The sequence below is a fragment of the Triticum aestivum genome, chromosome 6D (genome assembly GCF_018294505.1).
Source record: "Triticum aestivum cultivar Chinese Spring chromosome 6D, IWGSC CS RefSeq v2.1, whole genome shotgun sequence".
In the NCBI taxonomy this organism is placed as follows: Eukaryota; Viridiplantae; Streptophyta; class Magnoliopsida; order Poales; family Poaceae; genus Triticum; species Triticum aestivum.
The window spans coordinates 261,071,200-261,143,288 of NC_057811.1; the positions used below are offsets into that span (position 1 = coordinate 261,071,200).

Below are 72,089 nucleotides of genomic sequence, written 5' to 3' on the forward strand. Positions count from 1 at the left end.
TGAGCACATACTCAGAATGTCTGGGTACTACAACTGTCTGGCTGAGTTGGGAATTGAGCTCCCGCCAGAGGCTGTCACTGACAGAGTTCTTCAATCACTACCACCTAGCTACAAGAGCTTTGTGTTGAACTATAACATGCAAGGGATGAACAAGTCAGTCTCTGAGCTGTTCGCGATGCTGACGGTCGCTGAGTTAGACATCCAGAAGGAGCATCAACTGTTGATGGTGAATAAAACCACTAGTTTCAAGAAGAGTAAGGGAAAGAAGGGAAACTTCAAGAAGGGTGGCAAAGCAGTTGCTCCTCCCATGAAGAAACCCAAGGCTGGACCCAAGCCAGAAACTGTGTGCTTCTATTGCAAGGGAACTGGCCACTGGAAGCGAAACTGCCCCAAGTATCTAGCCAACAAGAAGGGGGCCAACGTCAACAAAGGTATATATGATATACATGTTATTGATGTGTACCTTACCAACTCTCGTTGTAGTGCCTGGGTATTTGATACCGATTCGGTTGCTCACATTTGCAACTCAAAGCAGGAACTACGGAATAGAAGGAGGCTGGCGAAGGACAAAGTGACGACGCGCGTGGGAAATGGTTCCAAGGTTGATGTGATCGCCGTCGGCACGCTCGCTCTTCGATTACCATCGGGATTAGTGACAAACCTGAATAATTGTTATTTAGTGCCTGCGTTGAGCATGAACATTATATCTGGATCTTGTTTTATGCGAGACGGTTACTCATTTAAATCAGGGAATAATGGTTGTTCTATTTATATGGGTAATATCTTTTATGGTCATGCACCCATTGTGAGGGGTTTATACTTATTGAATCTCGATAGTGATGATACACATGTTCATAACATTGATGCCAAACAATGTAGAGTTGATAATGATAGTACCACTTTTTTGTGGCACTGCCGCTTAGGTCATATTGGTGTAAAGCGCATGAAGAAACTCCATGCTGATGGACTTTTGGAGTCACTTGATTTTAATCACTTGACACATGCGAACCATGCCTCATGGGCAAGATAACTAAGACCCCGTTTTCCGGAACAATGGAACGGGCAAGTGACTTGTTGGAAATCATACATACATATGTGTGCGGTCTGATGAGCGTTGACGCGCGCGGTGGATATCGTTACTTTCTCACCTTCACCGATGACTTGAGTAGATACGGGTATATTTACTTGAAGAAGCATAAGTCTGAAACATTTGAAAAGTTCAAGCAATTTCAGAGTGAAGTTGAGAATCATCGTAACAAGAAGATTAAATTCCTACAATCCGATCGAGGGGGAGAATATCATAGTTATGAGTTTGGCAATCACTTAAGACAATGTGGAATTGTTTCACAATTAACGCCACCTGGAACACCATAGCGTAATGGTGTATCCGAACATCGTAATCGTACCTTAATGGATATGGTGCGTTCTATGATGTCTCTTGCCGATCTGCCACTATAGTTTTGGGGTTATGCGTTAGAGACAGTTGCATTCATTTTAAATAGGGCACCATCTAAGTCCATGGAGACAACACCGTATGAGTTGTGGTTTCGCAAGAAACCCAAGTTGTCGTTTCTTAATGTTTGGGGTTGTGATGCTTATGTCAAAAGGCTTCAGCCGGAAAAGCTCGAACCCAAAGCGGACAAATGCGTCTTCATAGGATACCCAAAAGAGGCGATTGGGTATACTTTCTATCTCAGATCCGAAGGTAAAGTGTTTGTTGCTAAGAACGGGTCCTTTCTCGAGAAAGAGTTTCTCTCGAAAGAATTGAGTGGGAGGAAGATATAACTTGATGAGGTTGTTGAACCTCTACTTCAACCAGTGAGTAGCACAGTGCAGAAAGATGTTTCTATGACACCTACGTTAGCTGAAGAGGAGACTAATGATAGTGATCATGAAGTTTCGGATCAAGTTACTATCGAACCTCGTAGGTCGACAAGGGTACGTACAGCTCCTGAGTGGCAACCCTATCTTAGGGGTCATGTTGTTGGACAACGATGAACCTACGAGCTATGGAGAAGCGATGGTGGGCCCAGATTTTGACAAATGGTTAGAGGCCATGAAATCTGAGGTGGGATCCATGTATGAAAACAAAGTATGGACTTTGGAAGTATTACTTGAAGGGCGAAAGGCCATTCAGAATAAATGGATCTTCAAGAAGAAGACGGACGCGGACGATAATATCACCGTCTATAAAGCTCAACTTGTGGCAAAGGGATTTTCACAAGTTCAAGGAGTTGACTACGATGAGACTTCCTCACCTGTAGAGATGCTTAAGTCCGTCAGAACCATGTTGGCCATAGCTTGATTTTTCGATTATGAAATCTGGCAGATGGATGTCAAAGCAGTGTTCCTTAATGGTTTCCTTAAGTAAGAGTTGTATGTGATGCAACCTGAAGGTTTTGTCGATCCAGCGAATGCTGACAAAGTGTGCAAACTCCAGCGATCCATTTATGGACTCGTGCAAGCATCTTGGAGTTGGAATCTTTGCTTTGATGAGGTGATCAAAGCGTTTGGGTTTATACAAGTTTACGGAGAAGCTTGTATTTACAAGAAAGTGAGTGGGAGCTCTGTAGTGTTTCTAATATTATATGTGGATGACATATTGCTGATTGGAAACAATATAGAACTTTTGGAAAACGTGAAGGAATATTTGAACAAGAGTTTTTCAATGAAGGGCCTAGGAGAAGCTGCTTTCATATTAGGCATCAAGATCTGTAGAGATAGATCAAGACGCTTGATAGGACTTTCACAAAGCACATACCTTGATAAGATTTTGAAGAAGTTCAAAATGGATCAGTCCAAGAAGGGGTTCTTACCTGTTTTGCAAGGTGTGAAGTTGAGTCAGACTCAATGCCCAACGACTACAGAGGATAGAGAAAAGATGAGTGTCATCCCCTATGCCTCTGCCATAGACTCTATCATGTATGTGATGTTGTGCACAAGACCGGATGTCAGCCTTGCCATAAGTATGGCCGGAAGGTTTCAAAGTAATCCAGGAGTGGATCATTGGACAGCGGTGAAGAATATCCTTAAGTACCTGAAAAGGGCTAATGAAATGTTTCTCGTTTATGGAGGTGATCAAGAGCTCGTCGTAAAGGGTTACGTCGATGCAAGCTTTGACACTGATCCGGATGACTCTAAGTCTCAAACCAGATATGAATATATTCTAAATGGGGGGGCAGTAAGCTGGTGCAGCTCCAGGTAAAGCATGGTAGCTGATTCTACATGCGAAGCGGAGTACATAGCTGCCTCAGAGGCAGCAAACGAAGGTGTCTGGATGAAGTAGTTCATGACAGATCTTGGATTTGTGCCCAGTGCACAAGACCCAATGACTCTGTTCTGCGACAACACTGGTGCCATTGCTCTAGCCAAGGAACCAAGGTTTCACAAGAGGACCAGACACATAAAGCGACACTTCAATTCCTTCCGCGATTACATCAAGAAGGAAGACATAAACATTTGCAAAGTGCATATGGACCTGAATGTTGCACATCCGTTAACTAAACCTCTTCCACGGGCAAAGCACGATCAACACCAGAACTCTATGGGTGTTAGATTCATTACCATGTAATGCTAGATTATTGACTCTAGTGCAAGTGGGAGACTGTTGGAAATATGCCCTAGAGGCAATAATAAAGTGGTTATTATTATATTTCCTTGTTCAATATAATCGTTTATTATCCATGCTATAATTGTATTGACCGGAAACACAAATACATGTGTGGATACATAGACAACAACATGTCCCTAGTAAGCCTCTACCGGACTAGCTCGCTGATCAAAGATGGCTATGGTTTCCTAGCCATGGACATAAGTTGTCATTTGATAACGAGATCACATCATAAGGAGAATGATGTGATGGACAAGACCCAAACTATGATCGTAGCATATGATCGTATCAAGTTTATTGCTATCGTTTTTCTACATGTCAAGTATATGTTCCTATGACCATGAGATCATGCAACTCACTGACACCAGAGGAGTGCCTTGTGTGTACCAAACGTGCAACGTAACTGGGTGACTATAAAGGTGCTCTACAGGTATCTCCGAGGGTGTCTGCTGAGTTGGCATGGATCAAGGCTGGGATTTGTCACTCCGTATGACGGAAAGGTATCTCAGGGCCCACTCGGTAATACAACATCACAATAAGCTTGCAAGCAATGTGACCAATGAGTTAGTCACGGGATCTTGTATTATGGAACGAGTAAAGAGACTTGCCGGTAACGAGATTGAACTAGGTATGGAGATACCGATGATCAAATCTCGGGCAAGTAACATACCGATAGACAAAGGGAACTGCATACGGGATTAGCTGAATCCTTGACATCGAGGTTCGACCGATAAGATCTTCGTAGAATATGTAGGAACCAATAAGGGCATCCAGGTCCCGCTATTGGTTATTGACCGTATAGGTGTCTCGGTCATGTCTGCATAGTTCTTGAACCCACAGGATCTACACACTTAATGTTTGGTGACGATATAAGTATAGCTGAGTCATTATGGTGGTTACCGAAGGTTGTTCAGAGTCCCGGACATGACGAGGAACTCCGGAATGGTCCGGAGGTGAAGATTGATATATTGGACGAAGGGTATTGGAGTCTGGAATTGTTCCGGGGGTACTGGGTGATGATCAGCGTCACCTAAAGGGGTTTCGGGGGGCCCCGACAAGTGTTGGGGGGCCATGGGCCAAGGGGAGGGGGCAAACCAGCGCACTAAGGGGCTGAGCGCCACCTCACCCCATCTCACAGTAACCAGGAGGGTTGGGGGCGCCCCCCTAGGGCTTCCCACCTCCCGGCTTGGGGGGCAAGTCACCCTAGGGGAGATCCATCTGCCCTGGTCGCCACCCCCTAGGGGAAACCCTAGGGGCGCCACCCCCTCCTCCCTTCCCCTATATATAGAGAGGTAAAGAGAGGGCAGCCGCACCCCAAGAGCACATCTCCACGCCACGGCGCTGCCTCTCCTCTCCCTCGCATCCCTCTTCCTCTCCATAGTGCTTAGCGAAGCTCTGCTGAGATTCTGCCACCACCACCACCACCATGTCGTCGTGCTGCCGGAGGACTCGAGATACTACTTCACCATCGCTCGCTGGATCAAGGAGGTGAAGGCGTCATCAAGTTGTACGTGTGTTGAACGCGGGGGTGCCGTCCGTTTGACACTTGATCGGGAGTTAGCGGGATGGGTCGTGATTGGATCACAAAGACGTTCGACTACATCAACCGCGTTTCTTAACGCTTCCGCTTAGCGATCTACAAGGGTATGTAGATGCAATCTCTCCTCTCGTAGATGGATATCTCCTAGATTGGATCTTGGTGAGCCTAGGATTTTTTTCCCCATGCAACGTTCCCCAACAGGAGTAGCAGTAGTAGCAATATCATTAGCAGTAGCAGTAGTAGCAGTATCAGTAGCAGTAGCAGCAGTAGTAGTATGATCATTATTATAAAAAAACATCGAGCAATATTTTTTATATATTCCACAAAAAATCTCTGTAAAGTTTCGTCCAATTCCGACACTTTTTATTTCTGCCCAAAAATTACACCAAAATAGTTCTACTGAAAATAGCGTCAATCCGGGTTGGTTTCATTCAAATCATGAAAATTAGAGTCCAAAATAAGAGCAGAAGTGTTTGGAATGTAGATATAATGGAGACGTATTAACTCCCCCAAGCTTAACTCATTGACTATCCTCAAGCAATTCAATTGATAAACTGAAAGTGATAAATAAAAACTTTTACAAACTCATTTGCTTTTGTTGCTGTATATAAGCTTAGCTAGTAATCAATAGTAAAGAACATGAACTAACCACATATATGATAACACTTAGAAGCCATATTTAGTCAAGTATGAACACGTTGTCAAAAATAACTATGATACAACATGATATGATGGTATCTCGTTGGCCCTTTCTCAGACCGCAAAATATAAATCCAGAGCACCTCTAGTTCAAGCAATGACTAAACATTGTAATTCAGGGTAGAAGATACCCAGCCATGCTCATACCCAACATTAATTAGACCAAACACATGTTAAACAAAGAATGACAATAGCGCTCTAAAAGTTGGTGCTTGAATGAGAAGGTTATGACTCAATACTAAATTAAAAGATAGGCCCTTCACAGAGGGAATCAGGGATTTGTTTATGTACCAGAGCTCATTGCCTTAAAATATATATAAATTAATTTTGAGAGGTGTACCTTTCAAGTCATAATTTACGACTGAGCTTCCAATATCTTCCATGCTAAACACGTTGATGATGGTTCCCATGCAGAAAGTTTTACTCCCCCTCCACCATACTAACACAACCATGGCTAGCCGAATCCATGGGTGCCTGTCAACAATCAACTGTCCGCGGGGGTGGGGGCGGAGATTTTTTTATAAAGTAATTTAGTACTGAGCATCCCTGTTACCAGCCTCCCTCAAGAGTGACAAGTGAACAAACTCTTGCCATGAGTTAAACACACCTAGCATGGAAGACATTGACTACCGAACCGCTCCATGAGCTTTGGAGCACACAAGATAGTAGTTTATTTGAATGCTTAGAGATGACACATGCACATTTACTTGGAACGACAGGGTAATACCGCATGTAGGTAGATATGATGGACTCTTATGGCATAACTTTTGTTTCAAGATTTTGGATGCACAAGAAATCTTTTTGCTTAGTAAAGGTGAAAGCTAGCAATAGACTGGGAAGCGACCAACTAGAGAGCGACAATGGTCATAATGCATTTTGAATAATTAACATTGAGCACGAGCATGATGAGGGTATAAACACTCTGAACATAAATATTATGGAGGCAATGTTGGGTCCGTATCAATTACATGTGTGAACATGTGCCAAGTCAAGCCATTTGAAATTTTAAGAGGAGGATACCATCCTAACATACCGCATCATAATCGGTTTAATGCATGTTAACACTCGAGATAACATATTACACACTCATAGCTACTTAAGCATGGCATGAGCAACTATGTACTCTAATCATCATCATACACATGTTTACTCATAATAAGCTGAATCAGGACTACTAAGGTAAATATATTTGCAAAAACAAAAAATAGTAGAGTTCATACTAGCTTTTCTTCACTACGGTCACTTCATCAAATCATCGTCATTATTGTCTTTCACTTGCATGACCCAATGATGTGGAAAATATAAGATAGTGCAAGTGTGTCATGGACTAAGATGGAATATGCGAACACTATATACACAGGGGAAGACAAGGGAATATTTGGTCTTGCATTAGATCAACGATAAAGCACATAAGAGCCACTTGGAATTCTTTTTAATATTTTGTCCTTACAATGACTCGAGAAAAGAAATTCAGAGAAACACACTGAAATATTTTTGGAATTTTTTATCTTCTGAAAAAAGCAAATAAACAAAGAAAAACGGAAAGTGAGAAAAATATTTACACCGAAGAACTCCAAACAAACAATAAAAGAAGAAACAAGAAATATTTTTGGGTTTCTTTTAATAAAATGCACTAGCAAACAAGGAAAGAAGATCGAATAGAAGCGGGAAATATTTTGGATTTTCAAAGTTTTATAAACTCACAAAAGAAAATGAATAAAAGTGAAACATGGATATACAAAGAAAACGATGAACATGGAAAAGTGTAATGAATGTGTGATATATGAATGAAATGTAAGTGAGAATACGTACTCCCCCAAGCTTAGGCTTTTGGCCTAACTTGCACTACTGCAGGATGCTGCTAACGCGACACTACGATCACAGACCCTTCGAAGAAACTGTGTGCGATGCAATAATCGCAAATGGTGGTGTAAAAGAACCGTCAAAAAAGGTGCAAAACATTTGCGATGGCGGAGCCATCAAACACGGTTCAGATTTTAGTTGCGTGTGCGATGCAGGGCATATGGTTCAGTTCAATGAACTGTTTGCGATGAGGCGGAACAAAAGAAAGGGGCAGCCAGATGAAGGTGTGTGCGATATACAACATACAGTTCACTTGGATGAACTATTTGTGACAAGGAGGAACAATAGAAACGAGCAGCTAGATAAAGGTGTGTGCGATTGAGGGCATACGCTTCAGAAGGATTAACTATTTGTGATTAGGCAACAGAACAGAAACGGGTCAGCCTGATCAAAGTGTCTGCGATTCATGGCATACACTTCACACAGATGAACTATTTGCGATTAGCCACAACAAACTGAAACAGTTAGATAGATCAACGTGTGTGCGCTAGACGGGCACACACATTCTAATTAAAAGAAGCGTGCGCGATGGTAATAACGAGCGCGCACGGTTGTTGGAACAAGACGTGTGCTGACATTGCCTATTGCGGTGCACCCTATGGTGCAAACGCCACGTACGCGGCCGATAAGGCGTATGTGCCCACGTTACGCCTTCCGGGAATAGTGCCGCACTTATAACCGTCAATAAATTTTGAGCCTGCGTCCCATCACATTCCAAATTGCAAACCTGTTCACACCGATCAAAACCTAAACGGTTTCCCACTTAGGAGCATATTAGTACTCGGTTATAAATACTACTACTACTCCAAGATGACTGCACATTCCTCCTCAACTCCTCATCCACAAAAACAAACAAGTCATTCATCATCGTTCCCTTGCGTCTGCCATAGCCAGCATGAGTTCTAGGTCGAGAGATTGCCACCAGGGAGATGCGAGCATGGAAGCGGAAGCACGAGAGATGTCCCGCCTCGCTGCGAACGCATCTGGCATGTCCCGCGCGGCCGTAGCAGCACAGAGGTCCCGCCGCGCCATTGATGCAACAGAGTAGTCCGGCCGCACCGCGGAAGCAGAAGAGATGTCCTGCCACGCCGCGAATGAAGCAGAGATGTCCTCCCGCACCGCGGCGGCCTGGGAAAATGTCTCGCGGGCAGGCGAGGACTCTTACAAGCGCATGCATGCGATCGTCCATAGCTAGATGGATCAGATCTCCGGCTGGGCGAGGTTGCAGGACGACATGAAAGCCTCTTTTGAACAGGCTACCCGCGTCATCCGGCAACTAAACGAGAGCAATGCGAAGCTCCTGGCCGAGCGCGACCTGCTGAGGGCGAAGATCGTCAGAAGTGCGGAGCAGCAGGAGGAGACCACTGCCTTGTTAAAGAGGATCGGCGTCATCGTCGAGAAACTTATGGACGAGAATGACATGCTGCGCATCGAGCGCAGAAGGCTGGTGGAGGAATCCGTGGATGCTCTCAAGCAGCATCTTGAGGACAAGAAAGAGTTCATCGCCGCTCGCCGCGGAGAATAGTTCCCGCGGCCTGCAGCAACGCATCAAGAAAGTAGAGATCAGCGGGCCGGATCATTGTCTTCCTTCTTCTTTTGCCCTTGTGTATTTCGGGCGTCGCCGCATGTGGCTTTTTTTAATTATGTTCCTAAATATGTAAGACAATTATTATCCACTGTCATTGTCCTTATATTCATCATGCTTGCTATAAGTCGCAGTCGATGCTATATAGGTCTGTCGGATCTTACATCAAGATCCGTGCAAATTTTTTTTTTTCAAATTTTCATTTTTCTCTCTTAAATCTCAGTCCAGTGAGACATATAGCCACGTCGTAGAACATGGGCTCGGGCGCCATTAATGGAGACATTGGGAGGGAGGTGCGCGGCGGGTAGAGGTTAAAGGGCTCTCCTACCAATGAGCACGCGCAGGGGTCTGATCGCACGCCTTCTGTACTCAAATAGCTACCCCTCACGGCACCTCCGAGCCAATAAAAAAAGGGGACGCGTGGCGGCACGTCATTGGTAAGTAGAACGCCCACAGTTTCAATAATACTTGTGTTTCCGATTTGTAACGTGACAATACTTGTTCCAAAATGACTTTGTTGATTGTTAATGTGTGCGCCTTTGCAAATCGGACAGAAAAATTACCACATCATGTTGGTGCCATGTCATGACACCATGCCAAGTTTCATGATTTTCAGGCGTGTTTTGGATTTACAGGAATTAAAAAACCAGGTTTCTCAATCTTTCCAGCCGAGCCACGACGCCCAGATGTTTGAATTTCATTCCCATTTCTTGCATGGGACCTAGAAATTCACCCAAGGACACACATGTGATTTTTCAACCAACTTTGGTGCACTAGAGCATGTGCTTGTAGTTCAAATTTGAATTATGCACATTAAATGCCCAGAAACTCAATTAATGTATAAAAAAGGCCAAACAAACCCGGAATAATTCCAAAATTTAGCACGATACTTCTATTTGGTCTAATTTGCCTGTGTAAAAAATTTAAGGCAGGAGAAGGCAGTGTACGTATGTCGTTGCGCACACGAAGGTGACACGTTCCCTCTCAGAACCACGAGCCTTCTTGAGGGAAGCTCCGGTTTGCAAGAAGCTTACACCAAAGCTTGTCCCAATTCGGCCAAAAAAATTACCATAGCATGTTGGTGCCATGTCATTACACCGTGCCAAGTTTCATGATTTTCAGGCATGTTTTGGATTTACAGGAATTAAAAAACAAAGTTTCTCAATCTTTACGGCCGAGGCACGACGCTCAGATGTTTGAATTCCATTCCCATTTCTTGCATGGGACCTAGAAATTCACCCCAAGGACACAATGTGATTTTTGAACCAACTTTGGTGCACTTGAGCATGTGCTTGTAGTTCAAATTTGAATTGTGCACATTAAATGCCCAGAAACTCAATTAATGTATAAAAAAGGTCAAACGAACCCGGAATAATTCCAAATTTAGCACGATACTTCTATTTGGTCTAATCTGCCTGTGTAAAAAAAATTAAGGCAGGAGAAGGCAGTGTACGTATGTCGTTTCGCACACGGAGGTGACATGTTACCTCTCCGAACCACAAGCCTTCTTGAGGGAAGCTCTGGTTTGCAAGAAGCTTACACCAAAGCTTGTCCCAATTCGGCCAAAAAATGTACCGCAGCATGTTGGTGCCATATCATGACACCATGCCAAGTTTCATGATTTTCAGGCATGTTTTGCATTTACAGGAATTAAAAAACCAAGTTTCTCAATCTTTCCGGCCGAGCCACGACGCCCAGATGTTTGAATTTCATTCCCATTTCTTACATGGGACCTATAAATTCACCCAAAGACACACATGTGATTTTTCAACAAACTTTGGTGCACTGGAGCATGTGCTTATAGTTCAAATTTGAATTATGCACATTAAATGCCCAGAAACTCAATTAATGCATAAAAATGCCAAACGAACCAGAATAATTCCAAATTAAACATGACACTCATGTACTAGTTGCATGTTCACTGTACGTAAATGTTCTAGCAATTCAAACACCATCCTTTCCCTCTGTAACACCATTTTGTCTTTCAAAACATAATGAAAAAACAGGTATACCACAAACAGTTTACTAGAAAGAATCGTGTGGGATGTGATATGAAATATCTTGGCGCACCATGTTGTCTGGCTTATGCAGGAAGCTTCGTCGTCTACAGTCCACTGCCCCCGCTTGAACCACACTTGCGCGCCAGTTTCTCGCGGCACCGAGCGAAATATTTTTGCCACCGCGGAAATATCTATCTCCCCGCCCCCTCCCTCCCACCAAAAGCCACATTTACACTGTTCCTCCTTGCTTTCCAAGTTCAGACCTTCAATGTTGCTTACTGGCAGCTCAGCCTCCTCGCCGGCGACCCTTCTTCTTGTAGCGCCGCCTCCTCGTCGGCTACCCTTCTGCTTGCAGCGCCGACTCCTCGCCGGTGACCCTTCTTCTTGCAGCGCCGCCTCCTCGCCGGCGACCCTTCTTCTTGCTGCGCGGCCTCCTCGCCACCGACCCTTCTTCTTGTTGCACGGCCTCGTCGATATGGTCAGGTAATCCACACCCACCCACACCATCCTCCTCCTTTCCCGTCCCACATGCCCCGACCGACGGCGCTACACCTTCCGCCGAAATCACTGTCCTCCTCCTCCAATTAAGCGCCGCCCACAGCCATTTTGCACGCAGTATAACGTGGAGCTCAGTAGCATGCGGCCGCACGTGCGCACGAGGTCGCTATGGCTGCCATGCGTGCCGACCACCAGATCTTGGAGGAGCACCTCGTCTTGGAGGCCACCATCGACACCGTCACGCGGTTGTCTACTTTAAAATACAGTTCGTGTTGTTTTCTCGAGGCCACCGCCAGTGCCTTCTAGTGATTTGTCCTCTGTAATGTTAATATGCAATCTGATGTTCAGTTAACAGTTTGGTCCTCTGAAATGTAATGTTAAGTTAACACTTTGGTCCAACAATTGCTACATTTCCTAGTACTATTCTCAAGCATTCTTTGTTTTGTTGACTGTCTTATCTTCTAGTACATGTTTCTATTATGCAATGTCGTGCTCAGTTAACTATTTTGGTTCATTTGGTCTGTTGTCCATTTAACTGTTAGGTTCAGTTCTGCAATTTGATTTTCATTTGATGTGGGTACAATTTTGTATTGTTATGCATGTGACACCAATCGAATTTGGCTGTACTCAATACATATTCTACTGATAGTATGGCAACTCTCAGTTAACCTGATCAAGATCTTCCTTATGTGTGTTGCAGGGAAACAATGGGAGACACTGCGGTTTACCATTGAGGTTTGTTCAAGCATGGTCCTTTGGCTAATAGCACATTATTGTGCAGTTGCAGGAATCATTCTAATATTTAGGTTTCTTACAATTTGGTCTTGCACATGTAGGTCCTGCTGTCAGAGGCTTAGACCCACTGTTCGACCCATTTTGCATATGGGGAAATGAGATGTCCATGAATATCAGTCAAGTCAAGAAACTCAGAAAGATTGTTAGGATGAAGAAACTTGCGACGAATAACAGCAAGATCTTTGTTTGCACAATGAAGAAGACATCAGTCAACTATAGGATGGTACTAACTCTTTTACCTTGTTTTTACCCCTTGCGCCATTTCAAAATTTATAACAGCGATTTATGCATATCTTTGTTTTCAGTACTTTTCAAAGCAGTTCACCGATGATTACCTCTCAAACCACCTGCATGGTCAAGAGGCGAGGAAGGTATTCATTCAACACCCACGGTACAATATTGAAGTCTTGCTGAAGAGGACGAAGGTTGGGCGGGCAATTATCCATAGCCACTGGCCTAAAGTTGCAAGGACATTCAACATCACTGAAGGCTCAATATTTGCCTTCCGCTTCTGCAGTTTCCCAGATGAGATTCATCTGTCTATTTACCGTGTATGATGCTACTTTCCAAAGGTTTTTGATGTTGCATGTGAAACTTGGTGCTGTTGTGTAATGGCGTAACTGAGTGCCGAAGCTATCTGATGTAATTCGATTATGAAATCATGGTTGCTGTTATACGGATATGAAATATCTGGTGTGTTTTATAAGAAATATCATTTTGATTAGTACATGGAATATCAATAATAGGCTAATTACCCTGCTTATTGGGGTTTTCTATTGCAGGCGGTTACTCAGACAACACCATGGGCAATGAACTCAGTCAACCCGCATGGTTTCTAGAAAGTAGGCGTGTTCGATCAACTAACAATCACACACGGCTTCCGGCAGCGAACTGTTTGCGTTAGGCCACCTTGCACAAACGTTTCCACACAAAGAACTGTGTGTGATATACATACGAACGGAAATGATTTTCTGGGATTCACCGTGTGGGATGTACATACGAATGGAAACAATTGGGTTTCGATGCCCCGCCAGATTGCACACGAGCTCATTTTGCCCCAGCCAGTGAGCCAGGAGGGCCTATCCCCGACGGTTTCTGGGTCGTGTGGGAAGGACCCCCCTATCGCCCACACTCACTTGGCGACGGTTCCAAACACCGTCACGGAAAGGGGTTAAAAACCGCTTGTATAGCACGTCGATGTACCAGTGTTGGCTGATGGCTACTGATGGTGACGGTACATATCAAAACTGAAACTTTGCCTAGCGTTATGCAAATTGGCCTCTGTCAGATGGATAGCTTCCAGTGCTTGATGCGCTTCAGCTTCCTACAAAGTGACATGATATCTATGTTCTACCTCGTGATCAACTAAGGTCGGAGCAGGCCGGGTGATAGTAATAGAATGATACATATCAAGTTTTAATTTATATATATATATATATATATATATATTCGTTCATTCCATGCTCAATAAGTCCATGAAAATGCACAACCGCGAAGTCTAGGAAACTCATGGGGAGTTCATAATCATGTTGAATCTAATAGGTACCCAAGATGAGCAGCAATACGAGAGGCATAACCCCCCCCCCCGGCTAAATATCACCACTACTAGCATATTCCTACTTAGCCAACAAGCAATAATAGCCCACATGTTATGTCATGTTGAATCTAATAGGTACCCCAAAATGAGCAACAATACGAGAGGCATAAACCCCCCGTAAATATCACCACTACTAGCATATTCCTACTCAGCCAACGAGCAATAATAGCCCACATGTTATATGTCTTACAACCATGCAAAGAAGAATGCAAAAATCTTAAATCAGGGGCACAAGTGGCCCTAGGATCCATGTGCCCCCGAGCCTCCGTTTGACCTAATTCCGGTCCTATCAATACCCAATATTCGGTAACCACAAAAAGTGAACCAGAAGAATTTTATCACCACCACAAGCCTCTGTTTCGAAGCGATTCCATCTGGTGCCCTGTTTTGGTACTCATTGGGAGACCATCTTCATCACCTTGCTGCCTCCATGATGATGTGGGAGTAGTTCTATTAGGACCTACAGGTCCATAGTAGTAGCTAGATGTCTCTCTCTCTCCCTCTCTCTCTCCCTCTCCCTCTCTCTCCCTCTCTCCCTCCCTCTCTTTGATCTTCAATACAATGATCTCCTCTGAGATCTATCCGATGTAATTCTTGTGGCGTGTTTCTTGGGATTGGATGAGTTATGGATTTATGATCAGATTGTTCATTGATTTATAATTATTCTCTTGAAATCTCTTTTATGTGTAATTTATAGCTATGTATGCTTTCCGTTCTATGAGTCTTCTTTGGCCAAGATAGGTGAGTAGTTCTTCAGAGGGAGTGGTGCATAGTAGTGGGTTCAATCTTGCAGAGATCTTGTCCGTTGACAAAAGAGGTGAAGGCACGTATTGTGTTGTTGCGTCTAAAGATAAAACGATGGGGGATTATTGCTAAGTTTTCTTCTGTCTACATTATGTCATCTTGCTTATTGCCTTACTTTGTTTCTTGCAAACTTAATACTTTGAGATGCATGCTAGATAGCGGTCTTAGGGTGGAGTAATAGTGGTAGACGTGAGTAAGTTTAATGGTCTACTTTCCACATACGTAAGCCTATGTGAGATTATACCATGAATGATCATAGTTATAATTTGTGCTACTCTATCAATTGCCCAACAGTAATTTGTCTACAATGCCACTACATGCTTTCGAGAGAGATGTCGCTGCCTATGCCCCCGGATCTATTCTCCATTAATACAAAACTTCCTACAATTTGCTCTTTACTATTTTGCCGCTTTGCCCTATCAATATTTGTTGTTAATCCTGTCACTAGCAAGAACAAGGGGATTGACAACCTCCTTGTTAGTGTTGGGTGCAAGCATTTTTATTTGTTTGTGTGAAGATATTGCTAACGTTGTTAGCTTGGTGACTCCTACTGGTTCGATAAACCTTGGTTCTTAACCGAGAGAAATATTATATGATGCCGTGCTACATCACCTTTTCTCTTCGGGGAATCCAAGAACTCCTAGGGGGCAGCATAACCCTAGGCCTCCGGTATATAAGTCGGAGCCGGGCTAGTCGATAGAACACAATATTAGAGATAGAAAAAAGTGGTTCTACTAGATAACCCATTGGGCCATTGGCTCAAAGACCAATTGCAATCAAGAAGCGAAGGAACCTATGAACAATATGTTTTACGAGTGAGCCGCAGAGGGGCAAAACATATGTGAAACTAAGAAGTTAGGTGAAATATTTCAAGGAAGTTTTCCATGAATCATCTGAAAGTGACTATGTCTGTGGTGCATTTGCGTCCGCCTTGTATTTACTAATGAGAGAAGACAATGATCATTGCAAGTGGCTTTCTTTGCCGATAATCAATTGCAGCCAAGAAGTGGAGAAACCTATGAATAGTAACGGAAGCAGACAAATGATCAGATTACAAGATGGGAAGAGGTTGATATTTCCAATTAAAAGAAGGGAAAATGTAGTAGAAAGAGGACATGCCTTGGTTTGTCAAGGATACCCTCTATTCCACTCAACAAAAGGTCTACATTGAGGACACTATCTAGGTCTTTGGATGTCCTCTATTCTACATCGCATGGAAGGTTCAGATGGGGCAAAATAGGGAGCCACACAAGCAACCTCGAGCCCTATCTAAAACCAGCAAACAAGATAGACAGACTCAAATTATGCATTTCAATGATGAATCAAACAACAGTAGCAAATGGTATGCCTTCCTTCATTGATATGCAAAAACATAGGGCACATTGATGAAAAGTGGTTCGATATGACCAAGAAGTAAAGAGAACATGACCTCCTTCCTGAAGAACAAGATCCGATGCTTACTGTTCACAACAAGTACAATATGGCAATATCATGTTCTTAAGTGAAGTTGCCATACCCATACCTGATGAACAAGGGTTTGTAACATTTAATGGAAATATACGAGCATGGGCCTTTGTCAAAGAAATTGAAACACAAGGAAATACCAAAAACAGGGACAAAGGGATTATGGAACTGAAATCAACCATAGTTACTAGGGATGTGATGATGAATTATTTTTGTCAAACGGTGATTCCAACTATTGAAGCCTAGTGGCCTGATGCTAATGGAATCATCTTCACCCAACAAGACAACGCCCAGACACATGTTCTTCCATATGATCTAGATTTTCTAGATGCTATAACAGAATTAGGACTAGATATCAGGTTGATGCGGCAACCTACAGTTCACCTGATGTGAATGTCATGGATATTAGCTTCTTCAACTCCATACATTCCTTGGCGCTTCCCATTGCACCTACAATTTAAAAGAACTGATAGAATCTGTCAAAGAGGCATATGATGAGGATGATATGCAGAAACTGGCCTGAGTGTTTAGAATGCTGCAGTCATGCATGGTGGAGGTTATGAAAGATCAAGGAGGTATGGGTTACAAGATACCACACATGGACAAATCAAGAATGCAGAGTGGGGGAAGGTTACCTATAGCTTTAAAATGTGATGGTGAACTCTATCAGAAAACCTTCGAGATTATAGTTTTTTTTGCAACGAATCATGGAGCTTTATTAATGAACTAGAATTCGGTTACAATCTGCCCGAAGGCTGCTGATAAGAAAATTCGGGCTCTCATCAAGCCAACTTTCTGTCCCCTCTTGAGCTGCAGCTCGGCGGGCACAGGGATGAGCCGGATGATTGAGAGTCCTGCCCACATGGGAAACCGAAAAGGAAACAAAATCAAGAACTATCTCCTCTAATTCTGCTAAGATTATAGTTGATCACTAAATGAGATTATAGATGGAGTACTTTGAAATGAACTATGTACCCCATCACTAAGGAGATCACTAGAGGAATTTGTAGTGCATCTACTGTATCTATTGCATCTACTGTTACAAATTGAATAGTTTACCCTATACTCCATCTAGTCTACATCTTTTGCATCAACTTAAGATAGACTGAATAATAATATAGTCTTCATATATATGGTTGAATATATGCAGATGAACAAAATAATGTACTCCATCTAGTCTACATCTACTCCAAATGGTCATCTACAGAGGCTTACACTATACATTTATAGGTCATACCAAAAGATAAATGGTCATTTACTCCAAATGCACAGATGTATAGACCATTTACAGATGTCATCTACTCCAAATGCAAGTACATATGTACTCCATTTACAGGAGTACTGCAAATGTACATATTACACTCCATTTGAAGGAGTAATAAATAATAAGTCAGTAACTGCAAATGCATACTCAATTTACATATTTCATTTACAATTACTCCAAACATTAGCAATTTTTTTTCACGTGGTCATCTAAGTGCATCTAACAACAAAGGAATTTACTACAAACATCAGAGAAATTTTACTGCATCTACCGAATAGTAGGAGTACTACTTCAAAAGGTCATCTAAGTGTATTTATACATTTGCATAATGTACACCTAGATATAATCTACTCTTTTGCTGCAATAGTACTTGTTGCAACATGTACTGCATTACCAAAGTAACTGCATCTACAGACAATATTGCGGATACAGCTACAAACAATAGGAGTACTGCATCTAGGGTCTGTTTGGTTAGATACTTGAACACCATGCCCGGGGAAAAGTAGTGCCTGGGCGGAGGCTGAGAATGGTGGACGTTTTTGCGTGACAATGCTGGCCTGGTGTATGTGTGTTTGGTTCCTGCCTAGGCTATTACTTTGTCTTTTAGTGATTAAGAAATACTCACACGTAGGACATTTGGCTCATGGCTCATGGTTAGGCCCAGGCTGCTGGCCAAGCGCAAGAGATGGGATGCCTGGCAAAGGTAATGACAATGCCAACTTCTTTCATTTTCTTTTTATATCTAGGCCAAGCTAATCACACATCCAAGGATAACCAGGCCAGGCAAACGTTTACTTTCCCAGGACACCATCCAAACACTTGTCAAGCGAGTTTCAGGGATGGTCCAGGCCAAGCATGCAACACCCATGTCACAAAACAAACACGCCCCTACTACTGCATTACCCAGACACTTTTGCAACAGTATTTGTTGCAACTAATGGAGTAAGAAATGAACAAGTCTACTGCATCGAATGGAGTGAGAAATGGACAAGAACATCAACAACATCTACAACCAAGAACAAAAACATCTACTGCATCTAATGGAGCAAGAAATGAACAAGTCTACTGCATCTACAGATAGGGACTACATCTACTGCATCTACATGGCGGGGAGAACACTCTACTCAACGGAGAGTACTAAAACTACAAATAAGAACATATGCTGATGAGTATGTACCGCATTATCGCATTTCTCTACTCCTATAAAAGACGCAGTTGGTGATGATGGTGTGTCTGCCATCCGTCATTTCTGACTATTAGATCTACATCTAATGGCTGCGAGGTAAGTTGTGGCGTTTTTGCAACAATAGCCCACTTCTCTACTCCAATTTGAAGAAAACCCTTTATTATCTTGAAAGCAACCACATCCCTCCCTTGCCTCATCAAAACAACCTGAGAAATATATTTTGAGTGAAACGTAATATATTTTTAGTGGTATATATGTATATCAAAACAAGAGTGTTTTCTTTCAAGTTTGTGAACAAGTACTATTCTACTTTGGATCCGTTGCAACGCACGGGCACATTGCTAGTTATCCAAGAAAGAGAGAGAGGACGCACGGTGGGGAAGGTGTACGAGTCGCAGGTCTTGCCGACGGCTCCGTGTTGACTCGCTGCCGCCGGCACCAGATCTAGCACCGCCGCACGCAGATCCAACGTGGTAGCCACGAGGTCCGACGATTCCTTGCCGCTTCGAACAAAAAGGATGTTTTTTTTTTTTTGCTTTAGGTGATGCCAGAGGACGGTAGAGTCAGGGAACGATGGAGTCGAGGAATGTTGGGGACGATGGAGCCAAAAGCCAAGGAGACGGTGGAGCCGGGGACGCCAGGGGATGGTGGAGAATCGCCGGAGCATGAAGAAATTCACTCGAGCGGAATGAAGGAGAAAATGGAAGGGAGTGGGTGTCGATGTCGAGGAGAATGGAGGTTAGTGTCGATGTCAATGCCGAGGAATGAAGTTTTGTTTTCTTTTTTTTTTTGCAAAATGGTGGTCGCCTCAATTAAATGGGATTGGAGGGAGTAGTAGTATTAATTTTCTTGGCTTTCTCTCTTTTTTTTCGGCCGCAAAATCCTCGGAGATGGCAAACACGAGAGTTTCTCGCTTCTACTCGTTGACGTTAGGTGTTTGTCAAAAAGAAAAAAACTCGTCACGTCAGGAATAGAAGGGAGGTGGGCAGAAAAACCGGCGAAAGGCGAAATTTCTCGAATCGGACGTGAGATCCGGATTTCGACCCAGTCCCTTGGCCTGGTTCCGTCACGGGCTAGGGTTTCGCCGTCTCTCCAGCGTTGCGGGCCGGGGCGGCGAAGATGGCAGGCAAGGGCGCCAAGGCGACGGCCGCAAAGGCGGCGGAGAAGGAAAAGGGGAAGAAGGCCCCCGGCTCCCGCTCCTCCCGTGCCTGTTCCCAGGTCTGTTCCTTGCATCGTACATTTAGTTAAGATGCTGTTCTGATGTGCACTTTTTTGTGTTTTGAGGGGCACCTTAGATTCATTCTGTAATGTTGGTTGGAATGCTCGGCGTGGTCTAACGAAATAATTGTAAGAAGGGTATAAGGGCGTCCTCTTACAAATTGGACAGCTTTGGGCGTTCTCACAGAATTTTATAGTAGATCCGGCGAAGTGCTCGGTCTGTCTAGTTGCTTCCGTGGATGCACTGGTGGCTAAAAGATTTCTATTCGTCTTTCACAAATTGGGATTTGGGGGGGACTTTGTTGTGCCGTGCCCTTGAAGTACCGTGTTCCAGCTGCTAGGGTGTGTTCACTCTTGTAGCCTCCACTTCACTTCTTCACTTCGGTGTGTGATATATTCTACCTATGGACCTCCGCATGAGTGGATCCTCACAGAGGATACCTCGTTTGTTTGCCATTATTTGCTTACACCTGATTACCTGAGAGCAGACAGGATACTTTTTGGATCACCTAGATTTGATACTATGGTCATCCATATTATTTTGTATCAGACTGCAAGATTTTTGACACATTTTAGACATGTTCTTCCCTAATGGTTAATAGTGATAAAATAACATTTTGCTGTATAGGAGGAGCCAGTTCCAAAGAAAGATGTGTATCAATTGTTTGCTGAGAAGGTTCGGGATAACAAGCAGCTGGAATCGAGATGGGCTGTCATGCAAGAAACTCGCGTTGAGTATTTTCGTGGAAAAGATTTTACTACCTTCATCAAGAATCATCCAGAAGTTGGGGAAATTTTAGGGCCGGATAAAGATATGGAAGCTGAAGATATTGTCAACACTTTGCTTACCAAGAACCTCGTAATAAGGTGTGACCGAGTTTGGAAAACTGTGAGACCAGGAAAGAAAAAGTTATCATCCTGGCCTGCTCATTTGGAGATACATCAGGTAACTTTATGTGCTGCTTAGGAAGAATGCTTCATCATATGACATCTACTTGTTCTTATTAGTGGTTACTACTGTCTCCTGTATAATGTAGCCTATAGAGTTAATGTTCCCAGTGTGTGGTTGTTCCTAAAGTTGTTTTTAGTGTTATTAAAGAAAGCAATCGTTTATATGCCATTCATATTCTTATCATCATTTTTCTGGTATCAAGTGAGTTTATTTGTATGATTTAGAGGACCATTACCTTGTCCTTTCCAATTGATGCATGTGTTCATGTGAGGTAACGATTGTGTCAGCCTATGAAAGGTGAAACCGAAGCACTGATATGGCCAAGTCTGCCGTGTCTGCGTATAAAACGCCGGCGATACGTGGATAAGCTAATCCCCCAAGTATCCCACCTTCTCTGATTAAAAGAGAAGAGAATATTCCGGACACGCCTCCGGTACGCCGCTGATACGTCGTGAGCAAGGGTGCAGCCATAAACAGGGGCACTTGGGGAGGATAAACGGGGCAGCTTCAGTGCGACCTCCGGCTCCTGATCTGTGAGTTATCGAGAGAGAGAGAGAGAGGGAGGGAGGGAGGGAGAGGGAGAGAGAGAGAGAGAGAGAGGGAGGGAGGTAGGGAGAGAGGGCTCCGGTACGCCGCTGATACGTCAGTGCCACCTCTGGCGAGGGAGGGGGGGGGGGGGGGAGGGAGATGGCCTTCCCCTCCAGCTTAAGTGCCACCTCTGCCTCCTGAACTGTGAGTTTTCGTCCAGCTTCAGTGCAGCTATGTGTTCTGTTTCTCCGTTCCGCTCCTCTGTTCTGAACTTCTGATGTATGTGTTCACCTGTGGCTGTTATATGCGCTGCATCCTTTGATCCTTGTGCTAGTGGCCTCACCATATGTCATGGTATTTTGATCTCTTCTCCGTATCTCACATCTTCAAACTATTATATTGTCTTCATCACATAGCATTATTTTATTATTTATGTACGTACTCTCCATATTGCATTGTAGCTGTTTCTATAAATTGCTATATCCTGTGTCCCCGTATGGCTGTATCGCCGTGTGAACCTATGTTTTTTTGCACCTTACTTTTTAACAATTTGTGTGTAGCAAATGCATTTCACTTTTTTGTTGATGTCAAGCGATTTTTTTGTATGAGTAGGAGGTTCATTACCTTGTCTGTTCCAGATGCACGTAGCAAGTAAGATAATGACACTATCAGCCTATGAAGTGAAACAATACAAGTCTGAACCAGCAGATTTCCTACATTGTCTGGCTTTTTATCATTTATGTGTAGCGAATGCATTTCACCTTCTTGTTGCGGTGTAATAAAGGGCTACTACAGATTGTTGCTTTCAGGTTATTATCCTTTTTGTGGGTTTGTTCCTATATTGAACTAAAGCTTCATTTGTACTTACAGGAACAAGTATTCACTGAAAATGATGGTTTTTACGCTTGGATGTTTCTCAAAAGACGGACCTTGTGGCAGACGATTCTTTCATTTATCTGGCCTGTCTTTGCGTTGGCAGTCTGCTTATTTCCAGTTTACCCATACCAATGCAAGATTGTGGTACTGTACTCTTGCGCTGGAGCTTTACTGTTCATTGTATCCCTGCTTTTATGTAAGATTCCCTTCCTGGATCTCTCTCATATTTGCCATCTTCTGGTTTTGTAGTGGCAGTTAGCCCTAGCAGTCTGAGTTGCGTGTATTGCTTGTTATGCGTTAAAAATGCACATTCTCCGTGTTGCATTCATGAATAATATGCCATTATTTAGTATTTTTGTAAAGGCAAAGTCTTGTATATCAGTTTCACAGATGCATAGTTAAGTTGCTATGGGAGTATCTAACATTTGATTTTGCATGCTGCTTGCAAAACTTTAAGTATGCCTGTTGGTGGCACCGTCCGGAGTAGAACTAAATGTCTCAGCTGGCACTGCTGCACATCTATTTGCATGATTGACATAGAGCTGCAAATTTATTCAAAATAACAGTAGGCAGGTCGCCATAACTCCAGGCACTGTTATAAAGGGCTTCTACCTAGCCTGCCCTATGGGCTGCCTAGCCTAGGTTCCATTTCTCCTTTGGATTGGGTTTCTTCTTTTGTGTTGTACATGATAAAGTTTGAACATATTTTTGTTTCTTCATGTACAATATCTTCATTTCATATATTCCTTAGTGAGAGAACATAAGAAATTCGGCACTAGGAATTGTTAAGTGACGCGGTTTCAGGCAAACATTTACCAGCCGGCTGTTACTAGTGCTGTTGGTGCATGCTTATGTTGCTTCTATTGCCATACTATTTTATGTGGTGGGATTATCCCACATACCCACTTGCATTCCTTTGTTAGACGCTCTAATTTGGGAATGATGATATTTGTTTACATGTTCGATGGAATTGCAGTAAGAGCTGCCATCTTTGGCGTACTATGGGTTCTTCTTGGAAAACGGGTGTGGTTCTTCCCCAATATAAATGCAGAGGAGACCACATTTAGAGAACTCGTTCGGTTTTGGCCTGTGAAGGATGAGGGAGAGCGACCAAAGTGGACGTCAAGACTTATCTATGCTACTGTTGCCTTATTGGTGATATTGCTGCTTAGACATCACGCTCCAGATGAAGCAGCTAGAGCGAGGTAATTTCTTTTCTATAATGCATTTTCCTATCACATGCCTTAGTGTCACCTGAGCGATGAACTCGGTCAATGAAGTGTTCTATCAAGCACGCCTCCTCTGCATTCAGCAATATATTCCAGGCACCTGCCTTCCATTTTTTGGCACATATGCAGTTAAACTTTCAAGATAGCTCCTATGCAATTGTTATTTCGACAGTCCACAGTTTGTTCCCAGAATAGAGAAATCACATGTTTGGTTTGCACCTGTATTGGGTCACTGTGTTTAACTAGAATTTATATACTAGCAAAAGTGTATATTTTCCTGTCAAAGAGAATACTATCAGTATAGATGTGGTTCTTGCCGTGAATTATAACTAGTCGTGTGTTGCCAGGGAGGCACCGGACCCTGGTAACGGAGGGCTTGAAATCTAGTTGCATAACCTTCTATTTTTCTGTCTTCAGGTACCAAAAGAAGGTTTCTAATATAATTGATGATGTCCTTGAGTGGTCTCCGAAGTTGGCTCTGTCTGGGATGATGGATAAACATACTGAGGATAATGCGACAGAAACTAGCAATTACACCAGCCATGCCACAACGAGTACTGAAGAATCTACAGATGCAGCCGAGGATGAGGATGCAGATGAAACCCAAGGTGCTGCTGATGATACGAGAACAAGATCTAGTGAAGTTTAAAACGGAAATCAAACTTCTAAATTTGATGGAAATTTCATAAGTACTCTCGTGGGTTCTAATTATACGGATATAGAAAATTCGTGGTGTTCAATCTGACCATGTTTTGTTCGTATATTGCCACCGATCAGCTATACTCGTAAAGGAAGTGTTGTCAAAACCTAAAGCATATTACCTTTTTTGCTTGCATGTGGCTCGTTTTTTAAATGCGTGTTTCACAGGATAGTAGGAGTAGATTTGTAGCGGGGGCACCTTCATGGGATTTTTATTTTGATGGCTGTCATTGTTTAGTCCTCAGTTTTGCCCATGCTTGTTTGCAGTCCTCACTTTTCCCTTCTATCGCGTGGTCCATCCTTACAAAAGCCTGAATGGGGGGTTTATCGTCTGGTCAAAGTCTTTGACCGTTACTTGGCGCACTCGTAGGTAGAGGACGCGGCGTGGACCCGTTGGCTGGGCAGCTGATGTTGTTGCCAGCCCACCCGAGTTCAAGTCTTGGTTCAGATGTGCGGTGCCGAGTTCAAGTCCTGGTTCGGGCGTGCGGTGCTTGCAGAGTTTTTTCTATAAAAAAATACCAACAAAGGTTAGTCCTTGGGTTGGTCCTTTTTTTGGTAACAAAGGTTAGTCCTTGGGTTGGTCCTTTTTTTGGTGCACTCGTGGGTAGGCCCAGAGCATATAACGCGTGATAAAAAGGTGGCTTATTATTATGCTATTGAAAGAGGACTTGAACTTGAGACCACCCCAGAGCATATAACGCGTGATAAAAAGATGGCTTATTATTATGCTATTGGAAGGGGACTTGAACTTGAGACCACCCGCTTATAGAGCAGCGCAAGCGCCAACTGACCCAATGTGTAAATGTGTTTTATAACCATCGATTTCGTATATGTAGTGGAGTACACCAGTGGGGGTCTGAATGTTTTCTTGCCTAGTATTTGAAATTCCCATAAATGACCTTTTATTAGAAGGAAGTGCCTCAAATAATTTTGAAATTTGTGCCATTTCATTTTTCATCAAGAGTAGGCCACATTGGATGGCCACTAACCAAGTTCCAGTCATTTCAGAGTAATATTGCCTTGTTCCATACACTTAGTTGAGTTTTAGTGAATTATCAGAACTTGCCCAAATTTGAACTACAAGAGTGATGTAGTTTGGTTTTGAAAATTGCCAAAAATCATTTTATGCTCTAATGTTGGTGGGGCATAAACTTTTTACAAACAAAGTTGAAATTCCAAACCATTTTGTATGAATGGTCAACATTGCAAGTTTGACCCCATTTAAAAAAACAAAGAAAATGAAAAAAACCTCAAAATTGAAATGCCTTTGCATGGAGCCATCTTATGCGCACTAGTTTGTGGGAAAAATCATAAACTTGCAATACAACAAGTTTGCTATACAATAAGTTTGAAAAGTTGGCACTGTTTGATTGAAAACACCCAATTATTTTAGGAAAAAACTTACCTTCTACCGGCCGATCTCGCACCCACGTCCGCCGGCTCTGTGTCTGTCGGATCGTCTCTTGATCCAACGACCGATAGCACCCCGCACCCACGCGCACGGGTCTGCAGCTCAGGTGCTGTTTCAGAAAAGCTTTCTACAACTAAGAGCATGTTTCAAAGCTTTGTGGTGGTTAGATCCAGCAACGGAGAGGCAGAGCACCGTGCGGCTGGGACAGAGGCAGCGGCTGGGTGGTCGATGGCGGCTAGGTGACCGCGGCAGACCAGCCGTGCTGGACGACGAAGACGCGATGTGAAGTCGCTGACGGCTGCACAAGCAGCAGGTGTGCATCCTTTCCCCGCTAGATCCACAGATTTTTCCCCATTCCCGCAGGGACGAAATTAAGGGAGGGATGCGGTGGTGGGCGGCGGTGGTGGTGCCCCGTCGCGTTGACGCTCTCCCCCATAGCGGCGTGCTTCTGCAATAGTAGGGGCAGTGGTGCTACTGCTGTGTTGCGGTTGGCAGCGGCGCGCTCGACGCAGGCAACGACGACGGTGTTTGTGACGCCCCCGATTAGGCCGTACACTAATCATACACGCAAATGTGTACGATCAAGACCGGGGGCTCATGGGAAGATATCACAACACGACTCTAGACACAAATTAAAAATAATACAAGCTTTATATTACAAGGCAGGGGCCTCAAGGGCTCGAATACAAAAGCTCGATACACAAGAGTCAGCGGAAGCAACAATATCTGAATACAGACATAAGTTAAACAAGTTTTGACTTAAGAAGGCTAGCAGAAACATCAACGATCGAAGAGGCAAGGCCTCCTTCCTGGGACCTCCTAACTACTCCTGATTGTCGGCGGTCTCCACGTAGTAGTAGGCTCCGTCGGGGTAGTAGTAGCAGTCGACGGGGTGGCATCTAGCCCCTGGGATCCACCAACTGGTTGCAACAACCGGAAAGAAGAAAGAAGGGGGAAAGGGGGTAGCAAAGCAACCATGTGTACTCATCCAAAGTACTCGCAAGCATCAGGTCTATACTAAGTATGCATTGGTATCAAATGGAAGGGTTGTATCTGTGGACTATATTGCAGAATGCCAGAACAGGAGGGAAGGCCTAGCCTATCGAAGACTAGCATCTTCAAGCATTCAGAAGAGTACAAAATAACATTTTATAATTAACAAGCATGTTGTAGCATTAATGCCGAGAGATCCTTCCTCGACTCCCTGTGAGAAAGCAATCCCGAAGCCAACATATCCATCACATATCTCAAGTATCCATTTCTAGTTGTAATAGATCAGGATACAAGTCTGAACGTCCGTTACCGTGGACACGACTATTCGAATAGATAATCTTCCCTGCACGGGTGCACCACATTACCCAACACGCTTGATTACTCTGGCCGGGGACACTTTCCTAGGTCAATGCCCGGCCTCGGAAGATCAACACGTCGTAGCCCTACATAGGTTCAGCAGAGAGGTCCCCGCCGGTCTACATCCTAAGCACTCTGGGGTCTTGGGCCCATCTCCCGTTCCACTCCGGGTCGTTGCGCGCAGGGTGGCTTGATCCGACGTGCCACGATGCTTAACTGGACGTCTGACAAAGTTTCGGCTGATACTACTGAAGGGGAATGTAGCATGCAATTTCAAAAAAATTCCTACGCTCACGCAAGATCTATCTAGGAGATGCATAGCAAAAAGAGGGGGAGAGTGTGTCCACATACCATCATAGACCGAAAGAGGAAGCGGTAGTTTAATGCGGTTGATGTAGTCGAACATCTTCACGATCCAACCGATCTTAGTACCGAACGTACGACACCTCCGAGTTCAGCACACGTTCAGCTCGATGACGTCCCTCGAAATCTTGATCCAGCAGAGGGTCGAGGGAGAGTTCCGTCAGCACGACGGCATGGTGACGGTGATGTGATCCACGCAGGGCTTCGCCTAAGCACTACGACGCTATGACCGGAGGAGTAAACTGTGGAGGGGGGCACCACACACGGCTAAGAGAACAATTGATGTCCTTTGGGGTGCCCCCCGCCCCCGTATATAAAGGAGAGGAGGAGGAGGCGGTCGTCCAGGAGGGGGCGCGCCAAGGGGGGAGTCCTACTAGGACTCCTAGTCCTAGTAGGATTCGGCCCCCTTCTTTTCCTTTCTTCACCCGAGGGAAAAGGAAGGAGAGGGAGAGGGAGAGGAAGAGGGAAAGGGGGGCGCCGCCCCCTCCCCTAGTCCAATTCGGACTGCCATGGGGGAGGGGGCGGCCACCCCTTGCGGCTCTCCTCTATCTCCACTAAGGCCCATGTAGGCCCATCAATTCCCCCGGGGGGTTCCGGTAACCCCTCGGTACTCCGGTAAAATACCCGAACCACTCGAAACCATTCCGATGTCCGAATACTACCTTCCAATATATGAATATTTACCTCACGACCATTTTGAGATTCCTCGTCATGTCCGTGATCTCATCCGGGACTCCGAACAAACTTTGGTCACCAAAACACATAACTCATAATACAAATCGTCATCGAACGTTAAGCGTGCGGACCCTACGGGTTCAAGAACTATGTAGACATGACCGAGACACATCTCCGGTCAATAACCAATAGCGGAACCTGGATGCTCATATTGGTTCCTACATATTCTACGAATATCTTTATCGGTCAAACCGCAATAACAATATACGTTATTCCCTTTGTCATCGGTATGTTACTTACCTGAGATTCGATCGTCGGTATCATCATACCTAGTTCAATCTCGTTACCGGCAAGTCTCTTTACTCGTTCCGTAATGCGTCATCCCACTACTAACTCATTAGTCACATTGCTTGCAAGGCTTATAGTGATGTGCATTACTGAGAGCGCCCAGAGATACCTCTCCGATACTCGGAGTGGCAAATCCTAATCTCGATCTATGCCAACCCAACAAACACCTTCGGATACACCTGTAGAGCATATTTATAATCACCTAGTTACATTGTGACATTTCATAGCACACAAGGTGTTCCTCCGGTATTCGGGAGTTGCATAATCTCATAGTCAGAGGAATATGTATAAGTCATGAAGAAAGCAATAGCAATAAAACTTAACGATCATTATGCTAAGCTAACGGATGGGTCTTGTCCATCACATCATTCTCTAATGATGTGATCCCGTTCATCAAATGACAGCACATGTCTATGGTCAGGAAACTTAACCATCTTTGATTAACGAGCTAGTCAAGTAGAGGCATATGAGGGACACTCTGTTTTGTCTATGTATTCACACATGTACTAAGTTTCCGGTTAATACAATTCTAGCATGAATACTAAACATTTATCATGATATAAGGAAATATAAATAACAACTTTATTATTGCCTCTAGGGCATATTTCCTTCTGTCTCCCACTTGCACTAGAGTCAATAATCTAGATTACATAGTAATGATTCTAACACCCATGGAGTCTTGGTGCTGATCATGTTTTGCTCGTGGAAGAGGCTTAGTCAATGGGTCTGCATCATTCAGATCCGTATGTATCTTGCAAATCTCTATGTCTCCCTCCTTGACTTGATCGCGGATGGAGTTGAAGCGTCTCTTGATGTGTTTGGTTCTCTTGTGAAATCTGAATTCCTTCGCCAAGGCAATTGCTCCAGTATTGTCACAAAATATTTTCATTGGACCCGATGCACTAGGTATTACACCTAGATCGGATATGAACTCCTTCATCCAGACTCCTTCATTTACTGCTTCCGAAGCAGCTATGTACTCCGCTTCACACGTAGATCCCACCACGACGCTCTGCTTGGAACTGCACCAACTTACAGCTCCACCATTCAATATAAATACGTAACCGGTTTGCGACTTTGAGTCATCCGGATCAGTGCCAAAGCTTGCATCGACGTAACAATTTACGACTAGCTCTTTGTCACCTCCATAAACGAGAAACATATCCTTAGTCCTTTTCAGGTATTTCAGGGTGTTCTTGACCGCTGTCAAGTGATCCACTCCTGGATTACTTTGGTACCTCCCTGCTAAACTAATAGCAAGGCACACATCAGGTCTGGTACACAACATTGCATACATGATAGAACCTATGGCTGAGGCATAGGGAATGACTTTCATTTTCTCCCTATCTTCTGTAGTGGTCGGGCATTGAGTCTGACTCAACTTCACACCTTGTAACACAGGCAAGAACCCTTTCTTTGACTAATCCATTTTGAACTTCTTCAAAACTTTATCAAGGTATGTGCTTTGTGAAAGTCCAATTAAGCGTCTTGATCTATCTCTATAGATATTGATGCCCAATATATAAGCAGCTTCACCGAGGTCTTTCATTGAAAAATTCTTATTCAAGTATCCTTTAAAGCTATCCAGAAATTCTGTATTATTTCCAGTCAACAATATGTCATCCACATATAATATTAGAAATGCTACAGAGCTCCCACTCACTTTCTTGTAAATACAGGCTTCTCTAAAAGTCTGTATAAAACGATCTACTTGGATCACACTATCAAAGCGTATATTCCAACTCCGAGATGCTTGCACCAGTCCATAAATGGATCGCTGGAGCTTGCACACTTTGTTAGCACCTTTAGGATCGACAAAACCTTCTGGTTGAATCATATACAACTCTTGTCTAAGAAATCCATTAAGGAATGCAGTTTTGACATCCATTTGCCAAATTTCATAATCATAAAATGCGGCAATTGCTAACATGATTCAGACAGACTTAAGCATCGCTACGGGTGAGAAGGTCTCATCATAGTCAACTCCTTGAACTTGTCGAAAACCTTTCGCAACAAGTCGAGCTTTGTAGACAGTACATTACCGTCAGCGTCAGTCTTCTTCTTGAAGATGCATTTATTCTCTATGGCTTGCCGATCATCGGGCAAGTCAACCAAAGTCCACACTTTGTTCTCATACATGGATTCCATCTCAGATTTCATGGCCTCAAGCCATTTCGCGAAATCTGGGCTCATCATCGCTTCCTCACAGTTCGTAGGTTCGTCATGGTCTAGTAACATGACTTCCAGAACAGGGTTACCGTACCACTCTGGTGCGGAACGTACTCCGGTTGACCTACGAGGTTTGGTAGTAACTTGATCTGAAGTTACATGATCATCATCATTAGCTTCCTCACTAATTGGTGTAGGAATCACTGAAACTGATTTCTGTGATGAACTACTTTCCAATTCGGGAGAAGGTACAATTACCTCATCAAGTTCTACTTTCCTCTCACTCACTTCTTTCGAGAGTAACTCCTTCTCTAGAAAGGATCCATTCTTAGCAACGAATATCTTGCCTTCGGATCTGTGATAGAAGGTGTACCCAATGGTTTCCTTTGGGTATCCTATGAAGACACATTTCTCCGATTTCGGTTCGAGCTTATCAGGTTGAAGATTTTTTTACATAAGCATCGCAGCCCCAAACTTTAAGGAACGACAGCTTTGGTTTCTTGCCAAACCATAGTTCATAAGGCGTCATCTCAACGGATTTAGATGGTGCCCTATCTAACGTGAATGCAACCGTCTCTAAAGCATAACCCTAAAATGATAGCGGTAAATCAGTAAGAGACATCATAGATCGCACCATATCTAGTAAAGTACGGTTACGACGTTCGGACACACCATTACGTTGTGGTGTTCCGGGTGGCGTGAGTTGCGAAACTATTCCGCATTGTTTCAAATGAAGACCAAACTCATAACTCAAATATTCTCCTCCACGATCAGATCACAGAAACTTTATTTTCTTGTTACGATGATTTTCCACTTCACTCTGAAATTCTTTGAACTTTTCAAATGTTTCAGACTTATGTTTCATTAAGTAGATATACCCGTATCTCCTCAAATCATCTGTGAAGGTCAGAAAATAACGAACCCGCCGCGAGCCTCAACATTCATCGGACCACATACATCAGTATGTATGATTTCCAACAAATCTGTTGCTCGCTCCATAGTTCCGAAGAACAGCGTTTTAGTCATCTTGCCCATGAGGCATGGTTCGCAAGTACCAAGTGATTCATAATCAAGTGATTCCAAAAGTCCATCAGAATGGAGTTTCTTCATGCGCTTTACACCAATATGACCTAAACGGCAGTGCCACAAATAAGTTGCATTATCATTATCAACTCTACATCTTTTAGCTTCAATATTATGAACATGTGTATCACTACTATTGAGATTCATCAAAAATAGACCACTCTTCAAGGGTGCATGACCATAAAAGATATTACCATATAAATAGAACAACCATTATTCTCAGATTTAAATGAATAACCGTCTCGCATCAAACAAGATCCAGATATAATGTTCATGCTCAACGCTGGCACCAAATAACAATTATTCAGGTCTAATACTAATCCCGAAGGTAGATGTAGAGGTAGCGTGCCGACCGCGATCACATCGACTTTGGAACCATTTCCCACGCGCATCGTCACCTCGTCCTTAGCCAATCTTCGCTTAATCCGTAGTCCCTTTTTCGAGTTGCAAATATTAGCAACATAACCAGTATCAAATACCCAGGTGCTACTGCGAGCATTAGTAAGGTACACATCAATAACATGTATATCACATATACCTTTGTTCACCTTGCCATCCTTCTTATCCGCCAAATACTTGGGGCGGTTCCGCTTCTAGTGACCAGTCCCTTTGCAGTAGAAGCACTCAGTCTCTGGCTTAGGTCCAGACTTGGGCTTCTTCACTTGAGCAGCAACTTGCTTGCCATTCTTCTTGAAGTTCCCCTTCTTCCCTTTACCCTTTTTCTTGAAACTGGTGGTCTTGTTGACCATCAACACTTGATGCTCCTTCTTGATTTCTACCTCCGCAGCCTTTAGCATCGCGAAGAGCTCGGGAATTGTCTTATCCATCCCTTGCATATTATAGTTCATCACGAAGCTCTTGTAGCTTGGTGGTAGTGATTGAAGAATTCTGTCAATGACACTATCATCCGGAAGATTAACTCCCAGTTGAATCAAGTGATTGTTATACCCAGACATTTGAGTATATGTTCACTGACATAACTATTCTCCTCCATCTTGCAGCTATAGAACTTATTGGAGACTTCATATCTCTCAATCCAGGCATTTGCTTGAAATATTAACTTCAACTCCTGGAACATCTCATATGCTCCATGACGTTCAAAACGTCGTTGAAGTCCCGGTTCTAAGCCGTAAAGCATGGCACACTGAACTATCGAGTAGTCATCAGCTTTGATCTGCCACATGTTCATAACATCTGGCGTTGCTCCTGCAGCGGGTTTGGCACCTAGCGGTGCTTCCAGGACGTAATTCTTTTGTGCAGCAATGAGGATAATCCTCAAGTTACGGACCCAGTTCGTGTAATTGCTACCATCATCTTTCAACTTTGCTTTCTCAAGGAACGCATTAATCAACGGAACAACAGCACGGGCCATCTATCTACAAACAACATAGACATGCAAAATACTATCAGGTACTAAGTTCATGATAAATTAAAGTTCAATTTAATCATATTACTTAAGAACTCCCACTTAGATAGATATCCCTCTAATCATCTAAGTGATCATGTGGTCCAAATCAACTAAACCATGTCTGATCATCACGTGAGATGGAGTAGTTTTCAATGGTGAACATCACTATGTTGATCATATCTACTATATGATTCACGCTCGACCTTTCGGTCTCAGTGTTCCGAGGCCATATCTGCATATGCTAGGCTTGTCAAGTTTAACCCGAGTATTCTGCGTGTGCAAAACTGGCTTGCACCCGTTGTATGTGAACGTAGAGCTTATCACACCCGATCATGACGTGGTGTCTCGACACAATGAACTTTCGCAACGGTGCATACTCAGGGAGAACACTTATACCTTGAAATTTAGTGAGAGATCTTCTTATAATGCTACCGTTGATCTAAGCAAAATAAGATGCATAAAAGATAAACATCACATGCAATCAATTTAAGTGATATGATATGGCCATCATCATCTTGTGCCTTTGATCTCCATCTCCAAAGCACCGTCATGATCACCATCGTCACCGGAGCGACACCTTGATCTCCATCATAGCATCGTTGTCGTCTCGCCAACTATTGCTTCTACGACTATCGCTACCGCTTAGTGATAAAGTAAAGCAATTACATGGCGATTGCATTTCATACAATAAAGCGACAACCATATGGCTCCTGCCAGTTGCCGATAACTTGGTTACAAAACATGATCTTACCATACAATAAAATTTAGCATCAGGTCTTGACCATATCACATCACAGCATGCCCTGCAAAACAAGTTAGACGTCCTCTACTTTGTTGTTGCAAGTTTTACGTGGCTGCTACGGGCTGAGCAAGAACCGTTCTTACCTACGCATCAAAACCACAACGATATTTCGTCCAGTATGTGATATTTTAACCTTCACAAGGACCGGGCGTAGCCACACTCGATTCAACTAAAGTTGGAGAAACTGACACCCGCTAGCCACCTGTGTGCAAAGCACGTCGGTAGAACCAGTCTCGCATAAGCGTACGCGTAATGTCGGTCCGGGCTGCTTCATCCAACAATACCGCCGAATCAAAGTATGACATGCTGGTAAGCAGTATGACTTGTATTGCCCACAACTCACTTGTGTTCTACTCGTGCATATAACATCTACGCATAAACCTGGCTCGGATGCCACTGTTGGGGAACGTAGTAATTTCAAAAAATTTCCTACGCACACGTAAGATCATGGTGATGCATAGCAACGAGAGGGGAGAGTGTGTCCACGTACCCTCGTAGACCGAAAGCGGAAGCGTTAGCACAACGCGGTTGATGTAGTCATACGTCTTCACGGTCCGACCGATCCAAGTACCGAACGCACGGCACCTCAGAGTTCAGCACACGTTCAGCTCGGTGACGTCCCACGAATTCCGATCCAGTAGAGCTTCGAGGGAGAGTTCCGTCAGCACGACGGCGTGATGACGGTGATGATGATGCTACCGACGAGGGCTTCGCCTAAGCACCGCTATGATATGACCGAGGTGGATTATGGTGGAGGGGGGCACCGCACACGGCTAAAAGATCAATGATCAATTGTTGTATATCCAAGGGGTGCCCCCCTCCCCGTATATAAAGGAGGAGAGGAGGGGGAGGGGGCCGGCCTCCTATGGCGCGCCCCATGAGGAGTCCTACTCCCACCGGGAGTAGGACTCCCCCTTCCAAGTAGGAGTAGGAGAGGGGAAGGATGGGAGAGAGGGAGAGAAGGAAAGGGGGGTGCCGCCCCCTCCTTGTCCAATTCGGACTAGAGGGGCAGGGGGCGCGCGGCTGCCCTGTGTAACATCCCAAATTTTCAATTTGGAATGTTATACATTAGATCATCATGCATAACATATTTTATTGCATTTTTTTTGCGATCCTAGAAATTCTACGCAACTCGAGGACCCACGGAGAGAGTTGGGGATTTCGTTATTTTCATATTATGGGTTTTCTCAAATTTTGAAAATAGGATCATTTGTTTTAATTATTTTTCTCTCCGAAAATATTTCATATCAAAATATATGAGAGGGGATAAAATGACTTCTCCACAAATAATGAAATATTAGAGGAAAAATATTAAAAACAAATATTTGATTTTATTTGGATTTTATTTGATTATTATTTGAATTAGGAAAAATACGCATTTTTCAGAATTGCATTTAGGCCCCAAATAAATGTTCATCTTGTCCGGCTTGATTTTAGAAGTCGGGGAAATTTTATTTCGGGATTTATGGAGTCCGTTTAGTATTTCTTTTATTTGTTTTTTGTGCAAAATTATTTAATAAAAACGCGAACCGACCTTGGGCCGTATTCGGCCAGGACTCCGCCCGGCCAGGCCTTTATAAGACGCGCCCCAGAGGCCCCGTCAGCCCAAGTCGCCCCCGCCACCGAAAACCCTAACCCTAGCCCGATCCGCCGCCGCCGCCGCGTGCCGCCACCGCCGCCAGACGCCGTCGCCCGAGCCGCCGCCGCCCGCCGTCCCACCGCCCGACGCCGGAGCCCCGCCGCCGTCCCGCCGCCGACGCCGCCGCCCCGCCGCCGCCGCCCCGCCGGAGCCGCCCGTCGCCCCGCCGAGGTTGACCACCGCCCCGCCGCCGGCGGTTTTCCTCGAGAAAACCGTTCGGTTTTCCGTCCGGTTTTTCGTTCGTTTAAAAAAAAACCTAGCTCTGTTTTTTTTCCGGTTTAGTTTATTTAGCGAACACTCGTTCGTTCGTTCGTTCGTTTTAGCGAACGGTTTTCGTTTTTTTTCGCAGACAGCGAACGTTCGTTTGTTAGCCTGTTCGTCCGTTTTCTTTTTCTCGGATTTTCCGCGATTATTTCTGATCGCGATTTCCGATCTGTTTTTCGTTCTAGTATAACTTTTCGCTCGTTTATCGGAATCAGGCGATTCAAGCGCCTAGAGTTTCGTCTTGAAATCCTCTTTCCGTTTAACCAACTCAAACAAGTTTTTGCTACTGTAAAATTTGACTTAGGTCCAGATTAGTAAACGAAGATTGTTTCTTTCGCCGTTTGACTTTCGTTGCTTCGTTTGATTTGATTCTTTTTGCAAACCGGAGTTCTTAAGTTGAACTTTTTGGTTAGATCTTTTATTTGAGTTTTACCTATGCATTAGATGAGTGCTTATTGTATGCTTGTTTGTTTGCGATAGAGTACCCGGAGTGCGCAGCGTGCTACTTCGAATCTCTAGGTTTCACGGATCATCAGCAAGGCAAGTAACACTTTGATCACACCTCTTTTCATACCTAGTTTTATTGCATTAGATCAATCCTCAAACAATTGCATGATTAGGACCTAATTAAATTATGGGTATCGGGAAGTAGATGAGGTAGTACCTATTACCTGTTTTATTATCAACCTTTGGGAGTTACTTCTACGTTTGCTTATTGCTATGCTATGCTAGTAAACGTGGATTGGGTGAGTGTATCCATGACAGATGTGAGATTGTTAATTAATGGTTTACTTAAGGTGACAACTTAAACACACATCTGGGTGGATTGAGGCACCTGGGTATTCCAGTGATTGCCTGTTTTTTTATGGACCGCCACCTAGGCTCAAAGGGATCATGAGATTATTCATGCTAGAAACTTCCGTGTGCAGCCACATGCTATTATGGGCTCTAGCATAGTTGATTAAGTCGTGTGAACTCTTACAGTGGTAGACTAGCAGATGTAGGGGAAAGTAGGTGTAACTGTCTACCCATCGTAAGGTGCTAACGCTTCTGAAAGACTGTGTCTCGGTCATCCGTTTCTCAAACACCATGTAGTGCGAGAAATCCAATGGAGGAGATCGAGTCTTGTGGGGAAAAGTGCACAAACCTCTGCAGAGTGTACAATCTAATCATGGTTAGCCGTGTCCCCAGTTATGGACATCTTGAGTATCTAGTTCTTGGATTATCATGTGAATCTCATCATCTTATACTTAACTAATTTTGTTGGGTTGTTAATGATTAATTTTAATTGGGATTGAGAGGGGGTTTACCTTCTCAATATTTTTCAACCAACTTTGTAGTTAAATAAAAACATATTCCTTTGCAGTAGGAAAAAATTGGCTTTTCGCAAAACTGTAACCATAGAGCTTTCCACCAGCCAAATATGCATGTAGTGATAGCATTATTCTGTTCATTACTCTCTATGTGTTACATTGCCAGCATATTCCATGTGCTGACCCGTTTTCGGGCTGCAACGTATCATGTTGCAGACTTTTCAGACGACGAGTAAGGAGCCTTAGGTCGTGGTCTTATACTCAGTGATGCCGTTGGAGTTGATGGACTCACCTTATCTTCCAAGCCTTCCGCTGTTATCGTATTTAGATGGCCTTAAGCCCTATTTATTGTAATAAGTTCTCTCTTGAGACTATTCGATGTAATAAGTGTGTGATTGCTACTCTGTTATAAATCCTTCAAGTACTGTGCGTGTCAGCATTACCGATCCAGGGATGACACTGATGCACAGAAACTAGACTGTTTGAGGTCTGGTCGCTACACCCTGGCCGCCCCTCCTCTTCTCCCACTAAGGCCCATTAGGCCCAATATACTCCCCGGGGGGTTCCGGTAACCCCCCGGTACTCCGGTATATGTCCCAAACCTCCCGAAACACTTTCGGTGTCTGAACATAGTCGTCCAATATATCGATCTTTACATGTCGACCATTTCGAGACTCCTCGTCATGTCCGTGATCGTATCTGGGACTCCGAACTACCTTCGGTACATCAAAACACAAAATCTCATAATATCGATCGTCACCGAACGTTAAGCGTGCGGACCCTACGGGTTCGAGAACTATGTAGACATGACCGAGACACGTCTCCGGTCAATAACCAATAGCAGAACTTTGTTGTTCATATTGGCTCCTACATATTCTACGAAGATCTTTATCGGTCAAACCGCATAACAACATACGTTGTTCCCTTTGTCATCGGTATGTTACTTGCCCGAGATTCGATCGTCGGTATCTCAATACCTAGTTCAATCTCGTTACCGGCAAGTTTCTTTACTCGTTCCGTAATACATCATCCCGCAACTAACTCATTAGTTGCATTGCTTACAAGGCTTATAGTGATGTGTATTACTGAGAGGGCCCAGAGATACCTCTCCGACAATCGGAGTGACAAATCCTAATCTCGATCTATGCCAACCCAAGAAGTACCTTCAGAGACACCTGTAGAGCACCTTTCTAATCACCCAGTTATGTTGTGACATTTGGTAGCACACAAAGTGTTCCTCCGGTATTCGGGAGTTGCATAATCTCATAGTCATAGGAACATGTATAAGTCATGAAGAAAGCAATAGCAATATACTAAACGATCAAATGCTAAGCTAACGGAATGGGTCAAGTCAATCACATCATTCTCTAATGATGTGATCCTGTTAATCAAATGACAACTCATGTCTATGGCTAGGAAACTTAACCATCTTTGATTCAACGAGCTAGTCAAGTAGAGGCATACTAGTGACACTTAGTTTGTCTATATATTCACACATGTACTAAGTTTCCAGTTAATGCAATTCTAGCATGAATAATAAACATTTATCATGATATAAGGAAATATAAATAACAACTTTATTATTGCCTCTAGGGCATATTTCCTTCACTTATCACACCTGATCATCACGCGGTGTCTCGGCACGACGAACTGTAGCAACGGTGCAAACTCAGGGAGAACACTTGTACCATGAAATTTAGTGAGGGATCATCTTATAATGCTACAGCCGTACTAAGCAAAATAAGATGCATAAAGGATAAACATCACATGCAATCAAAATATGTGACATGATATGCCCATCATCATCTTGTGCGTTTGATCTCCATCTCCAAAGCACCGTCATGATCTCCATCATCACCAGCTTGAAACCTTGATCTCCATCGTAGCGTCGTTGTCGTCTCGCCAACTATTGCTTCCACGACTATCGCTACCGCTTAGTGATAAAGTAAAGCAATTACATGGCGATTGCATTTCATACAATAAAGCGACAACCATAAAGGCTCCTGCCAGTTGCCGATAACTTTTACAAAACATGATCATCTCATACACGAATTTATATCTCATCACGTCTTGACCATGTCACATCACAACATGCCCTGCAAAAACAAGTTAGGCGTCCTCTACTTTTTTGTTGCAAGTTTTACGTGGCTGCTACGGGCTTCTAGCAAGAACCGTTCTTACCTACGCATCAAAATCACAACGATTTTTTGTGAAGTGTGTTGTTTTAACCTTCAACAAGGACCGGCCGTAGTCAAATTCGATTCAACTAAAGTTGGAGAAACAGACACCCGCCGGCCACCTGTGTGCATGAGTACGTCAGTAGAAACGGTCTCATGAATGTGGTCATGTAATGTTGGTCCGGGCTGCTTCATCCAACAATACCGCCGAATCAAAATAAGACGTTGGTGGTAAGCAGTATGGCTATTATCGCCCACAACTCTTTGTGTTCTACTTGTGCATATCATCTACGCATAGACCTGGCTTGGATGCCACTGAAGGGGAACGTAGCATGCAATTTCAAAAAATTCCTACGCTCACGCAAGATCTATCTAGGAGATGTATAGCAACGAGAGGGGGAGAGTGTGTCCACATACCCTCATAGACCGAAAGCGGAAGCGTTAGTTTAACACAGTTGATGTAGTCGAACATCTTCACGATCCTACCGATCTTAGTACCAAACGTATGACACCTCCGAGTTCAGCACACGTTCAGCTCGATGACGTCCCTTGAACTCTTGATCCTGCAGAGGGTCGAGGGAGAGTTCCGTCAGCACGACGGCGTGGTGATGGTGATGTGATCCGCGCAGGGCTTCGCCTAAGCACTACGATGCTATGACCGGAGGAGTAAACTTTGGAGGGGGGCACCTCACACGGCTAAGAGAACAATTGATGTCCTTTGGGGTGCCCCCACCCCCGTATATAAAGGAGGGGAGGAGGAGGCGGCCGACCAGGAGGGGGCGCGCCAAGGGGGGAGTCCTACTAGGACTCCTAGTCCTAGTAGGATTCGGCCCCCCTTCTTTTCGTTTCTTCACCGGAGGGAAAAGGAAGGAGAGGGAGAGCGAAAGGGGGGCGCCGCCCCCTCCCTAGTCCAATTCGGACTGCCATGGGGGGAGGGGGCGCGCGGCCACCCCTTGCGGCCCTCCTCTTTCTCCACTAAGGCCCATGTAGGCCCATTAATTCCCCTGGGGGGTTCCGGTAACCCCTCGGTACTCTGGTAAAATACCTGAACCATTCGAAACCATTCCGATGTCCGAATACTACCTTCCAATATATGAATCTTTACCTCTCAACCATTTCGAGACTCCTCGTTATGTCCGTGATCTCATCCGGGACTCCGATTAAACTTCAGTCACCAAAACACATAACAGATAATACAAATCGTCATCGAACGTTAAGCGTGCGGACCCTACGGGTTCGAGAACTATGTAGACATGACCGAGACACATCTCCGCGCAAATAACCAATAACGGAACCTGGATGCTCATATTGGTTCCTACATATTCTACGAAGATCTTTATCGGTCAAACCGTAATAACAATATACGTTATCCCCTTTGTCATCGGTATGTTACTTGCCCGAGATTCGATCGTCGGTATCATCATACCTAGTTCAATCTCGTTACCGATAATTCTCTTTACTCGTTCTGTAATGCATCATCCTGCAACTAAATCATTATTCACATTCCTTGCAAGGCTTATAGTGATGTGCATTACCGAGAGGGCCCAGAGATACCTCTCCGATACTCGGAGCGACGAATCCTAATCTCGATCTATGCCAACCCAACAAACACCTTCAGAGACACCTGTAGAGCATCTTTATAATCACCCAGTTACGTTGTGACGTTTGATAGCACACAAGGTGTTCCTCCGATATTCGGGAGTTGCATAATCTCATAGTCAGAGGAATATGTATAAGTCATGAAGAAAGCAATAGCAATCAAACTTAACGATTATTATGCTAAGCTAACGGATGGGTCTTGTCCATCACATCAGTCTCTAATGATGTGATCCCGTTCACCAAATGACAACACATGTTTATGGTCAGGAAACTTAACCATCTTTGATTAACGAGCTAGTCAAGTAGAGGCATACTAGGGACACTCTATTTTGTCTATGTATTCACACATGTACTAAGTTTTCGGTTAATACAATTCTAGCATGAATAATAAACATTTACCATGATATAAGGAAATATAAATAGCAACTTTATTATTGCCTCTAGGGCATATTTCCTTCAACTATGATGCCGAGGCCCATAACTATTCTCGTGTGGTGGTTAGTGCGTAGAGGCCAGTGGCCAACTCAGAACAAATACCCAAACCTGTTAGTGCATTATTAGAAGAAGTGATGGTTGTCGAGACAAGTCCGGAGCTACCACCCCCTCCTGGGTGATACCGCTAAACAGTCAGCCGCCACCGTAACATCTCGTGGATGCTCACTGGGCCCGCCCGACTTTCACAGGTATCTCTCGCGGATGCTCACTAGGCCCGCCCAACTTTAACAAAGGTCTGAAGTAAAGTCAAGGTAACCATGTGTCCAAAACATCAAGGTGGAAAACCCGAGGAATCACCCTCAATGGATTCCACTCGATGTAATTATCAAGGTGAACATATGAGGAATCACCCTCGATGTTCACACTTGAGGGGTTGCACGACAGAGTTGTCATCGGGAGTGGTGAAGGAGGAATCACCCTCGATGACCACGACCGAATAGCTACACTACAGAGATCTCATCAGAAGTGATGTACGCGGTATCACCCTTGGCACTCGATAGTAACTCTGCAGAGTCGTACAACTAAAGGGGGATGAGGTGCTGTGTCGGTCTCTGGTCATCGATGACATTGATCAAGTCATCGGTCAACAAGCTGGGGCAGCTAGGACAGGGGAAGGGTCACTGGTGAAACACCAACCAACCTATACTAAGCAGTTTAGGATAAGCAGGTAAGGTACAACAACAGGTACAAAAGCAGACTATGCATCAGAATAGAAGCAATCAATTATAGTAGCAAAATCTAATGCAAGCATGAAGGAGAATGGAATGGGTGATATCAGAATGATCAAGGGGAGGGCTGTGAAATTCAGGGTTCCACAGACTCTTGAGAGGTTCGAGCTCTGGGGTGCGTGCGAAGAACTCTCCCTTCCCAGTCTGCCTGCCCAACGATTCCACGGCCTAGCTCGACAAACCCAGAGGACAAGAGACACAACAGTTTATCCTGGTTCGGGCCACCTTGCGGTGTAATACCCTACTCCAGCTTTGTGGTGGATTGCCTCGAGGGGCTGGGGATGGACTAGTACATTGGACGAACAGCCTCAGGAGGTGAGGTGTTTTTGAGCTCGAGGAGCTGGTGAGATGGTCAGGGTGGAATCGATCCCTCTCCTCTATGGTGGTGGCTAAGTCCTATTTATAGTGGCCTTGGCCCTCTTCCCAAATGTAGGCAGGAAGGGATTCGACAACGGCCAAATCTAAAGGGGGACAACTAGTACAAGCTATCCTGACAAAAGTAGTCTTCGCCTGCAAAAGGCTATGGTGGTTACGCTGCGGTAGGCTCCGCGATGACCTCCGTCCTGCCGTCCTGGTGGTCTTGCTCTTGTTGCACTGATATGGAAACCTTTGCTTGATTCCTCAGGACCCCGCGCCTGCGCTTGCCTCGTGAGCACCAAAGAGGAAACTGGTACACTGCGCCCGCTGGCGCCCACCTGGCCTTGGTCGTCATGGCTCACGTCATATGAGCCTCGCGAGGTATACTCTGCATAGATATCTCCACTCCTCGGGAGCCAGCCTAGTGAGGCCGCCCCCCAGGGAGGTCTTAGTGTCGTCCGCCTCGTGAGGCTTGGCCCCTCGCGAGGGTCTTGGGCTGTTGTTGCTGGAGCTGGGTCGTACCAGGCCATTGACGGAGCCATGCCGTGGGCCGCAGGCAGACAAGTCTGGGTACCCCCGTTTCCAGGACACCGACAGTAGCCCCCGGGCCCAAGGCGCGCTCGAAATTGGCTTCGAGGCGAAGCCAAAGTGCAAGGGCGGAGCGCCGCGGGCCCCAACCGCCTGCGGCCTCGGTCGACGCGTGGAGATTGATGGGACGTGGGCGCCTCCGCATCCCCACGCTGCCTCGGCAACCGTTCGACTTGACGAGACTTTGCTGCATGTAGAGAAAAACCATCATTATGTGTGATCGTGGAGGCCGGCGGTTGGCCTCCTCTTGGCTATAAACGAGGAGAGGGGCGGAGCCCCCTTGGCTCATCTCCTTCTTCTCGTCACCCGCTTCCTCTTCTTCCTCTTTGCCTCGCCGTCTTGCCGTAGTACTTATGGCGCCGACAAAGAGGTTTTTCGCTGCCGAGAAGGGGAAGGCTTGCCAGGAGAGACCCAGCTCACCGCCGCCCAAGAGAGGGCGGGGCCGCCCCCGTAAGCACGCCGCGACCCCTGCGGTGGCTCCTCGGGGGCGTGGGCGCACTCCTTCGGGGCCCGGTGTCGTCCTTGGTGGCCACGGAGGTGTTTCTTCTCGTGGCGGGAGCCGCCCGGGGCGAGGCAGCCCCTGTGACGAGGGGAGGCACGCCGTGGTTGCCCGTCCTCCCCAGCCGCGCTTCCACTCAGCGGAGGTGCTCCCGGAGTTCGTCGTGTGGTCGGAGAGTCCGACCGGCACCTGGCTCCAGCTTCCGCGCTCCTTTGCCAGCGAGCTGCCGGCCATGGGTCTTGACGGTCTCTGGCTGCAGGCCGATGGTTGCTGCAGCAAGGCCTCGTGGGCCGCAGTGGAGGTCTCCATCTTGGGCAACGTGGCCCTGGCCCAAGGCTGGTAGGCGTTCGCCCGCGCGCATGGCCTAAGCAGGAGGTGCACCCTCTACGTGAGGGTGTTTGGGGAAGATGGTCGTTGCGTAGGGTGCTGCCCCGAAGACAGCGGCGGCGACGGTGAGCTTGGCCTCTGTCGGTGTGCAAAAGTAGGGGCTCTCCTTTTGACCCCTTTACTTGTGCACGGGCAGTCAGAGCCACGTGCCACGGCCACACTTAACAGGGCAGAGGAGGGAAGCCGGAGAGAAGCCAAAGCACAAGACAACCAAGGCAACACCAAGACCACGAACACAAAAGAGCAAGAGGGCGGGGTGGACTCCCCCGACAAGACCCTTGCCGGAGCAGCCTCCGCGGCCCCGGCAAGAGCCTTGCTGGGGCAACTTGTCCGATGCCAGCAAAGAAGGCCACACTTGTGCCCGTGGGTTCCAACACCACCAACCAACTACATTGGAACCAAGGCTCGGGAGGCGCCTCTATGGTGGCATGCAGATCTTCGTCAAGATCATAGACATGTGCAATCAGATGAGGACCAGAAGACGACGACCCTCGGCGGGATCCTAGCCGAGGAAATCCACAAGACCCCCGGCAAGCGCCTTGCCGGGGACGACTGCAACACCACGGAAGACCTTTGCCGGGCCCCCGGCAAGACCCTTGAGAGGGCATCAGCGGGGCCACTGCCAGGCCCGCACCAGCCAAGATTCTACCGCCGTCCCCAAGCAGCTGCTAGCTCAACCAGCTGGGCAGGCACCTACGTGGCGACGGGCGGCCTCTACACCGACTCAGCAAGCACCTGCGTGGTGGCATGCAACTCTTCATGAAGGCCCTGCCACCGCGCCACCTCAGCAGCCTGCCTGCCTACATGGCGCTGCACACATCGCTGGCCTGGGCGCGTGTCGAAGCGAGGCGGGGCGGCGACGGACGGGACGGGCCTCGTTCCCATCCCCGATAAAGCTAATGGACACCTAAGTAGCGCATTCAATGCGATTTGTCCCGTAATGCTGGGCGATAAGCTCGCGCACTGTACACCTTTCCACGTCCTGTGTGCCACCGTGGCAACCCCTTTTTTCCTATAAAAGGAGGCCCGAGGCATACTGGAGAGGGATTCGGCTCTTTGGAACTACGAAACCACCGTAGCTAGTTCGAGAGCTCAAGAACACTCAATACATCCACCAAAGCAGGAGTAGGGTATTGCGCATCTTCGCGGCCCGAACCTGGATAAATGACCCGTGTGCTTCCTGTCAGACCTGCTCTTTGCACAACCTCGCGCCCGCCGACCGTAGAAGGGATCCTAGTGACTCCATAGGTGTCGTTCCCACCGACATCTTTGGCGCGCCAGGTACGGGGCGCGGTTGTGAGAATTTGGTCTAGCAGTTAGCCTAGCAGTTCATCGCCATGGCTCCCAAGAAGAAGACGATCACGATGATCGGCTCGTCGGGAGCCGAACGGCCCGTGCCAGTGTGGGCGACCAGCGGGCCGGTCGCGGACAGAACCCGAGCCGCGGCCCGCGAGCACCAGCACCGCTCTAGCAGTCAGAGCCTAGCGAGCGGCGTCGTTCGCGCGCCAGACGACAGGCCGCACACTGCCAAGTCCAAAGACGGGGTTGGCCCCCCGCAGGCGGTGCGGGGCCCTCCAGGAGTGTCGCTATGCCACCTACGGGCGGCGCAGCAACCTCCAAGACGCCTACGCCGGCGCCCACAACGCGCTCTTCCCAAGGTGTGCGCCACCAGCTGCGTCACCACGCCAGTGACCCTGGACACCGCCGTGGGAAGAGCCCTGTGCATCATCTGCGGGATGAAGGAGTCCAGCATGCCCGCCGAAGTGCTGGCGAAAATGGCACGCAGCCGCTGGGCCGTGATAGAGCTCCTTCTAACGTGGTTAGAATTCGAAGCGCGCCACGGTCCATGCAGCTTTCGCCACCACCCACGCCAGCAGAAGCTTTGGCGTGCGTGCAGCTACTCCTTGTCTTCCCTCCCGCCGCGGTGAAGCTCGACGAATGGAGGGCCACCATCCGGAGCCTCGTCGCCGTCGCCAACAAAGATGATCCGCGACAGGCGGGGCCCTCGGGCCGGTGCTCCGTCGAGCCACCACATGCCAGTGGTGGAAGGACCGGGGGAGCTCCAGCCATAGTACACTCTGCTCCCCCACGCCAGTTGCCGCCGGTGCCGGTCCGTCGTGACGATGCTTGTGATAAAATTTCCATAGCGTCGTCCGACCCACGGACCCACCGCAACCAGCGCCAAGTTCTTCGAGAATGAGCCCATGAAGACGCTCGAACCACCATCGAGCGCCGACGCGATACACGCCACCAGTCGGATAAGCGGGCAGGACCCGCTATGGACCACCCAGCACCGGGGGGCTCCGGCGGCCTACCTTACGAGGCGGGTTGCCTAGCCTTTACCCGTGAGCTGCGGCAGTTCCAGTGGCCGTCCCACCACACGTTCAAGCCCGACGTCGGCGAAAAGTACTACGACAAGACCCAACCGTCAGAGTTCCTCAGCATCTACACCAACGCGACGCAAACTGCTGGAGCGCGCAACGACAAGGTGCTTGCCAATTACTTCCCGTTGGCACTGAAGCCCAACGTCATGTCTTGGTTGATGCACTTGCCGGCGGATTCCATTTCTTCTTGGTCGGATCTGTGCCATGAATTCGTTGGTGCCTTCACCGGAGGCCACCAAGCTCATGGCCAGGCCAGTGATTTGCATATCATTCCCTAGAAGGAAGGGGAAACCATGCGCAAGTACATACAGAGGTTCATCCGGGTGCAGTACAACATCCCCGATGTTCATCCCGCCGTCGTGATTAGCGCGTTCCATCAGAACGTGCACAATCGCAAGATGCGTGAAGAGCTGGCGATGAACAAGGTTAAGGATGTGGCCGAACTTTATGTTCTGGCCGATAGGTGCGCCCGGGCTGAAGAGGGAAGGAAGTACCCCGGCAAGGACGCCGGCGTGGAAACCGACTCTACTGACGAAGACACCGCTGCCTCGACGAAGAAGGGCCGGTGTCGCAACAGGAAACGCAAGGGCAAGGCCGTGCTTGCCGTCGAGGGATCCGACGACACCGGCGCTGCCAAGAAGGTCAAGGCAGACGACCCCGACAAGGAGATTTCCGGGTGCGCCGCCTACCAGGCCTTGGCAGCTGCCGACAAGCCAGGAGGCTCCGACAAGCAGTATTGCAAGATCCACCGCACCAAGGGCCACGACCTCCAGAACTGCCGACAGGTCGAGCTGCTTGCCGAAAAGAAAAAGGCCGAGTATGAGAGGCGGGACAAGGAGAAGGGTTAGGATGGTGCCGAAGGATCCGGCAAGAAGCGTGGCGGTCAAGGAGGCTGCCGCGGCAAGGATAACCAGCAAGAGAGGCCCACTCGGGGCCGTGACAAGAAGCAATAAGACGATGATCACGACGAGGATGATGAGTCTGGAGAGCAAGAGTTTCAGAAGGCTACCGAGGCCATGTGCGTCGATGGTGGCGCCTCGCTGCACACTTCTCACCGCCAGCTGAAGCAGTGGGCGCGTGAGATCACTGCAGCGGAGCCATCGTTCAACGCTCAGAAGCCGCTGAAGTGGTCCAGCACGCCCATCATCTTTGACGCCGAGGACCACCCTTATCGCACCACTACGGTCGGGTGTTTGCCGTTGTTGGTCTCACCAATGATATGCAACCTCAAGGTGAATAAGATGCTGGTTGACAGCGGGGCCGGTCTGAACTTAATCTCGCCCGTTGTGATCAAGAGGCTGCAAATTCCCGACGGAGACCTCGAGGAGACGGGCACGTTTCAAGGGGTCAACCCGGGAAGGAGACAGCCGAAGGGGAAGGTCACGTTGCCTGTGACGTTTGGAGGCGAGCTGAACTACAGGACGGAGAGTATTGTCTTCGATGTAGCCGAGATCCCCTTGCCCTACAATGGGATCCTCGGCCGCCCGACACTAGCCAAGTTCATGGCGGCGTCACATTACACCTACAACACGCTGAAGATGCCTGGGCCGATGACCATCATCACCGTCCCCTGCGACAAGAAGGATGCGCTGATCTGCGCCGACCTACTCTACCGGGAAGCAGTTGCAGCAGCTGCCGCCAAGGCACTTGCTCCTGCCGCTAAAGCCCCGGGAGGGAAGAAGAAGACCGGCAAGACCTCTCGCACCCACTCCGGCAAGCGCACCTCTTCGGAGTGTTGTGCTACCGTCGAGGACATGCCAGAGAGCTCCACTAGCAAGAGCAAGAAATCCAGAGCTGCGCCACCAGAGACCAAGAAGGTGTCCATCAAGGAGGATGGCACGGGAGGGGCTTTCACCATAAGCTCCACCCTCGACAGCAAATAGGAAAGCGCGCTCGTCACTTTCCTGCAGGCGAATGTCGATGTGTTTGCATGGCAAGCATCTGACATCCCCGGCGTTCCCAGGGAAGTGATTGAGCACCATCTTGCTGTCTGCCCCCATGCATGACCCGTCAAGCAGAAGGTCAGGAAGCAAGCTTTGGAACGGCAGGAGTTCATCACAGAGGAGATCAGGAAGTTGGAAGTAGCCGGCTTGGTAAGGGGAGTACTCCATCTGACGTGGTTGGCCAATCCGGTGGTGGTGCGCAAGGCAAACGGGAAGTGGAGGCTGTGTATTGACTACACAGATATCAACAAGGCTTGTCCTAAGGACCCCTTCCCGTTGCCGCGCATCGACTAGATTGTTGACTCCACGGCCGGGTGTGATCTGTTATCATTCCTTGATGCCTACTCGGGCTACCACCAGATCTTCATGCCAAGAGAAGACAACATTCATCACCCCATGTGGTACGTATTGCTTTCTACGGATGCCTTTTAGGTTGAAGAGTGCTGGCTGGATGTTCGCAAGGGCGGTCCAAATTGGTTTTGAGCCCCAGCTACATAGAAATATGGAAGCTTACATGGATGACATAGTGGTCAAAACCAAGGACAAGGCAACTCTTGTACAAGACTTAGAAGAGACGTTTGCCAACCTGCGCAAGATCAACCTTAAGCTGAACCCTGAGAAGTGTGTCTTCGGCATTCCGTCCGGCAAACTTCTCGGGTTCTTTGTGTCACAGCATGGGATCGAGGCAAACCCAGACAAGATCAAGGCTATCGAGCAGATTGAGGCGCCCAAGCGGATCAAGGATGTGCGTCGGCTCACTGGCTGCGTTGCCGCCATGAGCCGATTCATCTCCAAATCTGCCGAGTGCGCCCTTCCCTTTTTCAAGATTTTGAAAAAGGCGGGCCCAATGGAGTGGATCCCGGAGGCCGAAGTAACACTGCAGGATCTGAAGAAATACCTCTCTTCTACACCAGTACTGGTGGCGCCTAAACCACAAGAGCCGTTGCTGCTGTATCTGGCGGCGACGAATCAAGTGGTCAGCGCCGCGCTGGTGGCGCAGAGGGAGGTCGACGAAGAGGCAGTGGCAACGGCAGGACCGGCGGATGGCATGTCAGAGATTCCCCCGGCAGGGCCTGGTGCCGGCAAGGCAAGGCCCCCGGCAGAATCTGATGCCATCGGGACAGGGCCCGCGTAGCCAAGTGAAATGGTGCAGAAGAAGAAGATGATGCAGCACCCGGTTTACTTTGTCAACTCCCTCTTGCAGGGGGCTAGGTCAAGGTACTCCGGTGTACAGAAATTGCTCTTCGGCCTCCTTATGGCCTCGAGGAAGCTGCATCATTACTTCCAAGCCCACGAGATCACTGTCGTCACCCGCTTCCCGTTGCAACGGATACTGCACAACCCAGACGCAACCGGAAGGATTGTGGAGTGGGCCTTGGAGTTGTCAAGCTTTGGGTTGAAGTTTGAAAGTACTTCGATAATCCAGAGCAGAGTCTTGGCGGAGTTCATTGCAGAGTGGACCTCAACGCCCGACGAAGAAATCCAGGAGACCGCTCTCCCCGGCAAAGAAGCAAGTCGCGACTGGATCATGTACTTTGATGGGGCTTTCTCGCTGCAAGGCGCCGGTGCCGGTGTGCTGCTTGTCGCACCCACCGGTGAGAACCTCAAGTATGTGATCCAGATGCACTTTCCCAGGGAGATGTCCACAAACAACACTGCTGAGTACGAGGGGCTGCTTGCCGGTCTCAGGATCGTGGCAGACCTCGGGGTTAAGAAGCTCATCGTCAGGGGTGATTCGCAGCTTGTCGTCAGACAAGTCAACAAAGATTATCAGAGCCCGTTGATGGAGGCCTACATAGATGAGGTGAGGAAGCTGGAGGAGCGCTTTGACGGTATACAAGCGGAGCACGTTCCCCGAGCGGAGAACGACATCGCTGATTACCTGTCAAAGCACGCTGCATTCAAGCTACCTGTGGAACCAGGTACCTTTTTGCTTCGGTTAACTCAACCATCCGTCGAACCATCAACGGAACAGAACAAGCGGAGGAAATCAGGCCCCAGCAAGTACTTTTCCGCTAAGCCCCCAGGGGCCGCCGGCAAGGGTGTTGCCACGGATTCTGAGCCTGCCGAGGGGCAGCTGGCTCCGGCAAGATGCCAAGCCCTGGCCATAGAGACGGCCGCCCCCGTGGCAGAAGAGATGCCTTTGGTCCTTGCCGTCGAGCCCCAGGATCCGGCATGGGCACAGTATACCGTTCCTTTCCTCCAGACAGGGGAACTTCCTGAGGAGCAGGAAGAAGCGGAAAAGGTAGCCTGTCGGTCTGCCTTGTACCAGTTCGTCGACGACGTCCTGTACAAAAAGAGACCGAACGGTGTGAAATTGAAGTGCATCCCCCGGGAGGAAGGACTGGAGCTGTTGGCAGAGATACATGGAGGCATATGTGGCTCCCACATAGGGTCGAGGGCCCTTGCCGGCAAGGCATTCCGGCAAGGCTTCTTCTAGCCCACCGCCCTCCAGGATGCGATGGCACTAGTAACCATGTGTGAAGCGTGCCAGTTCCATTTGAAGAAGCTTCATCAACCAGCTCAAGCCCTTCAAACAATCCCTCTCTCCTGGCCGTTTTTGGTCTGGGGGCTCGACATACTGGGCCCTTTCCCTCACGCTGTCGGGGGCTTTGAGTACTTGTACGTTGCAATCGACAAGCTCACAAAGTGGCCGGAGGTGGAGGCAGTGAGGAAGGTTACTGCACAGTCAGCCGTCAAGTTCTTCAAAGGGCTAGTCTACCGTTTTGGTGTGCCAAACAGAGTCATCACCGACAACAGCACGCAGTTCACAAGCCACACCTTCATGCAATACATCCAAGACCTCGACAGCAAGGTCTGTTTCGCCTCCGTGGCACATCCACGGAGCAACGGCCAGGCGGAGAGGGCAAATGCTGAAGTGTTGTGAGGCCCGAGGACAAAGACTTTTGACAGGATGCATAGTGGAAGGCGCTGGATTGATGAGTTGCCGACGGTTCTTTGGTCGATCAGAACGACGCCAAATCGAGCCACCGGCCAGACACCCTTTGCCCTGGTATACGGGCCAGAAGCAGTTCTCCCCACGGAACTCACATATGGGTCACCTCGAGTGCTCGCTTATGACGAGCTTGAGAAAGAGCAGTTGCGGCAAGATGACGCGACGCTCCTTGAGGAAGATCGTATTCGGGCGGCTGTGAGAGCAGCATGCTACTAGCAAGCCCTGCGCCGCTACCATAGCCGCAAGGTTCATGCCCGAAGCTTTGAGGAAGGCGACCTTGTTCTTCGGCATGATTAGTCTGCCAAGAATTCCAACAAGTTGACGCCGAAGTGGGAAGGTCCTTATCGGGTAATACATGTCACCAGGCCCGGCGCAGTCCGCCTGGAGACCGAAGATGCTGTCCCAGTGAGCAACTCCTGGAACATCGAACATCTTCGCAAGTTTTACCCATAAGGCGCGGCTGCCGGGCCTCCCGGCAAGCCACCTTTTGTACAAGCTTTGCCGGCAAGGCATGTAACCCTCTGTACAAAGCCAGGCGTAGACCCTGAGCATAAATAAACGAAGCGCTGGTGCCCTAAGTTATAGCATGCATGCTAGGTTAAGTCTCTCCCTCGGTTAGGGTTGATAGTGCTTAGCGGCGACTAACCCCTAGCCTAGAGGCCGAGTTTGCATCTTTCTGTCCTCTTTGGTCCGCAGGGCACATGGACACTTCTGGTGAGCCGCTTGGGAAAAAGAGGACGAACCGGCGCCCCGGCCCCGGCAAGCCAAGACTGCCGGGGGCTAAAGACACAAGGATCCAACCACGGCAAGCCAAGGTTGCCGGGGGCTGCGGATTCAGATAAGTCTTTCATCCCCTGTTATGCATTTCCGTATGGAACTAGGACATGTGAAACCACGTTTATATTCTTAAACCACCATGCTCCCCCTTTTCCCTGTACCCAAGAGCTATCCCCTGGGTCGGAACTTGGTCGTAGTCGCAGTGGCAAGAAAATGAACGAGGGGCCTAACTCTACTTCACCCCTGCCTCCGCCAAAAGCGTGAGGATGGTCGACTGAAGTGGGGGGACGACAAGGCCTGTTGCCGGGCGACAATGTTTATCTTAAGAATAACAAGGATTCATCCCTTGGCATGGGCCTCGCTCACGCACAAAGAAACCCGGCAAGCACCCTTTTTCATTAAAAACATCCCATACAGGTACAGTTCATACGGAATTAAAAACATGAGCAAGGGGATTACAAGCCTCAAAATTAACAAGTGCCCGCAGGCTTACAAACTAAAATAAGATAAGGTGCCCGTAATCCCTTTCTTGTCCCTCTCCTCAGAAGGTGGAACAAGAAAACGGGAGGGCAAAAGGAGCGCCTAGGCGAGGTGCGAGGAGCAGAAGGCACCCAGAGAACATCTTGGTGCCGGGAAAGGAGCTGGAAGACGAGGTAGCGGGCCGGCAATACGCGACGAAGGCGTCGGTGCCCGCGTACTCCGACTTGACGGCCGCCACCCGCCTTCTTCGCCTTCTCCGGTCCTCCTACGCCAGCCGCCCAAGGAGACAACGGGGAACACCCCGATGGAGAGCTTGACGAGGAAGGCCCTCGACAGGGCGCGTGGCCAAGGGAAGGGCGACGCGGTCAGTCGGAGTCGTTGTCGGCGTCCCGCCGCTCGACTCCCTCGTCGCCGCTATCGCTGTCCTCCTCATCACTCCCGCTTGAGGAGGAATCTTCATCGTCGGACGAGCTCTCAGCACTTCAGGCGAGTTCCAAGATCTCCGAAGACCTTGACGAAGAGCAGGCCGCCCTCCATTAACTTGAAGTAGAGGACGAGCCCCGCCGTCAGGCTATGGATGCGAGCAAATGTCTTCCATCCGCGACGGAGGTACATAACATGAGGAGCGGGGAAGTTGACGTCGACCCGCGTGCCGCTGTTCCCGCAGCCCCTCATGTGCAATCCGAGGGTTTGGGGCGGATCGAGCTCCATTTCCCGAGCAAATGGGGTAGGAAGACGGAGACGACGACGCGGTGGCCGGCGCAGCCTGATGAAGAACTCCTGAGGCTTGTCCCCGACGTGGCCCTCCATCACGGGTGGCATCGCTGGCGGAAGCACGGCCACCGCGCCGCCTCGTCCCCCTCTCCCTCGACCGCCGTGGCGACCTCGGCCTCGCCCCCTCCCCCTTCCTCTCGTGGCCGGCTCCGCCTCCGCGAGCTCATGGGAAGAAGGAACGCGCTGTCGAGCGGCGACCCTCGCCCCCCCAGTTGAAGGGCCTGTGCCCCTCTCGCCATGACAGGTGGAAGGAAGGAGCGGAAGTGGAAGAAGATGGATGCTGAGAGAACATGGGATGACATCCCCCTCTCCCTCCTTATAAAGGGGCGGGGTCGAGGCTCGGCCGCCCCACTCGACCAATCCAGCCATTGGAGGCGCAGGGAATCATGACCGACCCGCTGCCCCAATCAGCAACGGCCCGGTTTCCCACCTCCACCGCCTGCCACCTGCATGGGGGGCGCGTGGCGAGCGAGCAGGATCGAGGGGACAGGTGAGGCGGCCGTTCCCCACCCCATGATCGTGGGGCGCGGGCGCCTTGAAGACCGTGACCCGAGTCTGCTCAGTAAATGAGCCGCGCCTCTGCGCCTCCCTCTTTTTCTTACGAGGAAGGCGCGAGCCGCCTCTTTACTGCGATGTGACACATGCGTGCGGGAACCGCCCCATGCATGACCCCCACGTCACACACGACCCTCCACGTCGCGCGTTCAACGCGGGTCGTGGGGAAGCGCAGCGGGCGAGACAGTTACTGCGGTAAAATCCGCCCCACCTGCCCACGCACCGTTCTGGGCCTGGCCCAACAACGCGTCGCGCTTATGTGTGGCCCAGACCCGGGGGCTCCTGTCGGTGTACAAAAGTAGGGGCTCTCCTTTTGACCCCTTTACTTGTGCACGGGCAGTCAGAGCCACGTGCCACGACCACACTTAACAGGGCAGAGGAGGGAAGCCGGAGAGAAGCCAAAGCACAAGACAACCAAGGCAACGCCAAGACCAGGAACACAAAAGAGCAAGAGGGCGGGGTGGACTCCCCTGACAAGACCCTTGCCGGGGCAGCCTCCGCGGCTCCGGCAAGAGCCTTGCTGGGGCAACTTGTCCGATGCCAGCAAAGCAGGCCACCCTTGAGCCCGTGGGTTCCAACACCACCAACCAACTACATTGGAACCAAGGCTCGGGAGGCGCCTCTGTGGTGGCATGCAGATCTTCGTCAAGATCATAGACATGTGAAATCAGATGAGGACCAGAAGGCGACGACCCTTGGCGGGATCCTAGCCGAGGAAATCCACAAGACCGCCGGCAAGTGCCTTGCTAGGGACGATTGCAACGCCACGACAAGACCCTTGCCGGGCCCCCGGCAAGACCCTTGACGAGGGCATTAGCGGGGCCACTGCCAGGCCCGCACCAGCCAAGATTCCACCGCCGTCCCCAAGCAGCTGCTAGCTCAACCAGCTGGGCAGGCACCTGCGTGGCGACAGGTGACCTCTACACCGACTCAGCAAGCACCTGCGTGGTGGCATGCAACTCTTCATGAAGGCCCTGCCACCGCGCCACCTCAGCAGCCTGCCTGCCTACATGGCACTGCACACATCGCTGGCCTGGGCGCGTGTCGAAGCGAGGCGGGGCAGCGACGGACGGGACGGGCCTCGTTCCCGTCCCCGATGAAGCTAATGGACACCTAAGTAGCGCATTTAATGCGCTTTGTCCCATAATGCCGGGCGATAAGCACGCGCACTGTACACCTTTCCATCTCCCGTGTGCCACTGTGGCAACCCCTTTTTGCCTATAAAAGGAGGCCCAAGGCATACTGGAGAGGGATTCGGCTCTTTGGAACTACACAGCCACCGTAGCTAGTTCGAGAGCTCAAGAACACTCAATATATCCACCAAAGCAGGAGTAGGGTATTACGTATCTTCGCGGCCCAAACCTGGATAAAGGACCCGTGTGCTTCCTGTCAGACTTGCTCTTTGCACAACCTCGCGCCCGCCGACCATAGAAGGGAACCCAGTGACCCCATAGGTGTCGTTCCCACTAACAGCCTCGACAACGGCCGTGACGACACTAAGGGCGAGCTTGCCCTTGGCAACAGCCGCGGCTCGTCCAGCGGTGGCGGCGGCTCCTCCTCCGGCGAGAGCACCAGCAGCGGTGGCTACGACCAGCCGCCACGCCGCCGGGATTGCTTTGAGGACGGTGGCGGGTCGTCCTGCCACGACGCTCCGGTGAAGCGTGAGGCGGGCTCGGGCTGAGCTGAGTCCGGGAGGCCCTTGGAGCCAGGCCTCGTGAGCTGCTGTGGTTGTGCGGGCCGCTTTTGTTTAACCTTTCCTTTCTTCCTGGTTTTGAAAAAGTAGGGGGCCCTACATGGGCGTGTAATGAACCATGGTATTTATGCTGCTATGCTATGTTTATTGTTCCGATGTTATGCTGCGGTGTTCATGCTCCATGGTAGGATAACTTAGCTTGATACACTCACGGTAGTTTCCCTCCTCGCGAGAGGGCGCGCTTCATTATCTCATGAGGCCTTCCTTGCTGGCGGCTCGAGAGTCATCGACCTCAGGAGGCACCATGAAGCCGCGGAGTTGTTAAAAAGCTTTGTCGGGTGTCTTATTCTTCCTTGCGCGAGCCCTCAGGAATGAGCTAGTCATGGCTTAGTGCACCATGTCGTAGTACCCGGGGGGTATGGACTTCAAGAGGGTGCATAGATCACGAGCTTACTCGAGGTCGTCTCACGAGGATAGAAAAAGCCAAAGCTCTGAGGGAGCAGGGCTATGGCGAAGTATTTTTGCGGCATGGGGCGAGCCCGTTGCACGCACATACCTGCCTAGCCCCCGCGCGCGAGACGCGCGAGGAAGAGTGACGGGCAACTGCCACTCCTCCTGGACCAAAACCAAAGTGCAAGAGAGAAGACGAAGGGAAAAGCCGGCTTGGCAACTGAAAACACGAGAACTCCAAATTTCATTAAAATGATCACAAACCAACTACAGAAAGCAAGCAAATGAACAGCCGCATCCGGCACCTAGTCTAGTCTTCTCACCGGCGCAGAGCTAAGTGCTGCCACTAGGACGTGGGAGGGAGCCCCCGAGGCCCGAGGGCAGCTCTCCGGAGACTCCGGGGCGTGTACAACCCCACTCATTATTACGTGAGAGTGTCACTAGCGGAGACCTTCACAGGCACTGGGCCTTTCTTCATGGGTAGAACTTCCGGAGGTGCTGGATGTTCCAGGCGTTCTGGATGGGGATCCCATCCCGTGTCTCCAGGCATGCGGCACCAGGCCTGGAGACGCGGGCGACCCTAAACGGGCCCTCCCACATGGGTGAAAGCTTATGTAGCCCTTCCCTGGAGAGCACCCGCCGTAGGACGAGATCACGCACCTCGAGTGTCCTGGGGCGGACGCTGCGACAGGGATACTGCCGCAACGCCTGCTGGTACCTTGCCGCTCGGAGCGAGGCTTGACGGTGGCGTTCCTTCCCCAGCACGAGGTTCATCTCCCACGTCGCGGATATACCCCGCGGTATGACCCGGCCGAAAATATGACCTGGCTAACAGTTGGCGACTCATTGGAGACCCGACCGAGCCTCGACGACCAATTAGTGACCCAACGGCCCAGAAGGCGACTCGTGGGAAGGCCGGCTTATGTTCTGGTGGGCCAGCTTAATAGGAAAGGCATGAGGAATATTTTTCTTACAAGGAAGCAAGACCCGGACTTGTATCCGACTTATATTAGAACATATACTAGTCCTAATCCTGGTAGGACTCCACATGTAACCCACCCCTCCAACTTATATAAGGAGGGGCAGGGCACCCCAAGCGGGGGCAGAATAATCTTGAGGGCTAGATACAACAAGAGGAGAGCCGACTTATACAACAACTCCCTCAAGAGCGTTATTGAATAAGACCTAACCACAAACAACATGTAGGGTTATTACCGGATGATGTTTCCCGGGGCCCGAAGCTGTCTAAATCTTGTCTCGTGTGCTAATCCGCTTCGACGATCTACACCCATCTCTCGTCCCGATCAACCCCTCTCAAGCTACTACATAGTTGCGTTGGTCTCATGACAAGTCCTCACATTAGGACATATGCCATGACAAATCCATGATGTTGAGTAACGTGATTGTATTGGATACATAGGATAGACTAGGAAAGTATTCTGGCTTGTCTTGTACTCCAAGTAGATCATGTACTCCTATATATATGCCCACGAGGCTCAAGCAATACAACGAACTATTCCACCAAATCCCTCTCCCTTCTAACATGGTATCAGCCTAACCGATCCAAACCCTAGGCGTCGCCCACCACTTACGCACCCGCCCGCTGCCTGAGGGAGTCCTGGATTAGGGGGTCCTCGGACAGCCGGACTATATACTTTAGCCGGACTATTGGACTATGAAGATACAAGATTGAAGACTTCGTCCCGTGTCCGGATGGGACTCTCCTTGGCGTGGAAGGCGAGCTTGGCAATACGGATATGTAGATCTCCTCCCTTGTAACCGACTCTGTGTAACCCTAGCCCCCTCTGGTGTCTATATAAACCGGAGGGTTTAGTCTGTAGGACAACAACAATCATACCATAGGCTAGCTTCTAGGGTTTAGCCTCTACGATCTCGTGGTAGATCAACTCTTGTAATACTCATATCATCAAGATCAATCAAGCAGGAAGTAGGGTATTACCTCCATCGAGAGGGCCCGAACCTGGGTAAACATCGTGTCCCCCGCCTCCTGTTACCATCTGCCTTAGACGCACAATTCGGGACCCCCTACCCGAGATCCGCCGGTTTTTACACAGACATTGGTGGTTTCATCGAGAGTTCCACTGTGCCGTCACAACAAGGTTTGATGGCCCCTTCGATCATCGACAACGATGCAATCCATGGTGAGGTTTTCCTCCCCGGACAGATCTTCGTATTCGGCAGCTTCGTACTATGGGCAAACTCGCTTGGCCATCTGCAGCAGATCGAGAGCTACGCCCCTGGCCATCAGGTCAGGTTTGGAAACTTGAACTACACCGCCGACATCCGCGGAGACTTGATCTTTGACGGATTCGAGCCCATGTCAGGTGCGCCGCACAGTCACGACGAGCACGATTTAGCTCTGCCGTCGGACAGTGTTCGGGAGATTACACCTGCAACTACTCCGGCCCTCGATCCAGAACAAATTGTGCCATCTGAGGACGGGTGGATAGACCCCGCCACGGAGGCCGCTCTCTCATTGGCGATAGAGCCGAATACTGACTTAACCACCCATGAGAGCCGTGTGGCCGAACCGTTGGATTCGTCCCCGGCCACGGGCTCCGAGTCGTTTGCGTCCGTGCCTATCGAATCCGATTGGGCACCGATCATGGAGTTTACCTCTGTGGATATCTTTCAGCACTCGGCCTTTGGCGACGTGCTAAACTCATTGAGGTCTCTCTCCCTGTCAGGAGATCCTTGGCCGAACTATGTCCGGCTAGATTAGGATGCGGACGACGAAGAAATTCTCTCCCCACCCACCACCCACTTAGTAGCCACTGTCGACGACTTAACCGACATGCTCGACTTCGGCTCCGAAGACATCGACGGTATGGACGACGATGCAGGAGACGAACAAGAACCACCGTCCACAGGGCACTGGACTGCCACCTCATCATATGCCATATACATGGTGGACACCCCCAAAGAAGGCGATGGCGATAAGACAGCGGAGGATAATCCCTCCAAGAAGCAATCCAAGCACCGACGTCAGCGGCACCGCTCTAAGTCCCGCCATAGCAAAAGCAGTGATACCAGCACAAGAGACAATAACGCTCCGGACAGTGCCAAAGACGATGACAATCCCCTCCAGCCAGACCTAGAGCGGGAGGATGAACAAGCTAGCCCTCCGGAACAGGCAGCAGACGGAGAATCGGAGGATGACAATTACATGCCTCTCTCCGAAGACGAAGTGAGCCTCGGCGACGAAGAATTTATTGTGCCTGAGGATCCTATCGAGCAGGAGCGCTTCAAGCGCCGGCTTATAGCCACAACAAATAGCCTGAAGAAAATCAACAACAGCTTCGAGCTGACCAAGATCTGCTAGCGGATAGATGGACCGAAGTCCTTGCGGCCGAGGAATACGAACTCGAACGCCCAACCAAGAGTTACCCAAAGCACAGGTTGCTACCCCAACTCGAGGAGGAAGCATTAAAACCTACATCACAAGCGTATGATACGGCTGATCGGCCACCTCGTGGCCGAGACAGAGGGACATATCAGCCCGAAGTCCAGCCCGCACCCCGTCGCCAGACAAACAAAAACACCAAGGCCCGGGGCAACATGCGGGACCTGCGAGACGTATTGGAAAACAAAGCAAAACATGCAAGATCGATCTACGGATCACGGGGGCGCGCCCCAACGCGGGACGATGACCGTCACGCCGGATATACTAAAAGCAAATCCGCCCGGGCCGAATACAACAGACAAGACTCGTACGAACTGCGTCGTGATATAGCCTGGCACAGAGGCGCCACACACCCCCTATGCTTCACTGATGAAGTAATGGATCACGAATTCCCAGAAGGTTTTAAACCCGTAAACATTGAATCATATGACGGTACAATAGATCCCGCGGTATGGATCGAGGATTTCCTCCTCCACATCCACATGGCTCGCGGTGATGATCTACATGCCATCAAGTACCTCCCACTAAAACTCAAAGGACCAACTCGGCATTGGCTGAATAGCTTGCCAGCAGACTCCATTGGCAGTTGGGAGGATTTGGAAGATGCATTCCTTGACAACTTCCAGGGCACTTATGTGCGGCCACCAGATGCTGATGACTTGAGCCATATAATTCAGCAACCAGGGGAATCGGCCAGGAAATTCTGGACCAGGTTCCTAACTAAGAAAAACCAAATTGTCGACTGTCCGGATGCAGAAGCCTTAGCGGCATTTAAGCATAACATCCGTGACAAGTGGCTCGCCCGGCACCTCGGCCAGGAGAAGCCGAAGTCTATGGCAGCCCTCACGACACTCATGACCCGCTTTTGCGCGGGCGGGGATAGCTGGCTTGCTCGCAGCAACAACACATCAAGGAATCCTGGCACTTCAGATACCAAAGACTCTAACGGCAGACCACGTCGTAACAGACACAAGCGCCGCAACAACGGCGATAACGCCGAAGACACGGTAGTCAATGCCGGATTCAGTGGCTCTAAATCCGGTCAGCAGAAAAAGCCATTCAAAAGAAGTACTCCGGGCCCGTCCAGTTTGGATCGCATACTCGATCGCTCGTGTCAAATTCACGACACCCCCGATAAGCCAGCCAATCACACCAACAGAGAATGCTGGGTGTTCAAGCAGGCCGGCAAGTTGAATGCCGAAAACAAGGACAAGGGGCTGCGTAGCGACGACGAGGAGGAGCCCCGGCCGCCGAACACGGGAGGACAGAAGAGGTTCCCTCCACAAGTGAAAACGGTGAACATGATATACGCAACCCACATTCCCAAGAGGGAACGGAAGCGTGCACTAAGGGACGTCTATGCGATGGAGCCAGTCGCCCCAAAGTTCAACCCATGGTCCTCTTGTCCGATCACCTTCGATCGCAGGGACCACCCCACTAGTATCCGTCATGGCGGATCTGCCGCATTGGTCCCCGACCCCATCATTGACGGATTTCACCTCACTCGAGTCCTTATGGACGGCGGCAGCAGCCTGAACCTGCTCTACCAGGATACAGTGCGCAAAATGGGTATAGACCCCTCGAGGATCAAACCCACTAAAACCACCTTTAAAGGCGTCATCCCAGATGTAGAGGCCCATTGCACGGGCTCAATCACACTGGAAGTGGTCTTCGGATCTCCGGACAACTTTCGAAGCGAGGAGTTAATCTTTGATATCGTCCCGTTCCGCAGTGGCTATCACGCACTGCTCGGGCGAACCGCATTTGCAAGATTCAATGCGGTACCGCATTATGCATACCTCAAGCTCAAAATGCTAGGACCTCGTGGGGTAATAACAGTCAATGGAAACATAGAGCGCTCGCTCCGCATGGAGGAGCACACTGCGGCCCTCGCAATAGAAGCGCAAAGCAGACTTATTAGGAAAACCGCCAATTCGGCGAAAAAGACCCCGGACACCTTCAAGCGAGTCTGGAGTACCCCGCAGGCGGATCGACTGGCACGTTTTAAGCTCGACTAGCAATTCGGCCTCCGTCCTAGTCCCGGTCAAGTGGCGAAATTCGTGCCACGCATACATAATTACGCATTCAAGATACCATGGGCATAGGCGGAGGCACCACTACGGCACGTCCCACAATGCGGCTCAACCGCCCTAGGGGCTGTCTACCTTTATCATTTTTCTCTCTTTCAGGACCTTACTCTCTGGAAGCCCTTTCCGGTAGTCTAATCGTTGAACTCATGGCGGTAAGGGAATACCAAGGAAGCAAGACGGTCTGACGTACAAGGGAGTCCTCAGGTGGTCTCTGATAACGACCGATATACTTGTTTTACATCCCAAACGCAGCTTGCCCTTGGATAGGACATGTCAAATAGTCCTATTTTTTGCTTATTACACTACTTGTACCCGTACGCTTCGGCGTATAATAACAATGCATAGCGTTAGCCTATTATTGCATTCCCCTGTTCTTTTTCTTTTCCTTGTCTGCCTATTTACGACAGATTGCACCCATACATTCTGGTATGACTAGTACGCCAGGGGCTTCAGTATACCCCATAATACGGCGTGAGAAGTCCGAACACTTTCGACAGTGCGGCACCCCGAACTTATAGCATTATATGCATCAGCTCCGAATCATGTCTTGGGTCAATAGTTGGGTTTGCCCGGCTCCCATGTTTTGGTACCTTACGTTCCGCAATATCGGCTAAGGTAGCGCTGGGAGAACTACTGCGATTGTGTACCGGTTCTTCCGGACGAGCACCTCAGTAGAGAAAGCCGAAAACTGACTGTCATGATGAGGCGAGAGCTGGTCGCTGTTCGAGAGGTCTCAAGTCCTTAAAGACTTTTTCCGCTTCGGGCGAGGAGTCGGCCTTGCCCGACTTAGGCGTATATAGTGCCCCAAATTCGGCCCTCCGAGTACTAGGGGCCTCGCCAAAATTTAAAATTGTAGACTTCTATGGCTAAGTGAGAGTGATAAAGCTTTATAGTCCGATTGCCTGGTTCGCTGTGTTGAACACCTCCTTCGAAGGACCCAAAATTGGGATAAAGAGTGCTCAGGTTTATCCCGAACACCCCAGTACTAGTTACATGGGGGCAGAAGCCGACGACTGGCCAACTCTCAGATTTAATAAACGGCCGCACAGAAGGTAATATTTTAAATTAACAAGCGTGGTATAGCGCAAATGAACTCGTTTCATGTTACAGGATCACATGAGTACATTCATTCGAATATTACATCCCTGACACATACCTCCGCCACAAGGCGAGAACCCTTCAGGACACTGTCATAATACATTTCGGGGTGGCGATGCTCCTTGCCCTTCGGCGGCCCCTCCCTCACCAGCTTTACGGCCTCTAGCTTCGCCCAGTGCACCTTCGCCCGGGCAAAAGCCCTGCGCGCACCCTCGATGCAGACGGACCGCTTTATGACTTCGAGCCGTGGGCAGGCATTCACAAGCCGCCTCACCAGACCGAAATAGCTATCAGGCAGGGGCTCGCCAGGCCACATCCGGACTATAAGACCCTTCATGGCCTGTTCGGCTGCCTTGTGGAGCTCGACCAGTTGCTTCAGCTGGTCGCTCAAGGGCATTGGGTGTTCGGTCCCAGTATACTGAGACCAGAACAACTTCTCCGTCGAGCTCCCTTCCTCAGCCCGGTAGAACTCCGCGGCGTCCGACACACTGCGGGGAAGATCTGTGAACGCTCCTGGAGAGCTCCGAACTCGGGTAAGTAAAAGGAAAGTTTCCTTCACATGCTTACTTTGCATAATGAATGCCTTACCCGCTGCTATCTTCTTAACCGCCTCAATTTCCTGGAGGGCCTTTTGGGCTTCGGCCTTGGCATGTTGTGCGCTTTCGAGGGCCTTCGCAAGCTCAGACTCTTCGTCTTAGAGTCAAGCTCCAAAGACTCGTGTTTTTGGCGAGAGCCTGGAGCTCTTGCTGCACCTCGCCAACCCGAGCCTCTTATTTCTCGCGCTCGGTGCGCTCCTTGGCCGCTTTGTCTTCGGCCTTCGATAGCGCCTTCTTCAGGGCCGCCACTTCGGTCGTGGCCCCTAGCAAAATTCATGACGATCCAATCATTCCAAAGCCAGAATTCTCTTTATCAATTTACAGACGGGGTACCACTTACCTTCGTTCTCTTCGAGCTGCCTCTTGGTAAGGCCGATCTCTTCTTTGGACCGCTCAAGGTCCTGCTTTAGTGCGGCGACCTCCGTAGTACATGCGGCAGCGGCCAGCAGTGAAGCCTGGATATGCACATAGACATATTCCGATTAGACTCCTGCGGTTATTATTTGATCCTCTATTCGGCCTTTCTTCGCGAACGCCTAACAGAGTATCAGGGGCTACTGTCTATGCTGTAATATTTTCTTATAATTTGATTACTTACCTGAAAGCCTATTAGGAGGCTGGCACAGGCTTCAGTCAGTCCTCTTTTGGCGGACTAAACCTTCTCGATCACCGCACTCATGATAGTGCGGTGCTCTTCGTCGATGGAAGTGCCGCAAAGCACTTCCAGCAAATTGTCCGATGCCTCTGGATGGACAGAGGCCATCAGCATAGGCGGCTTGCCCCTCTTAGCGGGGGGTCGCCTGACAGAGTCCGGAACCACTGGAGGTTCCGGCGCAGTATTCGGCTGGGGGCCGAATTTGCTGCCCCCGTCATCGGAGCCCATGGGAGTCTTGCTCCCCTTACGCCCAGTGTCCGGAATGCCGCCTTGAGGCGCCTCGAGGACTACCTCCCCTTGGTTCGGTGCCCTTTGAGCCAACACCTCGACATTGTCCGTAGGGCGAGGGGAGGAGGCGGTCGGAAGTGAATCGCTGTTCAGGTCCGACGGGCCCAAAGTATCATCCGACGAAGATACGTCGATGCGGGCTCGGGAGGGGCTGCATAATAACGCGCAGCGTGATAAGAAACGGTACAATAAGACGTACCAAGAATTATTATGGTATCCGGATACTTACGACTTCGCCAGTGGCTTGTCCCTGGGCAACCACTCGTCGTCGCTATAGGCGGCCGTCGTGGAGCAGTCCGGGAGGAGGGTCCTTCCCTTCTTGGACCCTTCGGCCTCCCCGGATGGGGCGGCCTTCCTTTTCTTGTCTCCCCCGGCAGGAGGGGGAGAACTTTCTTCTTCCTCCTCCTCGTCTTCGGGGGAGGAGTGCGCCTCGGTGTTTTCGGACGATGAGTCCGATATAACCTTGCGCCGGAGACCCTTCCTGGTCCCCGTAGCCTTCTTCTTGGCCTTCTTCGCTGGCACCTCGTAAGGCGCCGGAACCAGCATCTCCGTTAAGAGAGCATCTGCTGGATGTTCGGGCAGGGGGGCTGGACAATTGATCAGCTCCGCTATCGCTACCCAGTCCTGTTAAATGGCATGGAGGTTTAGATTCCACGCATGGTAAAAGCTGGGGAAAATGAACATCTTATGAGATATAAAAGACTTACCGGATTGGCAGGGCGCTTTGCGCTGAGTCCGCGGTCCTCGGTAAGGGGAGGAGGTGCCTCGGCGCCCTTGAAGAGCACCTTCCAGACGTCCTTGTGCGTCATGTCGAAGAGCTCTCGCAGCGTCTGGTGCTTGGCCGGGTCGAACTCCCACAAATTGAATGCCCGTCGTTGACACGGGAGGATCCGGCGGAAGAGCATGACCTGGACCACGTTGACGAGCTTGATTTTCTTGCTCATCATGTTTCTGATGCATTTCTGGAGTCCGGTCAGCTCCACCGATGAACCCCAGGATAGGCCCTTCTCTTTCCAGGAGGTGAGCCGCGTGGGGATTCCGGGTCAAAATTTGGGGGCCGCCACCCAGTTGGTGTCGCGTGGCTCGGTGATGTAGAACCACCCCGATTGCCACCCCTTTATGGTCTCCACATAGGAGCCTTCGAGCCAGGTGACGTTAGGCATTTTGCCCACCATGGCGCCTCTGCACTCTGCTTGCTGGCCGACCACCACCTTCGGTTTAACATTGAAGGTCTTCAGCCACAGGACGAAGTGGGGCTTGATGCGGAGGAAGGCCTCACACACGACAATAAACGCCGAGATGTTGAGGATGAAATTGGGGGCCAGATCATGAAAATCCAGCCCATAGTAAAACATGAGCCCACAGACAAACGGGTGGAGGGGAAATCCCAGTCCGCGGACGAAGTGGGTAAGAAAAACAACCCTCTCATAGGGTTCGGGAGTAGGGACGATCTGCCCCGCATCTGGCAGCCGGTGTGCGATAGCCGCGGCCAGATATGCTCCCCGTAGCTTTTTGATGTTCTCCTCCGTAGCGGAGGAGACCATCCACTTGCCTCCTACTCCGGACATGCTTGGAATAGTTTGAGAAGAAAATGCGAACTTGGGTGCTGGAGCTCGAGTGCGCAAGAATGGATGAGCAAGGAAGAAGAAGGCATGGGTGAAAAAGAGGAATCCTTGTCCCTTTATAAGGGCGGAAGAATCTATATGCCTCCCCACTTGCCTGGTAAATTCGCTTATTCCCCAAGCACCGTAATTGATGGCGCGGTTGGGTTATCCACACCCGTATTGATGAGAATCCCATGATAAGGGGACACGATCTCTGCTTCGACAAGACGTGCCAAGAAAAGCGCCTCGCAATATGTGCAGTAGCTGGTTGAGAAAAACGGTTTGAATAATGACCAGGCCGTGGTGTGATGTCACGTTATGAAAAGTTGTCAGCAGATTATATTTGTGGAAATATTATTCTCTCTACGGTGGTATGTGGAATTTGTTTTGCAGAGCCGGACACTATCCTTGTGTTCAAGATCTTCTATGGAGTATTCGGAGGAAGAACCCGCCTTGCAATGCCGAAGACAATCTGCGCGCCGGACTCATCGTCATTGAAGCCTGGTTCAGGGGCTACTGAGGGAGTCCTGGATTAGGGGGTCCTCGGACAGCCGGACTATTGGGCTATGAAGATACAGATTGAAGACTTCGTCCCGTGTCCGGATGGGACTCTCCTTGGCGTGGAAGGCAAGCTTGGCAATACGGATATGTAGATCTCCTCCCTTGTAACCGACTCTGTGTAACCCTAGCCTCCTCCGGTGTCTATATAAACCAGAGGGTTTAGTCCGTAGGACAACAACAATCATACCATAGGCTAGCTTCTAGGGTTTAGCCTCTACGATCTCATGGTAGATCAACTCTTGTAATACTCATATCATCAAGATCAATCAAGCAGGAAGTAGGGTATTACCTCCATCGAGAGGGCCCGAACCTGGATAAACATCGTGTCCCCAGCCTCCTGTTACCATCCGCCTTAGACGCACAGTTCGGGACCCCCTACCCGAGATCCGCCGGTTTTGACACCGACACTGCCCCCGGGGCGGTCGGCCTCCATGACCGCCACCGGGGGCCGCGCCGCCCGTACCTAGGGTTCGTCCGCCGGTCATGTTGACCGGCTGCCCTAGAGAGTCTTTTTCCTGATTCTTGATCCGGATTTTTCTCTCACACGCCGGTCGTCTTGATCGGTGCTTCTTCTTTGGTTTTCCGATCTAAGATCGATTTGCGTCACCCGCCGCCATCCATCGACCTTTTCACGCCTCTACTCCGACATCGGTTGCGACTACACCGGCCTCATCTTCAACTATGCGGCCAGATGCCACACACGGTGTCCCAAGGGACGCCCATGTACACACTTCCATCTGTTGTTGATTTTTGTCCGTCGTCGTGTCCTGATCTGATTGGGATCCCTCCATCAACCCCGCCTCCATCCACCTCGATCAGTTGCTGCTTGGTGTCCAGGCTTCACGTTGGACGGCCGGGTGCTCGCGCGGTGATGCGTTGGTCTGCTAGCCATCACGCACACCAATCGATGCCTCCTGTGAATCAAAGCATCCGCATGCACTTCATGTACTAGAGTATAAAGCCGAAGCTAGCTTCACGTAGGTGCGCCACCGACAGAGGCTTGTCATCCTCACCAGGCGATCTGGTACATCATCTTCGACATCGCGCGTGTTCGGACTGATCACCCGTTCGCCTGTGATCTATCTCATCCACACCGCGACCGACCTGGCCAGTTGCTTACGCGCGCTTCCGCAGGTCCCGTGAAGATCGTCCCCGAGTTTAGAGCGTCCCTCCACTGATCGAGCATCGGGCTGCCGCTGTGTCGCCCCGTCGGGCCGCAGCGCCGCCGCCCCGTGGTTCTTCTCCCGGCTGCAGCGACCCGCATCACTGCTGCGTCGCCCCTTCGGGCCATAGTGCCGCAGCCCGCGGTCCCCCGCCGCCCCGAGGGCGTCCGCTCTAGGCCGTCCCGTGGCTGCACCGACCCTCGCGCCGTCGCTGCGTCGCCCCATCGGGCCGTAGCGAGCGTGGCACGCGGTCCACGCCGCCATCCCGAGACCGTTCCCGCGGTTGCACCGACCCGAGTTTCGCCGCTGCGCCGCCCCTTCGGGCCATAGCGCCGCAGCGCGCGGTCCCCGCCGCCACCCCGAGGTCTTCCCACCGTCGCCCTGACCTGCCCGCCGCCACTGCGTCGCCCCTTCGGGCCGTAGCGTCGCGTCGCGTGGTCCACTCCGCCGTCACTGCGCGTCGACCTCCTGTGGTATGCGCTGCGCCGCCTCCCTTGGCGCAGGAACGCCACCGTCTGCCTCACTACCATTGTAACTGCGGGGGGATGTTGAGTAACGTGATTGTATTGGATACATAGGATAGACTAGAAAAGTATTCTGGCTTGTCTTGTACTCCAAGTAGATCATGTACTCCTATATATATGCCCACGAGGCTCAAGCAATAAAACAAACTATTCCACCAAATCCCTCTTCCTTCTAACACATGACATTTGGCGCCCACCGTGAGGCCTGCGCATGGTGATGTTGAATTCTTGGAGGGATCGAAGAGTTCACAATTTTTTGGATGAAGAAAGGATCTACATCAAGGACGAACAGTCGGAAGAGCATATACAAGATTGTGATCGGGAGAGAAATAGGGTTGCGTCCACTCAGCCGCTGTTGTCCGGGAAAATCACTGAGACTGAGATTAAACTTTCTGCTACAGTTGTTTCCTTCTCGGATTACGCGGCGGATACACCAAGGCCGACGTGAAGCAATCCTGCGCTGTGGTCGAGTCGCCGTAGTCCTTGTTTTCCTCTAATCGACCAAGTTAGGCACACGTACATGCAAAGGGTCGGACCAGCTGCCTGTCCTCACGTGAAGCCTGCAAAACAATGGGAAGAGCCGACAGTAGCAATGGTACTATTTCAATTAGTACTCTGTCACGTGATGGCCAAGTTGATTTACAACTCCAAATTTTTTATTGGCCAAAACTGCTACATGGGGAAGCAACCAGATGGCATATGCTTTGGCAAATTCATACAGGAAATATACACCAAGAAGACTGTCACGTGGTCAAAAGGCAAAACACCAGGGATTAGCGAAGTAAAAAAAAGAGAAAAGGGGGCCACGAGCCCACGACCCGGAGGACACGAATCAGGGATGATCAAACCGATAACGACCAGGAGGAGGGAATTCCCTATTCGCCGCATTCTGCGGCAAACTGTCGGCAGATCGCACACCATCAATCGTTCACGGGCCGGCCCATGACGGGTGCTTCATACAGAAAATATCATGCAAAAAACGACCGAGTTTCCTTCTCGGATTACGTGGCGGATACACCAAGGCCGACGTGAAGCAATCCTGCGCTGTGGTCGAGTCACCGTAGTCCTTGTTTTCCTCTAATCGACCAAGTTAGGCACACGTACATGCAAAGGGTCGGACCAGCTGCCAGTCCTCACGTGAAGCCTGCAAAACAATGGGAAGAGCCGACAGTAGCAATGGTACTATTTCAACTAGTACTCTGTCACGTGATGGCCAAGTTGATTTACAACTCCAAATTTTTTATTGGCCAAAACTGCTACATGGGGAAGCAACCAGATGGCATATGCCTTGGCAAATTCATACAGGAAATATACACCAAGAAGACTGTCACGTGGTCAAAAGGCAAAACACCAGGGATTAGCGAAGTGAAAAAAAGAGAAAAGGGGGCCACGAGCCCACGACCCGGAGGACACGAATCAGGGATGATCAAACCGATAACGACCAGGAGGAGGGAATTCCCTATTCGCCGCATTCTGCGGCAAACTGTCGGCAGATCGCACACCATCGATCGTTCACGGGCCGGCCCATGACGGGTGCTTCATACAGAAAATATCCCGCAAAAAACGACGGAGCGAGGAATAGAACCTCAAACCTCCCACGCTTTGAGCTGCGTTGCTAGCCACCGGAGCTCCACAACGCTAGTGTCTTATAAATGCTAGAGATTATCTATTATCTGTTTCGTTTTTTCACGTTTTTTGTTTCATTATTCTTTTTCTTTCATTCTTTTATTTTCGCTTTAGAAAAATCGCAATTTTAGAAAAAGTTCAACATATTCAATACTTTTGTTCGGCTTTAAAAAATGTTCAAATTTATTTGTTCAGGTTTTCAAAAGACATGTACAATTTTTTTTTGTATTTTGAAAATTTGTTCGCTGTTTCAAAATTTGTTCGTGATTTTCAAAAAATGTTAGTGTTTTCAAATTTGTTCAAATTTTCAAAAAGTTTTGGAATTTCACATTTGTTCCCATTTTTCAAATTTTGTTCGTGATCTTCAAAAATGTTCGCGTTTTCAAATTTGTTCAAATTTTAAAAAAGTTTTGGAATTTCACATTTGTTCCCATTTTTCAAAAAATGTTCGCATTTTTCGTTTTTCCTATTTCTTTTTATTCTTTTTTGTTCTCCTCTTTATTTTGTTTAAAAATTTCAAATATTGTTTGGAATTTCAAAAAGTGTTCTCTTTTTCAAAATTTGGTCAGATTTTTCAAAAAATGTTCAGGAATTTCAAAAAATGTTTGCACATTCAAACTTTTGTTCACAATTCCAGAAAATGATCGCATTCTCAAAATTTTGTTCACAATTTAAAATATGTTCGCATTTTAAAAATGTTCTCATTTAGAAAAATTGTTCAAAATTTTTAAAAGATGTTCATGTTTTCATTTTTTCATGAGGTTCAAAAAACAATTTCCAGTTTCAAAAATTGTTCACAAATTTTAATAAATGTTCATGTTTTCAAATTTTGTCTGGGAGTTTCATATTCGCATTTCTAAGTTTGATTTTTGAATTTCAAAAAATGTTCCCGTTTTAAAAAAGATATCATCATTTTCGAAAAATGTTCTATTTCAAAAAAATTGTCCATCATTTTCAAAAGTGGTCCTGTTTTGAAAAATATTCATCATTTTAGAAAGAAATCGCATTTCTTTCAGGAAATGTTTTGATTTTCCCAAAAATGTTTTCATATGTTAACGCTGCTTTTGAGTTTTTATAAGATTTCGCGCTACGTAGAATCAGCTATACCCGTCTGGCGTGGTGGTGTGCCAGAGCCACTATGAATCCGACGTCGTGAGCTCGAATCCTCACGCCCTCCCATATTTTTTACATCCTTTTGAAGTGATGCAGGCGTGGTCAACTGATGGGCCGGCCTAGTGGAGGCACCTGTGTGCGTCGCGCTGACTATTTGCCGCAAAATGCGGCAAATAGGAGCTCCCAGGAGGAGCACAAGGATGAGGGGATCGACTCCGACTCTGCGGCTTCGCCGTTCCGTCTCCGCGGAGTCGCCGTGCCGTTCCGAGCCGCTCACTTTCTGAGTCGCCATGCAGTGAGCCGCCTCGTTCCGCCGTTACTCTGAATTGCCTGAAACCGCCCTGCATCGTCGCTTGCCTTCAACTCGTGGCTGGTTCTGCCTTCCACCTCTGCCATACTGCTGCAGTTGCTCGCCTCGCTGGCGCTCCTCGGCCGCGTCGGCTTCCAAGCCGCCACGGGCCGCCTCACCTTTGCCGTGGACTTGCCTACGGTCTGCCGTGAGCCGCGGACGACACGCCCCGACGGCCCCCGCTGTCCTCGGGGTCCTCTCCGCCACAACCACATTGAGCCGCCAGTTGGCGGGCCCCGTCGCCCATTGGCGTTGTGAGCCGTCATCAGGGAGTCGCTAAGAGTCGCCTGAGCCGCCCGGTTGCCTGCCGGGCCGTCCCGCGTCAAACTGCCGCAGGAGAGCCGCCGTCCGCCTCGGACCACTGCACGCCCGCGCATCAAGCCGCCCCGACGGCCTCGTACCCGCGCTGAGCCGCCGCATTATGTATGAGATTATGATTGCATGATGTATCGTTCTTCGTTCATAGACACGTATATATGATGTACAAATGTGAGCCACGGACCTCAACTATACAAGGAACTAGGAGCCGGGTCCAATACACAATATGCACATAACACATATACTCAACACCCCCCGCAGTCGAAGCGGCACCGCGGCTGACGCAAAGACTGGACCAGAACTCCTCAAATGACGCCGTAGGCAAGCCCTTGGTCATGATATCGACAAATTGTTGAGAAGTAGGGACGTGTAAAACACGAATATGGCCAAGGGGCACCTGTTCCCGAACAAAATGAATATCCAACTCAATATGCTTGGTCCGTCGATGATGCACCGGGTTAGCGGAGAGGTAGACCGCCGAGACATTGTCGCAGTAGACCACCGTGGCACGGTCAACAGGACAAGAGAGCTCCTGAAGCAGCTGGCGAAGCTACGAACACTCGGCGACGGCGTTGGCCACCGCACGATACTCAGCCTCAGCACTGG

At 48.8% G+C, this 72,089-nt stretch overlaps 1 protein-coding gene across 1 annotated transcript; it reads left to right on the forward strand.

Moving 5' to 3' along the window:
* The first annotated feature begins 19,828 nt into the window (after positions 1 to 19,828).
* Positions 19,829 to 24,561, forward strand: LOC123144596 (uncharacterized). The gene is made up of 5 exons (XM_044563802.1): positions 19,829 to 20,123; positions 20,752 to 21,069; positions 22,474 to 22,675; positions 23,456 to 23,684; positions 24,126 to 24,561. The coding sequence occupies exons 1-5, from the start codon at positions 20,025 to 20,027 to the stop codon at positions 24,355 to 24,357; spliced, it is 1,080 nt and encodes a 359-aa protein (XP_044419737.1). The 5' UTR covers positions 19,829 to 20,024; the 3' UTR covers positions 24,358 to 24,561.
* The last annotated feature ends 47,528 nt before the right edge of the window (positions 24,562 to 72,089 follow it).

Bases quoted from the DNA above. Each gene is read 5' to 3' on its own strand.
- LOC123144596 (XM_044563802.1), top strand. From the start codon at position 20,025: ATGGCAGGCAAGGGCGCCAAGGCGACGGCCGCAAAGGCGGCGGAGAAG. The intron at 20,124-20,751 runs GTCTGTTCCTTG...TTTGCTGTATAG, and splicing joins CCTCCCGTGCCTGTTCCCAG to GAGGAGCCAGTTCCAAAGAA. The intron at 22,676-23,455 runs GTAAGATTCCCT...ATGGAATTGCAG, and splicing joins CATTGTATCCCTGCTTTTAT to TAAGAGCTGCCATCTTTGGC.